This window comes from Centrocercus urophasianus, unplaced genomic scaffold (assembly GCF_019232065.1).
Source record: "Centrocercus urophasianus isolate 14NV4802_14NV808 unplaced genomic scaffold, USGS_Curo_1.0 seq_1417, whole genome shotgun sequence".
Taxonomy (NCBI): Eukaryota; Metazoa; Chordata; class Aves; order Galliformes; family Phasianidae; genus Centrocercus; species Centrocercus urophasianus.
In genome coordinates this window covers 662-57,980 of record NW_024884606.1, presented here as the reverse complement: position 1 = coordinate 57,980, position 57,319 = coordinate 662, and the positions used below count along the sequence as shown (strand labels likewise).

General features: G+C 50.7%; 5 protein-coding genes and 1 long non-coding RNA gene across 8 annotated transcripts in view; 2 read left to right on the top strand and 4 right to left on the bottom strand.

Moving 5' to 3' along the window:
* Nucleotides 1-9,392: 9,392 nt before the first annotated feature.
* LOC122158482 lies at nucleotides 9,393-13,858 on the bottom strand. 2 transcript variants are annotated; one of them, XR_006168241.1, is made up of 3 exons: nucleotides 13,803-13,858; nucleotides 10,711-10,804; nucleotides 9,393-10,455 (listed from the first exon to the last, which is right to left on the bottom strand). It is a non-coding gene; the product is annotated as an uncharacterized LOC122158482 (long non-coding RNA). The 2 variants fall into 2 exon arrangements; XR_006168240.1 differs by having other exon boundaries at nucleotides 9,393-10,804.
* A 123-nt stretch (nucleotides 13,859-13,981) lies between these two features.
* Nucleotides 13,982-29,199, top strand: DNAJC11 (DnaJ heat shock protein family (Hsp40) member C11). The gene is made up of 16 exons (XM_042815178.1): nucleotides 13,982-14,071; nucleotides 17,075-17,204; nucleotides 17,573-17,646; nucleotides 18,489-18,590; nucleotides 22,897-23,025; nucleotides 23,729-23,851; nucleotides 24,472-24,545; nucleotides 24,790-24,979; nucleotides 25,062-25,147; nucleotides 25,559-25,675; nucleotides 26,352-26,507; nucleotides 26,787-26,856; nucleotides 26,970-27,027; nucleotides 27,686-27,828; nucleotides 28,238-28,367; nucleotides 28,943-29,199. The coding sequence occupies exons 1-16, from the start codon at nucleotides 14,000-14,002 to the stop codon at nucleotides 28,966-28,968; spliced, it is 1,680 nt and encodes a 559-aa protein (XP_042671112.1). The 5' UTR covers nucleotides 13,982-13,999; the 3' UTR covers nucleotides 28,969-29,199.
* A 4,397-nt stretch (nucleotides 29,200-33,596) lies between these two features.
* Nucleotides 33,597-36,843, bottom strand: PHF13 (PHD finger protein 13). The gene is made up of 4 exons (XM_042815179.1): nucleotides 36,765-36,843; nucleotides 36,273-36,374; nucleotides 35,462-36,014; nucleotides 33,597-34,740 (listed from the first exon to the last, which is right to left on the bottom strand). Exons 1-4 carry the CDS (start codon nucleotides 36,801-36,803, stop codon nucleotides 34,514-34,516), a joined length of 921 nt encoding a protein of 306 aa, XP_042671113.1. The 5' UTR covers nucleotides 36,804-36,843; the 3' UTR covers nucleotides 33,597-34,513.
* Nucleotides 36,844-38,162: 1,319 nt separating this feature from the next.
* On the top strand, nucleotides 38,163-46,251 carry KLHL21 (kelch like family member 21; the record flags this gene model as incomplete). The annotated part of the gene is made up of 4 exons (XM_042815181.1): nucleotides 38,163-39,243; nucleotides 41,002-41,407; nucleotides 43,143-43,215; nucleotides 43,533-46,251. Coding segments are annotated over 4 exons (1,854 nt in total), but the record flags the coding sequence as incomplete, so codon positions are not given.
* Nucleotides 46,162-52,823, bottom strand: ZBTB48 (zinc finger and BTB domain containing 48). Of its 2 annotated transcripts, XR_006168239.1 has the most exons (10): nucleotides 52,117-52,823; nucleotides 50,944-51,055; nucleotides 50,423-50,515; nucleotides 49,853-49,939; nucleotides 49,246-49,400; nucleotides 48,545-48,681; nucleotides 47,938-48,102; nucleotides 47,698-47,786; nucleotides 46,966-47,380; nucleotides 46,162-46,360 (listed from the first exon to the last, which is right to left on the bottom strand). XR_006168239.1 is itself a non-coding variant. In XM_042815180.1 (9 exons), the coding sequence occupies exons 1-9, from the start codon at nucleotides 52,821-52,823 to the stop codon at nucleotides 47,084-47,086; spliced, it is 1,842 nt and encodes a 613-aa protein (XP_042671114.1). In that variant the 3' UTR covers nucleotides 46,162-47,083. The 2 variants fall into 2 exon arrangements, 1 of the variants encoding a protein (XP_042671114.1); XM_042815180.1 differs by having other exon boundaries at nucleotides 46,162-47,380.
* Nucleotides 52,824-53,341: 518 nt separating this feature from the next.
* TAS1R1 (taste 1 receptor member 1) overlaps nucleotides 53,342-57,319 on the bottom strand; it is a 4,622-nt gene continuing 644 nt past the window's right edge. Inside the window, exons 3-6 of the mRNA XM_042815176.1 lie at nucleotides 56,575-57,318; nucleotides 55,875-56,087; nucleotides 55,340-55,463; nucleotides 53,342-54,270 (exon numbers count right to left, since the gene is read on the bottom strand). Of these exons, the coding sequence (XP_042671110.1) occupies nucleotides 53,342-54,270; nucleotides 55,340-55,463; nucleotides 55,875-56,087; nucleotides 56,575-57,318 (2,010 nt within the window). The remainder of the gene's footprint in view (nucleotides 54,271-55,339; nucleotides 55,464-55,874; nucleotides 56,088-56,574; nucleotide 57,319) is intronic.

Here is a 57,319-nt window from a genome sequence, read left to right as displayed (position 1 = left end):
CCTCCCGCCAATGGGCGCCCGGCGGCGCCACAGCGACACGCGCCGCAGCCACTCGGCGGCCGCGCCGGGAGGACGTGCGGGCGGGACGCGGCGCCGCACTGATGGCCGAGGCGGCCACTCGGGAAGCGGCTCCGCGCGAGCGACGGCCGCCGGAGCCAATCGCGGCGGGCGCGGAGAGGGACTCCGCCGCTGACGCACGGCGCCGCCGGCGGCGGCAGCCAACGAGGAACGGCCGCCGACGGAGCGACGGCTCACGGGCCCAATGGGGCGGTGGGAGGGGCGGACCCCCGCCGCCGCTCCCGCCCCGCCCATTGGCTGCCGGCGGCCCGACAGGCGCACGCCCCGCGCCCCTAACCCCAAACAAAGGCGGCGATTGGCGCGCCGTGCCGCCCCGCCGCCAATCCCCGCCCGGCCGGTGGTCGCGGGCCTCCCGCACGGGCACGGCGGGCCGGGTGCCAAGACCCCGACCCGTGGGACCCCGGCCCACGCCGCGCCCCGCCGCTCGCCGTCCGCGTGAGCAGGGATGTCTCGCAGCTCCGCCTACCCGCATTGCCGGCCCGGGCGGTACCGGAGGGCGGCACGCTCCTTGCCCTTCGCGGGTGGGCCGCTGTGCGTTCAGCAGTTAGCGAACATTACAAGACCGTCCTGACATTATAGTGAAAGCTGAAAAGTTTACCAAGGAAGCAAATGAAACCCGACACGTGCGAGGCCTTCAGGAGCCAGGGGGCTCCTCACGTGTAAGAGACTTCGGGAGATGTAAGAAGAGCGGAGCGGGCAGCAATGAGCCGCGCCGGCTGCAGCAAATCCTGCGGGATGCAGCGGAGGGAAGGTGAGGCACACAGCTGCCACCCCCTGCCGTGTGCTCCTCAACTCAGGACAGCGCTGCTCCACCTCCAGATTGCTGCCATCGAATGGAAAGCTAACGGCCCGTTCTGTGGCTCCCCCCGAGCTCTGAACGGCTCCCTGAGGAGTTCTGCTGCCTCCGAGCACTCGGAACAAAGCCGCGGGCCAGCAGCGGTCCGGAGCTCGCTGCAAGTTAAGCCTCACTTCAGGAAATAATGGCCAGGAGATCAATGCTGTCTGCCTTCCTAGAATTGGATGTCAAGGAGCTTTTGCTGTAAAGAGTCTCCCAAGAAACAAAGTAAATTGTTCTGTCCTTTTAAAAATGGAAAAGGCCTTGCAAGAGTGATGTATTATTTGCCTGGCTGAGTTCTGTCTCCATCTCATCAAAGCCTGACGAGCACTGCCACTTCTGCCTGCTGGAGCAGCTCAGTGTAACTGGACCACATCTAATGCCTGCACAATGCAAATGAAGATTGAAACGGTTGTTTCCTTTGATGTGACTGAGCGCTCAAAAAGGATATTTTCCTTTCGACTCTCATGAGAATGGAACTTCTTTAAAAAGACCTGTTGACTTTCTGCTTTTGTTAAGGTCTGAAGCCATCCCCGAGCCAAGGCAAAAGATGAGTGTGGTAGGATGGGTCTCTTGTAAGAGAGAAGAAGAGAAAATTCCTTTTTCCTATTTCCAGCAACTGTTAATCTTGTGGAGCGTGAAAGGCACATTGCTACAGAGGCTTCAGGACAGCAGGGACTGCTGACAGTCACACAGCTGATCTAGAATAGTTTGTATGAGAAATGTACACAAACATTAATGCATCAGTGGGATCCACTATAATTGCTTTCCTTCAGATGTTCAAGATGCCCTGTAGGCTGGTGTTCACAAGGGGCAAGAGCTTCTTCCACTTGAATATTCAGGCAAGATTACCTAACAAGAAAGAGATGAGCTAAAAAGTAGAGCTCTCAGCTGAAAAGATCCCCCTTTGCTGCCCACAGCAGTGCTCTTCAGGCTGTGCTGAAGCCAATGCTTGTGGCTGAAACACAGGCCAGCATCTGGGGCACCACCAGAGCCTGGATGACAACTGTTGCCATGAACAGATTTCCAGTTCCTTTCTGGGAGGCCAGCACAAACACTTCCTTCAGCCACAGCCCTCACTGCACTGTTCCCCTGCAGATTCTTGAGAACAAATAACCATAAAGTACTCCACATGGGGTTGGACCCTGAGATCACCACACACATATTAAATGCAAGATCAGCTACACATGGGCTCAAGAATGTCCAGGTCTTCCTTCTCTTCAAAGCTAAAGCAGTTCCTTATGTGCTTCAGTGGCTCATTACAGTAATGAGGTCCACGTGGCCTGATTGACAAGGTTGTTTAGGACACCAGCTGCCTCCCCTCAGCATTGCAAGCTGGGGAAGAAGGAACTTCCACTTGATTCTGAAACAGCTCAACTTCTAGAAAATACCATGAACTTCCGTGGGGCTCTGTGCAGCATCCCTGGGAAGGCTGTCTGGCTTTCTAGATCCTTCCTGGTCTGCAACAACAATGGGAACTTACATGGATAAAGATGAGTATTTTCAGGTGGTTCCAGAAATAATGCACTACTGTCACATACGGGCTAAAGAACTTGTTTCTCTTTCTTAATGTAAGCTTTCACACCAGGAGGAATAAAAACTAATAAACTGAAATCTTTTGTATCTGAAACTATGTGATTTTAACAGTAGCACAGAAGGGATTCCAACAAGGTGATCTACGTGACATAAGATGCACCTTGAACGTGGCTTCTTCACCAAACACACCAGCAGTCCCAAATAATTTCATGCAATTCCTTGCACGACAAAGAAAGCAGCACCTCCATTTAAGTACTGCTGGCACCTTTAAAGATTCCCAGCTCCTTCTTATTTGAAACTATGGTTTAAACACTATTGAAGCACTGAGGTACTGACCCACAAAAGACTCTTGTATGTATGGTACAGGATAATCTGAGGGTCATCTAGGGCACAAACGTGCAGCTACCTCCAGCTGATAAGCAACAGGAACACAGATGTGCCAGCAGTTTTGCAGTTTGAATCAAGAATAATTTTTAATGGTATACTCATAAATGCTTCTACTGTTCTGTTTGTTTTTGTTTAAGAGGGAGGTAAAACACCAAGAAGGTCCTGAAAAAAATAATTGTCATTTCATAACAGGTGTGGGTCTGGCTCGGTTAATTGATAATTTGGCAAGCATAGTTACCTGCAGAAGTCAAACTGTAAGGAATACATTCAAATGCCCTGTTATGGATATTCAGCAAATTCTACATTCACAGTTGCTATGGCAAGCATCGAAAATGAAAACAATTCAGACAGTTTTAATAACTATAATGACAGCGTTGGAACCCCATTTCTTCTGAATCGTTTGCACAGTTACTCCATGATTTAGAAGCAAGGAATGCAAAGTGTTCTTGCAAAAAAAGAAAAAAAAAAAAGTCCTGTAAAAATCTGTGTAAATAGAGATGTTTTAAAACCTCCACAATGACAAAATCAATGTTTTTGCCCTTTCCTCTCTCTACCTAAAGAATCAAAAGATGTTTTTTTCTAGGAGGAAAAAACCCCACAAAACTCAACACATATGCATAAATCCAATGCTACTTCAGTGTATTTGTGAGGCCTAATTCTCAAGTTCAAGCCAGTTCATCAGATCATCAAAACGAGGTAAATATCCCCAAACAAGCATCTCTCCAGAAAGGTCTTCCACAGACACGTACTCTATGTAAGACTCTGCCTTCCAAACAATGGGCCTAAAAGCACCGATCACTCGTGCTGGATGGAACTCACAGCACAGCAGGGAGTCGGGCAATTCCCAAGTTCTGGGGTTCACACACATTCTCTTCCCATTCCTACTGCAATTCTGAGCCCATTTATTACTCTCAAACACAAACTACACTCAAATAATCCCTGGTAGAGCTCTGCAGACTAGAAGAAATTTATAGGAAACTGAACTGTAGCGCAGCTCAGGAGCCCAAAGCTTTGCAACAGACCTTGGACAAAAGACGTTTTTGCTGGGCAAAGCCAGTGAAGGTTTTGTAGATACTTCAGCCAGCAGCCTCAGCTCAAAACACGGCATTCACCCACCTAACCAAAACCAGCAGCACAAACACTTTGCTCCTGGCACTGAGTCTGGGGAAAAGCACACGGCCAATGAGGCAGTTTGCTGGCTCCCCGTTTATCCTGGTGCCACTTCAAACACCTTCAGAAGTTACAACCGCAGCATCAACCTGCCAGCTTTGCTGCAGCCACAGCAGCAGGGCGATGCCAGCCGTGCACGCAGTGCTGCAGGCGCAGGGCTCCTCCTAGGGCAGTCCTTCAGGCTTCATTTCTTCTCTGGATTGGGGCAAACTCCTTCACTTTGGTGCACTGTGGATGCTCCAAGCACCCCGTAGCACTAAGAAAATTACTATTTGGTATAACATACACTCATAAGCCAGATAGAGGAGAAAAAACCTAAAATATGAGGTAAATTAAAGCTTCCAACTAAGGGGATTTACCAGAAAGTCACCATAACCTTCAGATAATTTATTTTTTCAATTCTGCTGCAACTTTCTCCAGCTCTTCTGGACAAACCATTAGACATGACAATTCAAAAAACTGAAGAAAATGCCTATTGACCATTATATCAAATTCTAATTTTAGCCAGAAAAAAATAATTAAGCAGTGATTTACTCTGGTAGTCAACTTATATTAACGTTTTTTTCCCCCTATTTATGTAATTCTGGCAAAATCTAATAATATATACAAGGCTCATAAATGCTGGCTAGATTTAGTAAAGACAATTTCCTACGCTATATTCGGGACATTTCTCTTTGCATTCTGTTATAAGAAGACAATCAAATTATTTTGTTTAAGGAGGTAATATGACTGCCGTCCACAGTGGTTTCATTTATAATCTTAGGGTGGCCTTCAATAAGGTACATCCAGGAATACATTTTATTTATTTTAAAGCTGTCACCATGAAACAAGCTGCATATGCTGGCTGTTACTGGGAACGTTCTCACTCCTGCATCCAGCACCTGTCATCTGCAGAAATGCTTCTGCTGCCTGAGAAGCAAAACCAAGAGTAAATCCTTCAGCCAGCACAGCAGTACTGGAGGAAAAGGGCACGTTCTGCAATTGTTACTTTCTCCTCACCATCTTCAAGATGCTGTAATCTTCAGGTTAGTTTGGTATCTCCAGCAACAGTTGAAGCAAACACAACGGGAAGTATGTTCAAAGCCCAAATCCCTCAAGGTGTACGACTAAATTTCTGTTCCTACCTTTATTTAAATGCCTTTTCCAAGACTTAACTCCTCTGAAATTGGTCTGCTGTCTGTATTAACTGAATAAAAATGGATTTAGGAGCCAAACTTTAGTCACTAAGGTATGACAGTGTCAGCCTCAGGCACTGCAAACAGAAGAATGAGTAATGGAAGGAGACAAAAAGAACTGAAGGAAAACTGATGACAGTAGTGGAGAGGCAGAAGATGCTGAAAGCCACGTGGATTCAGGAACTGAAAGCCAGAGACAGTCAAATTGAACTGAGTCAGCCTGCTCCCGAGGAGCTTCCATGACAGCACTACCCGGCCTCTGCCCTGCAGTTATCAAACCAAGGCTTCAATCACACACTGCTGGTATTTACTCTGCACACACAACAATAATGCCCTATAATATGCTTTGTCTTCCTGTTGGGCCCACGGTGGTAAGCCAGATGGATTTGATGACCACTGTAGAGTTCCTCCAACTGAACTCTTCTAACACAGAAGTGCCATTAACGAACAAGAAAATCCTCAAGGTTTTCAGATAAGAAGCATTATCATTGAAACCATCATCTCATTTCTTTAAGGGACTCAGCCAAGACTGGGATTCTGCCATGCTATAAATTCACAATGAGAAGGAACTTCCCTTACAATAAATGTTTATTTATGAATAGATAAACCAAATGGAAGCACAATTCCAGTATCACAAACCAGAATCGACTGGGGCCTGCTGACAGCGGCGCTATGGCAGCACAGCTACTTGAATCGCCTGGTGCCCGTCTGGAGCCTCAGGGCACAAAACCTCCCAGTTATTGATAGAGTCCCATGTTATATAAAGTATCTCAGCTCAAGACAGCATGGGGGTAAAAGCAGGAATGCTGTCAGAACTGCTGGGCAAGGACAGGATACCCCTGGATATCCCTCCACAGACAGTGCTTTTTATTGAACTAAGAAGTGAAAAAACCTTATGAAGTTTGTGAACCTTATCAGTGCTAAGTGATATGCACTATCTTTTTTTTTTAAAAAAAAAAAAAACCTAACTTCATAAGGTTTTTTTGGACAGTGTCAGTCCGTATTTAACATTCACCTAAAGGACTATGTGTAAGGGAAATAGCACACGTGCTCCAAACACACACCTCAGCATAACCTCCACCACACGATGGCCACTGCCTTCTCTTTACCCTGCTTACCTCTGTGGAAAAGCCTGCCATGCACATTTCACAGCTTGCTCCAACTGACCACAACTTTCTTATTCCCACTGCAATGGCAACACCAACACCAAGCAATGCTACAGCACCAGCCATGGATCAGATGCTACCAACCACCTGTAGGGACCACAGAATCAGCTTTAAAGCAACTTCCACCAGCTCCTCAGAAAGGGAACACACCTAAAATTAACAAGTGCTCCTCAAGAAAAGGATTATGCATAAAATTTATTCTTTTTTAATCTGGTAATAGAACCATTAGTATTAGAATTAGCTTTTCTTCTTGGAATGACATCTTTCCACTTCCATCTCTGATTAAGCAGTACAACCCGTGCCCTAGTATTTCACCATTTGATTCTGACACCTCTCTTGCTTTAAAGAAAAAGCAGGAAAATAAGATACTAAAACTATAAATTAATCTGTGAGATAACAGACTGTGTGAAAATCAACTGAAAAATGCAAAAAGTGAGCAGATTTTATCACATTAATTAGCACAGTAATGAAAACAGGTGGACACCTGGACCATGAGCCTGAAGAGCACAGTTCAGGTCTGGACCTGCTACGTCTGCTGTGAATTTAAGCATAGCCCAAAGGCTGCATTTACTCATGGTGTACTCAGCACTAAAACCTTACAGCTCGGGTCAAAATCTGGGGGATGAAATTATACCCTTAACCTCAACAATCCACCACAATCCAAACAACTGCGTTTTACACAAACAATACGAAGGCAGGACTGCCAGCACACAGTGGCTACCTGGAAACAATCTAAGCAAAGCACGTGAGGCAGCAGGAAGCTCCTGGCACAACACTGCAATCCACTGCAGCCCTCAGGACTGAGATGGACACGTGAGCATCCTCCTTCCTTCACAGCTGCAGCTGGACAGCACTTGCTGTGCTTGAGCTCTGCCAGTCTCGTGGGCCATGCTTTGCAATGACAAACATCACATCTCTCTGGTCTCATGAAAGTACATAATTTTACCCCAAACCTTTGCCTTCAGGCAGCATATTTGACTTTTCACATGGTGTGAGCCCTAAAAGGAGTAAAAGAAAGGTTACACTGCAGTAGAGAACAAAAAGCATTTAATTAATCCCAAAGTGCTCACTTCTGTGAGAAAACAGAGCACACTGGAACTCTGTCCTTACTGAACTAGATTTGTGGAGTTATTTCTTATAGGGCTAAATCATAGTTTTTCTCCACAGACTTCTATTCAGATTCTCATTCTGTTTCATTCAGGCCATATAGGTATTCCCACTAGAGTTATGTTTTTTACAGACAATGGTGATTAAGAAATGCTGAGAACACTCTTCATCCCTCACCAGGTGCAATGGCATTTGAAGAAATATGTTCTAGATCATCATTTGTACTTTTTTTTTTGCTTGTGTATTAACTCTGCAAAAGCTCTTATTTTCTGATTACACACAAGTCATTAGCCACACCAACCCCATAAAGCAGTGCACGAGGGGCGCACACACATCATCTATTACAGGAAATCCTGTGTTATCTGTCTTAGAACAAGCAAAGAGAAAAATAATCCACTCCTTTTGTAATTCTATAATGTGATGGAAAACAGCAATGACAGAGGGGTAGCAGAGTCCCAGGCTGCAGCAAGTAAGGACAAGCCTAAGTGCAGCAGCCATGGATGCAGAAAGAAAGGGAATAAAGCTGCTTACCTTTGGAAGGCCTCAGGTACACCGGGATCTCCAGGAAGAGATGCTCTCACCTCCACTGCCAACCTTTAAATAAGGGCTGGGAAGGGGAGGATCCTGGCTCCCCCTTTCCAGTTACTCAAATATATTGCATGCACCTCAGCAACCCTGGGCTGGTCCTGCCTTCCCACCAGGTGCTCCATACTGCTTCAGGCCATGACTTAGCATTTCTGCTACACCTTTGCTTTCTGACAGTTACCTGCTTTTACTCTAAAAAAAAAAGTATCCTTAGTAAGGATGAAATCAGTTGGAAGTAGACAAGTTGTGTGGCAGATTATTAATACTCAGTAATTTACAATTTCAAAACTGACAAGCCCATGAAAATGAACACTCCAAAAATGGAAGGATTCTATCTGCTCCTCCTCCAACCTCCTGTCTTTGACAGTGAGGGTGAGGTCTTCAAATGCAATGACAAAGATTTTGTCTGACAAACCACTTACGGAAGAGTGATGACAGTGAACTTTACGATCCAAGTACGTAAGCAACTCACATTCTTGTCTTGCATGCTCACAAGTGGTGAGGGGAGGCATGCAGCTCTCAACTCCTGCACGCAGTTCTTTCTCAGATAAGCACCTTCCTTCACCACCTCTATCAAACCGTGCCACCTGCGTGATCTCCCACTGCTGTCACCAGCCCCAGCAAGCAGGAGAGTAAGCAAAATAGAAGGCATATTTCCCAGTTCTCCCCAACTGCAAACCTGAAAACTAAGAAGATGGAGGGGAGAAAACAAACTAAAATCTATAGGCTACCCGGCAGGCTGTCTGTCCTCAGGGTCATATAATGCACCACGTGCTGGGAAACAGCAGAAGTGAGGAGCTGGCAACATCCAAAGCACAACGCCTGTAGAAGTGATTATTCTGCTGCCAAATCTGGTCCTATCTGAGCTTCCAGCCACTGCTCAGTTGACAGCACATGCAGCAATGCCAGAGCTGGCAGAGACGATGCTGAACACAGCTAGTGGCTACTGGCCACCTTAAAGCAGCAGCACCGAGCATTTCCTTGACCCAATGTCTAATGGCATCAATAGTAAAGTTCCTGTATACGGTGCTCTTTGTCAGAAGCACAGCAGATACTGAGAGACAACTCCCCACCCCTGCTTCACCTTTGCCTCAGACTGCTGTGGTGCCGGCTTCACAGGGGCTGGAGCAGAGCAGCCAGAAGTCACAGCCCTGGGAAAGCAGCACGGACACAGCACACGTCAGCACTGACCACACTCCAATTAAGGGTTACAGATCAATGGTGAAGAATGTCATACCTCAAAGCACGTAACAGATTCACATCAGAGTTCATACAAACAGCTGAATAACATTCCAACAGCTTAACATTCACACATGCACAACAAGAAGGAAAAAACAATCAGATCTACCAAAATATGGAATGACAAAAGTGATTTACTTGTTCATATTTTAAGAACGCCCGAATTCTCAACTCTGGTGTTATTAGATTAAAAACTAGATGTTGTGTATATCAACCATACAATAGCTTATACCACTTATAACCACAAAAGAAGTATTCCCAATAAAATTGTTTATATATATTTCAAGCATAGGTTACATTTCCCAAACAGCACAGGGCAAACTACTACATTGGCACTAAAGGAACTGAAGCAGCTGTTGTTCCTACATAGCAAGGACTTCAGCACATCCTATAGCATCCAGAGCTACTTATTGACAAAAATGGGAAAGCATTTCCACTAAATTGAGGCAAAAATAAAACATAATATTGAGCCCAATTAATATTTTCATTGGCACAGCAGAAATTAACTTCTCATACAGCTATTCTGCTAGAGATAAGTTGGAGACTCATTTTGGAGATGGAAGAGCTGGTAGGGAATACAAACTCCTACTTCCAGCTACGACCACAGCTCAAAACACAAAGAGCTATTAGTGGAAAATGGTTTCTTTAAGTCATTCCTATACATTTCCTACTAGTGAAGATTTTCTTGTTCCCTGCCAGTTCCTTCCACCACTTTTGCTGCCATTGGTGAAATATAACCAAGGCCTTTCTACTCCATGGCTCTGTGCAGGTGTGATTAAATCCACTTCCCAAAGCCTAAGTGGACTATCATGCCTCGGTTATAATTTCTCAGAACCAAAGTGCTAATAAGGGATTCCTTGGGAGCACCTCACCAACATGAACACAAAACACAGCAAAAGCAATCAGAGCAGCAGCAAGCAATTCACTCTTTGTGGAGGCAACTTGCTTGCGAGACATTTCAATCATTTTAACCACGTGTATCTGCCCAGGCTTAGGTCAGAAGTCAGAACAGCCAATTACTGCATGGTCACCTGAGGAGAACAGCGCCGGATGCAAATTAACTGGTCAAGTTAATCTCATTTCTTTTTTGTTCTCATCACAAAATACTGCAGCAAACAACCCAGGATGAGCAATTTGACAGTGTCACCTGCAGGGTAGGATGAAACAGTTGCTGGATCTGCAAGAACGTACATGCAAGGGCACACGTGTGAGTGGTGGGAACTTGTAGGTATGGAACAGCGTAGCTTTGGGGAAAACCTGGCTCAGAAAAAGTAGGTCAAGAGTGAGGTGTCACTAAAACTTCATGCAAAATTGAGGAGGTGGGAACTCAAAACTCAGCTACGGTTGGAGGGAATGTGTCATTTGCCTCATGAGGGAAGGTAACATAAGTCCTACAGGCTCCAAAATGCACTCAATTAGCTGTTTCTTTTACCTTTTTGTTCTACCCAGCATTTCTTCAAGAGCACTGTCATCTCTGGCTTTGGCATCCTACTCATCATCTATGAATTCATGTTGCCGTTTCCTTCCTGAAAGGAAAAAGTCCCATAGTCAGTCACCTGCTACACAGAGGAAAGGACAACTTTGACAGTATCTTTGCCACTGTTAGAGTCTGAAGACCATTGCTCCTCGAGCAGACAGGACTGCAAGTTCTGTTCTCTTCTAACATCGTTTACCCTAAATTCTCTGAGCAGCCTGTGCTGACTCTAGAAACTTACCCCAATTTTACCTGTAAGCAGCTGAAAAGCAGCCAGACACGCCTGGAAAGAAGGAACAGGACAATGACTCACCCAGACTAAAGAACTCCCAGCAACAAGAGAGGTTTGTGCCAAGCAAATGGCTTTGTTTTATTTTATAGCATTCTGAAAGTGTTAGTCTATAAGAAGCAGAATTAATACAGCACAGAAAACAACACAATGTTAGGAAAGTCTCCTTTCCAAATCACATGAGCCAAATTAAAAATAAAACTAGACAATTGTACAAAGAGGAGACAAAAAAATCAATTTTCTCAAAGAGATAACATGAGGGACTCCCATAGGGGTTGGCAAATTCTGGAAGAGAGAAAGAGATTATATTTTATGGGAAGAGATTCAATAACCATTCTTTTCCCATAAAGTTAGTGATGGAGGATTGTCACTGCTCCATAGACACACTGTGCACATTTCAGGACAACGGTAACAGAAAATCAATAGCATCTTTTATATGTGAAAGGACTTTATCTCTATGGACTCCTAATACTAACAAATTGGGCCATGGAAGACCTGTACTAAAACGCAGCAGTCGCCGTTGATCTGGCTGCAGGAGAGGGGCAGCACGCTGTCCTACATCTGGGGACGTTTTGTTTTGTGTTGTCTGCTTTCAGAGCAATAACTCAGTTCAAAGCTTCACCTTTCACTAAAGCCAAAGAGCCCCCAGATGACACTACATTAAAATCTAACTAAGTTGGACCCCGGCTCTGTTGCTCAAAAGCCCCATCAGCATACATCGCTCCTCATTGGCTGTAATCATTAGGAGGGAGGAATTTAATCAGGTGGTAACTTGACAGCATTGACAAGCTCAGCTAAATTGATGGCATCTTCTGCTTTTCCCCTCCACTGATCCAAAATAGACCCCAAATTAATATCAGCAAAAACGCTGTGTGGGGGCAGATTTCCAGGGATGACTGCGTGATTCCAGCAAGCTGCCAAACAAGGCCCAGCACGCACTGACCACTCTCACCAGACTGAGGAAGATGGGCATCACTGAGCCCACCAACACCTGACCCTACTTTGGGAACTCTGCACTTCAAGCTAAGCACAGCGATGCTCAGTGCAACGCTATAATAGGAGGGAAAGCGCTGCAATAATAGCAGGGTAGCAAAGTCTCTGACTACAGCAAATGAGAACAAGCCCAAATGCAGTAATGAAGGAAAAGAGCTGCTTACCTTTGGAAGGCCTCAGCTACGCAAGCATCTCCAGAGAGATCCCTTCACCTCCACAGCCAACCCTTACATGAGGGCTGGGAAGGGGAGGATCCTGGCTCCAGCCCTTCCATCGCTCAGAACATTGCATGCACCTGAGCTCTCCTGAGCTGGCCCTGCCTTCCCTCCAGGTGCTCCATCACTGCTTCAGGCTGTGACTTAGCATTGCCACTACACTCAGTGGCATCCCTTTCTCAGTGCAGGCTCTGAACAGAGCACATGCTTTATAAGCAGAAAAGAAACAAAGACATTACAGCTTAGGGAAAAAATTATAATGAGAGTTTCTTTGATTTGAATGGTCCAGACTTAAAAGAGCAGTTCTGTGTGAGGGGGAAACGTGCCCTTAGGTTGTGACCTAAGAAGAAACCAGTGAGGCTGTTCACAGCTTCCAACAGCAGCGCACCAGGCAGAAGCTGCAGCCACCTGAGAACACAGGAGCTGCTAAACCCCACATCTGACTCTTGGCATCTGCAGCTCTCATCACAAAGGCTGCACCCCACGGAGCACCACGATGCCTTCCTGGGCACCGCCAGCGTCCTGCAGAGCAGTGTGGACAAGAGACTCCACACCCAGAGCCAGAACTCCGCAACTCGGAAAAGCTCAATAAATACCTTTTTTCCCCTTCCAAAGTAACCTTTGTAACCTTTTCCTACAGCAGTTACTTTCCCTCCATCTAGCTTAATGTTCTAAAGAGAAGTCTCCAGATGCTTAGAAAGCACAGTTCATATTTAGCTCACTAAAGTCTTATTGCTCTCTTCCTATGCTTCCCTGCCAAGATGTGACATCTGTGGACCGTTCCCAGAAATTGCCCCTGAATCATCCGTGATGCACACAAAGCAACGGCAGAGCTGGCAGCGGGCAGCAGCGTCGTTCAGGAACACGTCAGGTCGGCCCAGCAAGGGCAAGGATTCCCAGTCACGCTGCCGCCGATATCCCTACGAGCCACGCCGTTCCCACGCGGCATTCGAAACAGCGTAGCACGGACCGGACCCGAACCGTCCGGCTACAGACCGGGGCAATTCGCATCCCGGGAACCGGAGCGGTCTCTGCATCTTCAGTCTTTGAAACCGCGTGGGAAAAACGCTTCCAACAGGCGGGCAGCCGACCCGCCTCCGTGCCGAGCCTACACGGGAACGGAACGCGATTCGACCCGGGCCAGCCGCAGTTCGGGAAGGGAAAGCAGACCCAGCTTCCCGTCAGAGCACGGTGGGGCTACGAGGGGCGTCCCGGAGCTCCGTCCGAGCACAGAAGCGCTGCGGGACCACGCAGCTCCCGCACGGAGCGGCACCGCCTCCCTCCCCGCGCGGAACGCAGCGCCCGGCCGCGGGTCGCGCCGCTGCCGAACTGCTCCGCCGCTCCCCGTCGGTGCTCGAGCCCGGGCCCGGCCCCGCCATGCCGAGAACGGCCGCCGCGCCCCGCCAACCCACGGCCGCCAACGGACGGCGCCGCACCGGATCCCGGAGCGCCGCTCCCGCCTCGCGGCGCGCCCCGGAGCGGAGACCGAACCGCAACGCACAAGGGAACCGCGAGGAGAGAGGCGCCCGACAGGTACCGGGCCGAGCACTCACCGCGGGATCCGCGCCCGCCGCCGCGCGCCGCGCTTCACGGCTCCCGGGGCGGGGCCCGCCCGCGCCTGCGCACTCGGCCCGGCCGGCACGCGGCCCCGCGCGCACGCGCAGTAGTCGGGCTCCTCCGGGCCGCAGGGGGCGCTGTCGGGACGGCGCGGCGCATCGCTCCGCCCGGCGCGGGGTGAGAGGTCGGGAAGATGGCGGCGGCCTTGGGCGAAGAGGCGCCGGACAACGAGGACTACTACGCGCTGCTCAACGTGCGGCGAGAGGTGAGCGCGGAGGCCGGGCCGCGCGGCTTCGCAAGGGGGCCGCGACCCCCCGTGCCTGACCTCGCCTCTGGGGCGGGCCGCGGAGCGACCCGGGCGGCTGAGAGCGACCCCAGCGGGCGGCGGTGATCGGATGGCGGGGCGGGGCGGGGAGCGCGGCCTCGTGCGGCGCTTAGATGGGGGCGGCACCGAGGGGCGTCCGGGGTTCGATGGAGGGGGGATCCTTCGTTTTGGTACAAAAGCAGCCCTCGGAGCCGCTCGCTGTGCTGGCAGCGCCCGGGGCTGAGCGTGAGATGGAGCGGCGAGGTAACGCTGTACTAAAAGCAGCGCGTTTGAATGGATGGGAGAACCCCGGGGTTCGTGACAGCGTGATTGTAGACCCGTCTCTGTGTGCATGGACCTTCTGTGCCTTTCTGGTTCTTCATTCTGGTTCGAATCAGGGCTGTGTGAACCGTATGTGCTCGCATTAAAAAAATAAAAGGCTGTCAGTGCTCTCCGGTTTCCTTTCTGAGGCGCAGCCCCTTGTTAGCCGGCGCGCAGTGCCAGCAATAACTGGTCGAGTTGCAGGAGGTCAGAACGTGTGTGCTGTGCTGAGCTGCAGGCAGGTTCACCACGGCAGTGTGTGCACAATCAGACCGCGCTGCTCGGACCCTTCAGCCCTAACAGTTAACGTTCAGAGATGAAGAAAGCTTTTATTGAGCTACTGCTGCCTCGAATGGTAGGAGTTTGAGACATAGAAGCAATTTCGTCCTGTGGTTCTGAAAATATTAGTTTGGGAATTGACGTCAGTGCTTCTGGCCGTGGGGGTGGCCTTCTGTGTCTTCTTTATGGAAGCCTTTCGTGTTTCTGAAGGAAACAATCTCTGACTATAACTTTACACAGAGCTTTCCAATATTGTGCAGAAGAGAAAAACGTTCTTTTTTGAAGAGTGTTGTGCAGCTCAAACACGAGCACAGTTAAGAGTCTGTGGGTCATACTGTTACATCAGCCAATAGCCTTGTAAATCACACTCCCAAATGCCATCGAGGTGCAGATGCAAAGGTTAAAAGAGTGAGGTAGGAAGCATGCAGGCGCTGTGAGTGCCCGGGGATGAACAGGGAAGGCTTAAAGGTTAACTTGGCCAAACTTTCAGCACTGCAACAGATAACAAAAATTCAAGTTGAGTACAGCAGGGAACTGAAGCCGAGCTAAAAGGATCTTTGAGAGAGTAATTCCAGATGAGGGTAGTTATGTTTTTAATTATCTCCTTGCTAATTAAGTTCTGTAATGCTGTCCTGCATGGCAGTGGTATGCAATGAGGCAACACTGCTGAATGCTGAGCCAGTTTTGTGGGGGGGGGCAGCTGGGCTCAGCGTAATGGTTAACCACTGAGCTTTGCAGCCGTGGTAGGGAGAACAAGCTACTGAGCAACACATCTCCAGTGTGTCTGTATGCTTAATCTTCTATGGATTTCAATCCAGTAAAAACACGGCAAGTGTGAAACACTAAATTAAGGCATTTAAGCCCAAACAAGGAGGTGACACACATCTTAATTTTGTCTAGAATTTTGGTAATAAAAATGCAACTTACATATGGTTATTACTGGCTTATGTATCTCACTGCAATTTGAAATGATGTCAGTATTTCTTTAGTGGTTCCTAAGAGGTTATCTCTCATGAAATATTGAACCGGTGACCCAATCTATTCGGAGATGATGAAAGGCCCAATCTAACCTTGTATTGAACGTGGCATTTACAAAAAATGAAATTGCTCATTTCTATTATGTAATCAATAGCACATTAAACCATTTATCATTAATTTGATTAAGGAATGTCATTTTAGAGCTCTCTCTTCTCAATCTAGTTTAAATTCAATGTCTGAGGAAGCACACAGTAGTAATAAGAAGGCAGCTGTTCTGTAGCTGCCTCGCTGTCCTGGGGGGTAGCAAATTCATCAGGTCTACTTCTGCCGTATCACTTCAGAAATGTAACATTAAGTATAAATGCAGAGACATCATCTACTCCAGACTGTCGAGATGGAACAAACCTCTAGCTTTGAGATGCAAAAGAAACTGCACATTCTCCTCACCCTTTGAGGGATAGATAGTGCTGAAATACAAGGAATGAAGTGGGAAAGGGGAGGCTGCCGAGCCTCCCCTGGTCTGAAGGCGATTCAGCCCTGCCATTGTCTCCTGGGAGCGATAAAGGAAGGCGTCCGCTCTGTTATTCCATTGATTCCGAAAGAGCCATCCAAAATCTCTGCCTTTGGAATGAGGCCAGGTGCCACCTAAAATTCTTCATGCTGAAGGACGCATTTGTTTTGTTGATCTGTTCAGTGATTTACTGTTCTGTTCATCCATCTGTGGCAGCTGAGTCAATTTTTGAGGGAGGTGAAGTGCCTGCTATTCTCACAGCACAGTGGAGCATCCTTGTTGTACAGGAACAGAAGTGCTAGGGAGCGGTGAAGCATTGCTGTAACATGAAATGCTGGCTCATGGCCTGAAGCAGAGATGAAGCACCTGGTGGGAAGGCAGGGCCAGCCAGGGGAGCCCAGGTGCATGCAGTGTGCCTGAGCAACAGGAAGGGGTGGAGCCAGGTTCCTTCCCTTCCCAGCGCTCATTTAAGGGTTGGCTGTGGAGGTGAGAGCATCTCTTGCTGCAGTTTCCTGTGTATGTGAGGCTTTCTGAAGGTAAGCAGCTCTTTTCTTTTGTTTCTGTATTTGTGCTTGTTCTTGTTTGCTGTAGCTGAGGACTTTGCCTCCTCATTATTATCATAGTACTTTTCATCCTATTTTAGCATTGCCTACCTTATAAATAACTTAGAAAGCACAGATTGCATAGCTGAATGCTTTGTTGACTTATATGGCAGCTGTGTCCTACTGTGAAGTGTAAGTCTGTTCTTAAACTTGTGTAAGTAATGGGATGTAGTGGCTGTTAGATTTCTCTTTTAAGGCTGATCTTGAAAGCGGTCCTTTTTTCTATTCATTGTCCTTAATTGTATTTTAATTCATCTGCACTGCTTTTCATAGGCCTCTCAGGAAGAGTTAAAAGCTGCCTACCGCCGGCTGTGCATGCTGTACCACCCAGACAAGCACAGAGACCCAGAGCTGAAGCTGCAGGCTGAGCGGCTGTTTAACCTGGTTCACCAAGCTTATGAAGGTCAGAGGAAGTCTTTGAGTTTGCCAAAATTTCCTGGGGGCTTTCTAGGCAGGGTTTGTCTTTGTGCTCTTTAAAGTACAAATAAATATTGTCACATTGTGTTGTTATAATATTGCTGATACTTAGTAGTGCTTTGTTTCCTTTTTCTGTCCTGTAAATCAGAGGAGTGATGTATTGTAAGTTTGCAATGAAGAAAATATGGAGTCCTGGTTCTTACCTCCTATGTGTTATAAGCAGTCTTGTCAATATCTCCCTTACTTCTCTGTAGAACGAGTTTCCAGAATCTGCCTGAATTCTAAGTAACACAGTTTTGTTGGCCTGTGATTTAAGAAGACCAAGTTATCATTCTTCTTTGATTGTAATTGCAGTGCTTAGTGATCCACAGACCAGGGCCATCTATGACATATATGGGAGGAGAGGACTGGAGATGGAAGGATGGGAGGTGAGAGAAATTCCGTACTTTATGGCTGGTGGGATTGGTTGAATCCAAATTTGTCTGAATTTCTTGCTGTATTGAGCTGCACTGACACCTTGAAGGTGTAAAATAAAATAAAAAAAACAACTTGTCTGCTTGTAGCAGAAATGCAGGACACAGTCTGCAGCAGTGATGGAGCACGTGGTAGGAAGGTAGGGCCAATCCTACAGAGCTCAGGTACACCTGAGTGTGGGGTGGAGCCAGGATCCATTTAAGGGTTGGCTGTGGAGGTGAGGGGATCTCTTCCTGGAGATCCCTGTGTACCTGAGGCCTTCCAGAGGTAAGCAACTCTTTCCCTTCATTTCTGCATCTGTGGCTGCGTTTGGGCTTCTTCTCATTTGCTGTAGCCAAAGACTTTGCCACCCCACTATTGTTGCAGTAGTCTCCATCCCATTGTAACATTACACTGATAGGAAGTACTCTTGTTTTGTTTCTTTTATTTTCCTCTCCCTACCTCCACCTCTGGAGCAACATGGTGGGTTTTCAGAGTACTTGCTTTTTGTTGATGTTTTTTACCAGAGAACAAAAAACATGTCATTCAGAGTTCCCTGCTAGGATATTAGCATAGCAGGCAACATGTTTGGCTGGGACAAATGCACCAATATCCCCACTTCATCTCATCTTTTTCATCTGAACTAAATCTAAAACCAGTACTTTTTCTGTCCTTAATTAGAGCCATGCCTCTTTAAAGCTCTGATTCCCTGAAACGTGTAGGGAAACAGAGCAGTGTGTGCAGCGTGTTTGAGTGTCAGCAGACCTCTGTTCCATCAGCAGTGAAACAACCAGTATTTCAATTTCTTTTGGAGCAGGTTGTGGAAAGGAAGAGAACTCCAGCTGAAATCAGGGAGGAGTTTGAGCGTTTGCAGAGAGAGAGGGAAGAGAGAAGACTGCAGCAGAGAACTAATCCAAAGGTGAGCAAAGACTTCATGCCAGTCTCAACGCTGAGTTCTTAAGTGTTTAGGAATGCAAGGGTGATGAGCCTCAATGAAGGGTTATAGTAAATAACTGCTTAGGTATTCACAGTTAATGAGCTGCTCTTTGTGCAGTTTATCTGGAAAATGTAGGGAAAACAACTAAATCTTTGAGATTAATTTTTCCTTTTTTTTTTTCTGTTTAAACATCAGAGAGCAAAAGTATCTTTCAGTGCTTTTAGGAGAGCATTCCTAACTCTGAAATTGTTTTGAATTCTATCCAAATATTCCAAATAAAATGTAACTCCTTGCAGTAACCTGACAATTTTTCCCTTTAATATTGTTCTAGTGTCACAGCAATGTGGAGAGAGATTCAGATGCAGCCTTGAAAAGGAAAAATATGAGGCAGTTACTAAACCAGCTGGATAGATAACTGTTCCCTCTCACTACAGAGTGCTTGCAGTGCAGTGAGCAAAATCAGCATGAACAAGATTGGGGTCTTGCCTGCTTCACAGTTAGTCCTGCTTAAAGAAAGCTACATCATGTTCTTAAAAGGATAATCATTGGGCATTCCATCCTCATCTCTATCTGCTTGAGCAGCAATAAATCGACCCTAAATGACCCACCTCGCTGCTTAATCTTGGCTGTTTAGGAATGATCTGTGTTAAGGATGATGTTCTCATTGTAACACTGGGATGGCAGGGAGATGTGGAAATGATGACTGACATCTGTCACCTGCTGTGACTGGAATACTCCAGTAGCTTGCAATGCTAATGGCCTAGCAGGCTCTTGGCTTGATAAATGTGCAGGCAACCTGAGCCTTTGTCAGGATTGCCCCGACTGAGGTTTTGAAGCTTGTTGAGAACCAAGGTTTTTCTGATTCATGCAGTGAGCAATACCATCAAAGAGTTGCATTGGCACTCACCTCGTATACTTGCACTTCAGTGTACCTCTTGTCTGTATCCTTCTCCTTTCTTCTTAAACTGTCAGAAACCATTTTGTGCCTATTTTTTTAAACCTCTGTTGGAAGCCTTTTCCTTCCATGCAGGGTAGAAATGCTCCATGGTGGGGAGCCTTAATCTTCCTCTCTCAGCCCTGAGGTAGCTGTGCAGACATCTACATAGGTAAATAAACTTCCTGTCTTCAAACAAAACTGTAGTGAGACGTTGAATTTTGTTTGGCTTGCAAATGCTTGGTGGAAGTACAAAGATCCTGCATCCCAAGCACGGGTGCTGGTACTGTTCTGATGTCCTTGAAGAGGTCCTCTGTGTCACTGGCTTCGTGCCTGGGCCTTTACAGTATTGCAGCATAGCTCGTGTAACCCAACAGAGAGATTGCTGGTTGAGTAATTGCTGCTAGAGCTGGTTTGGAAGGTTGCTCTGGTCTTTATAGTCATTATAGTCACCGTGTTTTCATAGGGGACAGAAGTGTGAGTTTAGAACTGAATCAGAAAAATATCCATCTGAGAAGACCTGTAATGTTTTGAGGTGTTCCTTGGCACAGACTTTGAATCTGTGCTGGTCTTAGCAGAGCAAATTGAGTAATGCAGATCACCAAGCTGTTGTGAGTCGTACAGATATTAGGAACTTATTTGTTCTGAAAGGGTGGCTAAGCATAAGGTGATATGTAAATATCTGCTGTTCACGTATTCTATCCAGGAAAGGATTTCTGGATGCCACGGAATAGGGCAAGTCCAAATGTCTGTAGTGGAGATGAGTGATTGTGGTCAGGAGGACACTGGCACAGAGGGGCATGGTTATCTGTGTAGTGCTTCACTGTGACTTCAGCTCAACACTTTATCTGGGTATTTCACTGTGTCTGTGAGCAGTAAAAAAGTGTCTGTATTGCAAGCCTTGGTCTCTGTGTCCTGTGATAAAATTAGCCATCTGGGTGCTTACAGCAACTGCTGATTGGCAGCCTATAGAAATGTCTCTCCAGGCAATGTTCCTGTGGAATTAGGTAGCACAGCTGTGATCTCTTCATACATGAACACAAGTTATCTTAAAATCTCAAACATTTTGTCAGTTCTATAAAATGGTTTCAGCAAAGTAAAGCATTTTAACCAGAAATGTTGAGCAATAACCAGATGTAGGCAATTTGGCAGGTTTCAAATTGAGCCTATTATTTGCTTTTAGAGTTTTGTTTTTGTTTTCGAAGCTGTGCGGAAGGGTTGAAAAGTTCATTACTTGATTTGAGAACTGCTTCCCATTTGGAGCAGTGAGTCCCATTATCTTCCTGCTGCAGAAGGTCGATGCCTAAGAAATGCAGATTCCTCAGGGCCCAGCCAGGTTCCACGTGTCGCTTCCAGGAAAAAAGAGGAGGAAGGATATATTCTTCTCTGGCACATCTATTGATTTCATCATGAACAACTGTTTCATGTTTGCAGGGATGTTAAGTGCAGGTGACTTTAAAAGGTGCTGTTGGATCACAGTTCTGATGGTCCTGAAGCTCATCACGACCTCCTGCTGCGCGGCTCAGCGCGTTGCTTGCCGTGTGTGCAGCCCTCCTCTGAGCAGAGCTTTGCAGCCTCTCCCTGCTGCTCTCACTTGGGGAAGGCTTTTCCTTTTTTTCAACGGCCTGAGCAGGTGGCTGCCGGGAGGCTGTGCGGAGCAGTGCTGCTCTCTATGATCCGGTGCCGTAGGGGGTGCTGTCGTTCTCTGGGAATATTTTTAACATTGCCATCTGCTGCTTTTCCTGTGCTCGTGCACGAGCCAATTTCCTTGCCAGGACCTATAGGTCTCTGAAGGTGACTTCACCTGTTTGGCAGGAGGGAAAATACCTTGGAGTTTGCTGCTCCCTTCACCAAAAGGCGACTGAACAGAAATCCTGCTGCAGAGGGCAGGGCTGGGGGCAGCTGAGGTGCTGCTTTCATCTGAATTGGTTTTGTAGATTTTCATGCATGGATTCAGGTGTTTTCATTTTGACTTCTCCATTTTCACGGAGAGGAGTGTTTTGCAGTTCATAGTTGTGAAAAAGGAAGTTGCAAGATTTCATTCAAATTCAACGTGGCTACTATTTAGTTTGAGAACCTTTGTTTAAATTACTCTAAATTTGTAATTCAGAGTTGTAGTCTTGCGGAGGTTCTGTGCTGAATGCAGCACCAAGCCAAAAAAAAAAACCTTGTTGTGCAGCTGTTGTGAAAGATCCTGGGCTTGTATATTTCTGAAGTGAACAGCATGAAGAAAAGAGAGGAGTGGTTCTGTTTTGATGTGCGTTCGCCTGTGTTAAAATGTTTGATCAGTCAGTCTGCAGTGCACTGATTGGACTCTCATGGAGTCAGGCTGGCCCTTCTTGCTTTCTTTGGCTCTTCTCAGTGTGCTTTGTAGGCATCTGGAGCAGCAGTGCAGGGTTTGCAGCTTCTGAGGCACTTGGCAGCCTTGCTTTGCTCCACTGTTACATTGGCCTTGTGAAGGAACTGCACAGCAAGGAGAGGCTGCAGCTGAAGAAGTTTTACCTTTGGAGAGCAGACTCCTTGAAGGTGGTGTTGGAGGTCGTTCCTGAGAAGTAATCTTCTGTGTAAATGGTAGTAATTTGCCATTCCTGTTTCTTTAAACAGGAAGTAAGTGTAATTGATTTAAAATTCAGCAGCCTTCCAAAAATGTAAAAAATAAATAAAGAAAATTAGGATTCATCCCTTATTCCAGAGTTCTGGAAATAATCCCATCTTTCTGTGTTAAAGTATGCTGGTTTTTTGTTGTGCAAGCAATCAGGAAATAAACAGCAGGAATCCTCACAGCAGATACGTGGTTGGCAGTTTGAATCCTATCAAACTCTGCAATCTAAGGTTCAGAATTCTATTAGAATGGAGTGAGCATGGAAAAACTCTTACTTACAACAAATTCTTATTTCAGTCTGTCCGTATTCCGCTGTCAGGATGTTTTTACACCTACCCTGAGTTGCGTTTGTTCAAACTGCCTGATGTTAATCCTGTGTGCACAGAGGTTCTGTTACTGCAGGTGGTTGTTGCCCATTTTGTGGTGGTGCTGTGCAGGAGGTCTGTGGGGAATCAGAGCCCCTCGTGGCTGTGTGACCCAGACAGAAATCTGATGGTGCTCTTTTCAAACATCCCCACTCTTGCTAATGTTCCAAGTTGGTTCCTCCTGGGGAAAAAAGTGTTGTAGTGTTTGTGTTTAAAAAAAAAAAAAAAAAAGCTGTTTAGAATGGAGAATGTAATTGCAGAAGAAGAAAATTCTGAAAAGCAGCCTTTAAACCAGCAATGTATGTGTGAGGGTGCTTTAGCCGTGTAGCCTCAGTAAGCTGGGTGTGTGTTAATACCTTGTAATACCTTGTTTCACTTCATCCTTAGGGAACCATCAGTGTTGGAATAGATGCTACGGACCTCTTTGATCGTTACGATGAAGAATATGAAGATGTGCAAGGGAGCAGCTTTCCCCAGATTGAAATAAACAAAATGCACATATCCCAGTCCATTGAGGTAAGGAGGGCAGGCGCCGTGGCCGGCTTGGTCAGGGTCTGAGAACATGAGGCAGTAGAGGGCAAGCAGCAGAACCTGGAAACTGCTCAGGTCTCCTCTTTCTTTACAGGAAGATCCATTAACCAGGGTGAGTGGGAGGGGACTGGGTTCCAGCAGGGCTGTGTTGAATGTGTGGCATGCATTTGTGTGAGCACAGGGCAGAATCTGATGGCTTGTCTGTATGCTGCAATGCTCCCTGCTAGCAGGGAGGCTGAATTGTGATTCCAAGTGGGTATCTAGTGCTCTGTGAATGCAGGACACTTTGTATATGAAAACATATCATCCAATTTTGAGGACATAGGCAGGAAACAAAGGGCTAATGTTCCCTTTGTTCCAAACAGTTGGAGAAATTGAGTCTATTAGTGAGAATAGAAGGAACTACAGCTCAATATCAGGACTTAGCAGTTCATTAAAGCTGTCACAAGCAGCTGCTGCTGTAAAACTTATTTCGCATTTTGCTGTGTTCTCACTACAGAACTTAATATGGGTGTGCCTGGCTCAAACACCTGGGTTAAATGGATGACAGGAATGCAGCTGTGCTGATACTTGTCTTATGGTGCTCACAGTCTCTGCTGTCATCTGCAGTTTTGGCTGTGTCCTCTTAGAATAGAAGTTATGTATGTGAATCAGGATCATTTTAGTAGCACTGTATTCTTTTTCTCAGGCACCACTGACTTCCACAGACACAGCAATACTGTCTGGTAACCTTTCTACCCAGAATGGGAACGGAGGTGGATCAATTAATCTTGCTTTTAGACGAGTGACATCTGCCAAGGGATGGGGAGAGGTAAGAATGCTGGATGTTATGTATTGTACCCAATTTGTTTCAGGCTGCTTGGATTAGCTATCTAGACTACTTTCTCTTCAGCTTTTTTTCACCTCTGTGTGCTTCTATTTCAGAAGATAGGGGTAGCAGTGCTGACAAACTTTCTTGAATGCCCTATGAAGAGAGCTCCTGGAGATTTAGGTGGTAGCAGTATTTGTAGAGTGATACTAAAACAAACACAGTGTTGGATAGTAGAATAATACTCGGTACATCTGTTTCCCAAGTCCAAAGTTTTCCTTCATTTCTTTTGTTCCCATTTTTGGCCATGCATGATGTGCTTGGCTTGTGCTGATAGAATGTTACCTGTTGTTTCTTGGGCCCTTCCCAAGGGCTGTGTTTTCCTATATGTGCCTGTTGCCTGTGTGGCTACAGAAACTGTTTTCCTCTGCTCCTGACAGCCTTGCTCAGAGAAACACTTGTTATTCTCAGTGAGAAATTAGCAGAAAGGAGAGGATACTAAAATAAGTGGTGAATTTGATTCAGATGTTTTAAGCACTTCTGAATTAAAACAATGCTTGTAAAGTACTCTGTCTCTTGACAAAGCCTGTATTCTAACTGCTTATCACTGTGCATTTCAACAGTTGGAGTTTGGAGCAGGAGACCTTCAGGGGCCTCTCTTTGGTCTGAAGATATTCCGTAATCTTACGCCAAGATGGTAAATAGTCAAAAATTGATGTTTGGTTCCTCAGTGTGGAATATTAACCTTCTTAAATTCATTTTCCTGTTAATTCTAGACTTGTTTTCTGCTCTGCAAAAGGTTTCTCTTCTCTAGCCTTTACGTAATGCTTCAGTGCTAATTGAAATGCATCTATTCCGTTCGTTAGTGTCTTCTATTTAAATACCACTAGATTAAGGGAGTCTGCTCTACATCCTGATGAGGCTTTGCTTGTTTCTTCTAGCTTCATCACTACCAACTGTGCTCTGCAGTTCTCGTCCCGTGGGATCCGCCCAGGTCTCACCACAGTTCTGGCCCGCAACCTCGACAGGAACACGATGGGGTACCTGCAGTGGCGGTGGGGCCTCCAGTCAGCCATGAACACCAGCGTTGTCCGGGACACGAAAACCAGCCACTTCACTGTGGCTCTGCAGGTGAGAATCCTGCTGCTGTGTGCAGGGGACGTTGGTGCCGTTCTGGGAGGGAGAAGCCTCAGCTTCTGCTGTTGTATTTCAGCTGGGAATCCCCCATTCCTTCATGATGGTCAGTTATCAGCACAAGTTTCAGGATGAGGATCAGACGCGGATAAAAGGCTCTCTAAAGTAAGTGTCAGGTGGGAATTCACACTGCTCAATCTGTTACCTCCTGCTGCTGTAGGTTTCTGGGTTCCACACAAATTGAGCACTTCTGTATTCTTCAGGAACCTGCTTCTCTTTAATTGTATCTGTTAATGACTGAAGTGAGCCTCTTGGAGGCTTAGCTTTGTGTGTCTCTCCAGTTAAGTAGAATGTAAAATACATGCTTGTTGCCTCTGTGGTCTGTTAACTGGTTTACCAACTGAAAGGGCTGCTCTCATCTTGGAGATGCACCGTGAATCTTCTGACAGCCAGCATCTGCCCCACACAAATGTATTTGTTGTGTGTTTTACTGGTTGGGGAATTACATGAAGAGAATTCAGTGATGAAAAAATTGAAGTCTTCTGAGTCTTAGCAGTATCTGTTCTCTCATTCTAGGGCAGGGTTCTTTGGGACCATTGTGGAGTATGGAGCAGAGAGGAAGATTTCCAGACACAGCATCCTAGGAGCCACCGTCAGCGTTGGTGTTCCCCAAGGAGTGTCTTTGAAAATCAAGTCAGTTAAAGATTATAACTGTAGAGTGTAGAGGCCAATCATAACTTACATTATTGTATTTCAAAAATTCAGGTGAGGGGGTTCCTATCTTAGAGCAAACGTATGTTGATATTCCAGTGTAAGGGTTTGCAGCTGCCCTCATCTGTAAGGCATGTTGTGCCTATTGAAGCAAAATGTGCCTTCTGCTCGTGTTATTCTGAGCCTGAACCACCTTTACAGGGCGACTGTGTGTATGCATCAAAATACTCTGAAAGTACAGCTTTAAGTTTGGGGTATTATGAGTAAAAGGGTGGAAGAATTCAAAATATATTAAAGGAATGTATTTAATTGCATTCCATTTGTGAAACACTGTGCGTGCTTATGTGCTTCAGTTGGTGAATTGCCATCGTTGAGTCACTGAGGATGCTTTGTTAATATGGCAGTTCCCAGAGATGCCCAACTTCCGAGGCTTCGTGTTCTGTGCTGCATTTCTGAGTTGGTGCCGGCAGAGGGCGGCTGGGATGCAGGAACTGCTGAGATGTTGCTGTCGAGACTTCTCAAAAATGAATGTTCTTCCAAAGTTCACAGTTCTGCTCCTCGTGTTTTTGGGATGACTCAATCATCTTACCTTGCTTGTGTACTTAACCAAGAACTCTGCATTTCTTCTGACCTGTCCTCATGTTCTCACTCCTTCCAGGTTGAACAGGGCTAGTCAGACCTACTTCTTCCCTGTCCACCTAACAGATCAGCTGCTTCCCAGTGCTGTATTCTATGCCACTGTGGGACCCCTGGTTGTCTACTTTGCCATGCACAGGCTAATCATCAAACCCTACCTCAGGGCGCAGAAGGAGAGGTGAGCTGGCAAGGCTGTGTTTGTAGTACAGAGCTGGGAAGTCCTGATGGAGTGCTTCTGGGAGTCTGGTTCAAAGGCTGGGATATCCATGGCATGGTGTTAATGCTGCTGGAAGGCTATGGAAATCCCCTGGAGGGTGGGGAAGAACCTTGAAGCCCAGCTCATTAGAGTGATAATGTGGGACAGTGATAATTGGGGTGAATTAGTAAACGTTTGCCACTTTGGCTGAATCCCATTTGTTGTGTAGACCTGATGTGATTTTTGACTCCTTTATGCCAGAGAGCTGGAGAAGCAAAGGGAAAGTACTGCCAGTGACATCCTTCAGAAAAAGCAAGAGGCAGAAGCTGCAGTAAGTCTTTCTCATAAGTAATCCCTCTTGAAGCTGGTTTTACTTGGCTTCTCTCTTTTGGACTCAGTGTCTGACAGTGCTGAATTTTTACTCTGTCCCCTGTGTTGTTACAGGTTAGGTTGATGCAAGAATCTGTCCGGAGGATAATTGAAGCAGAGGAAGCCAGAATGGGTAAAGATGATAATGCCATTTATTTGCTCCATAAATGTGGATGGAGGAAGGAGCAATAAAAAGGCTGGGTAGCTGAGGGGGAGAAATGCAAAATGCAGTTGCTTCATTTCTACTCTTAATGAAGCATGGCATAATTGCTGTTGTGCATATATTGGGAAAATTCCATTGTGATTCATCTGGAGTCTGCACTTAGGGACACCAAATATTGTCTTAGGAAAGGCTGCAAGATGATCAGCAGGACGTAGGCAAGTCTGGCTGCTTCTCTGTACAAAAGAGAAGTGTGGGTATAGGCATGTGGAGAAAGACTGTGCTCTGCTGACCTCTGATCTGCACAGTTTGCTCTTAGATTATAATGGAAATCTGAGCATTAATGCTTGTGAGCAACAACCATGAGAATCTTCCAAAGTGAAGTGGCATTCGCTTGGCCTGTCACATCAGCGTGATGTCGAAGGCAAGTCATTCTGTCTTAGTGCTGAAATACTGCTAGCAAACACCCAGGTATAAATGTTCCTCTGTCTTGAAAAGAGTGGGTTGAGTCAAGGTGGGTTCAAGTATCACTGAAAGCAAAAGAAGGTGCTGGGGTGGTCTTTTAATCCGTGTCTGCCCAGCTGTCAGTGGGAAACAGCTCATTGCATTTGTCATTTCCTGTGAAATGCAGGTCTGATTGTAGTGAATGCCTGGTATGGGAAGTTCGTGAATGACAACAGCAGGAAGAATGAGAAGGTGAAAGTAATAGATGTGACTGTGCCCTTGCAGTGCTTAGTGAAGGACTCCAAGCTCATCCTCACAGAGGCATCCAAGGTATGTAGCTGGTGTCAGAGCACTACTGAGACACTCGAGTGTGCGATTCAGCGTTCTGAGTCGGTATGCTCTCCTCGCAGGGTGCCAGGTTAATTCACAGATACCACTTTCCATACAAGTATCACAAATCTCTAGGAACTTCTGTTTCTCTGGGCATTTCCAATGTCAAACAGTGCCTCAGTGTTTATGGCATAGGACAGTGTTACAGATTTTGGGGCTGTACATCAGAAACTTCCTGGGTTCAGTGTTTTCTGCGTTCTTGGCACTGGGGAAATAATTTCTTAGCTTCTCATCTCATTGGCAACAAAACTTTTTTTGACACCTTATTCTGGTGCTAATGATATTTTAAGAGTCATTGAAGAGTGAAAGCCTGTGCACTGTTTCCCAGCCTGTCCTTCTCTGTTTGAAGGCTGGGTTGCCGGGTTTCTATGACCCCTGTGTGGGTGAGGAGAAGAGTTTGAAAGTGCTTTATCAGTTCCGGGGAGTTCTGCACCAAGTGATGTCAGCTGACAATGAGGCCCTCAGGATACCAAAGCAATGTAAGTAACAAGGACTACTGTGCTTCCTCCTTCAGGAAGAGCTGGGGTTTCTGAAATGGACTGGGGTGGCTACGGTGTGTCTCCAGTCATTGAGGAGCTCAGTTGCAGCGTTGCAGCAATTGATGCCACCTGACCTTAAATATCCAACCTGAGTTTAAAAGAAAGCAGCTTCCAGCAGCTGCTGTTATCACTACTGGGCAATTCCCAGCACTAGGTAGATGATCTGAAGGCAGCTAGAGGCCTGTACCAGGTTTCTTTCCCATCTGCATTTTATCTGTCAAGATGCTCACCCTATCGAGGTGATTTTGTGAATTGTCTCCTGATGGGTTTTGCTGCTACCACACAGCCCTGGGCAGTTGGCCACGGGGTGAAGTCCTGTGAACTCCAGGCCACTTCCACGGCCCAATTGGAGGAGTGTATCCAGTTTACAGATCTGTCATAAGGACAGTGCAGTTGTAAATGAACCACGTTTAATTACTGGCCAGAATTGTTTGTCTGTTCCTGGTGCAGTAGTTTTAAGTTCAAGCAAGGATGATGAGAGTGGCGTGTATCCATTTACTCTTCTCATTCAACAGCTCACAGAATCGATGCAGATGGCTAAATCTGATGAGAGCTGCACGTCTGTTACAGTACCTGGGTCAGCGGAGACAGCAGAACCTTCCCCCAGATGCTACAAGCTTGAACAAGAGACATTTTTATTTTTATCTGTATAGCAGGTGGTGGCTACCAGTCACGTTAGGATCAAAAATGAGAGAACCTGCTTCCTGAGGTGGCTTCAAAGCAATACTTCTCAATTGTGGCTCAGTAATCAATAAAGCAATGTGACTCTGAACGTGCACTACTTTCTGCTGAGGTTGTGTGAGCAGGCTCTGAGCACCACCCATCATGCAGCCAAATCTTTCCTGCAGCAATTTGGCCCAGTCTGTTTGTGCATTCTCACATAGCCTTCTGTACTTAGCAAGAAAGAAGACTTGTTCTTACTACTTCATGTACTTACTGAGGTAGGTAACATGCCTTTTTCCACACCTGAGTGAAAATTCTTTGTTAAGGCCACCTCCTGGGAGTTTTCTGTGTAAATCCTTTCATTGGAAAGAGGGCAGAGATTGTTTTCCACCCTAATTCTGTATTTGAAATGCACTTGTTAAGAACAAGTATGTTTGGAACGGAGTTCTTTGCTTTTTGTAATGACACGGACCTCTTCCCTATGAATCCATTCAGCTGCTCACTTCAAACACTGCTCTACCAGACAAGGACACTGGGTATAATTGTCTTATTAATTCATTTTCCTGTCAAGGTGTTCAGGAGACCAGGAAAGCAGAGCGGGGGGGGGAAGGACAGCAATTCATCTTAGTTCTAGGAAAAAAAGAGCGTGGTTCATAGGAGTAAACCAGACCAAAGTGAGGAGTGGCACAAAATGGGGAAAAGAGCTGAAAACCCTGAATTCAGCTGCCACTTCTGCTGCAGCATCAGATGTGAGGTAAGCTTGTTGGATTTGTCCTGCATGGAAGCTGTGCTGGTAATTTACCAGCAGAAAGGGCAGTGCTGTTCTCGTGACACAGCAGGTGGAAGTGGCAGCCGTGTGCTATTCCAGTTCTGGTGGGAGTTTTGTGGTGCTTTCCTTACAGAGAAAAGGAATAATCAGAGCTGTGGCTCAGAAACAGCCTGCTCTCAGTGAATCCTAGGGCAGCTTCCATGGGAGAGACAGGAAACAAAGGGTCTTGGCTGTGTGTTGTTGCATTACCATAAATCACTTCCTGATGTGCACCTGACCCCTTTTTCTGGAGCACCATTCTCTGCTCCAGTCATGGTCTTAAGATGACATGCAGGAGGGCATTTAACAGGAAGATTAAGTTTCTAAAACCAGACTCATTTGAGCTAGGCTGCAAGGAACTTCTCCCTCCAACACAAGCTCATACAACTAAGTGTTCACTTGTAAAAGTAAAACAAGGCTCTTCAGTTGCAACCAGTTCCTGGTGTAGGACTCTATTTCACGTATGACCAATGTTCTGTTTTTTTCTGATACTAAATGTAAAATGTGCAATAAATTATGTTCAGCTGAGCACTGGCCCCTGTCCCATTCTCATCTTCTGGGCAGCATTGAAAATAAACTCCTTCCATAACGTAAGGGGTGCAACTTCTATGAATTTAACTGCACCCTTTGTTATGTTCTGCTTCCTGCTCTTTTGTGGTCCTTTATACCCACTGCTAGTTGACAGGGACAAGAAATGCCACCAGAATTGCCTCTTTCATGTCTTGTGTCGGCCTGAAGTGGGCAGCAGTGAGAGTTGTTCTGTGTCGACTGGGATGTAACAAACTGCTCCATGTGGCAGTGCTGGGAAGTTGGAGCTTTGCAGTGGCAAGTGCAACCAAGTGCCAGCACACTTACTGCTAAGTAAAAAGAAAAAGCATGCTCCTGTAACTAGCAGGGCAAATACACTGAAAAGTTTGCACAATAAAACAATATTTCTTTCTGACAAGTTCCTGAGCTCCAGTTCCTGTTGTCATTCAAGTGACTTTTTGTCTATGTTAAAAGTGTAGAGAAATAGCAGTGTGAATGTAAAACCTGTTCAGGCTGTGAAGATGAGCTGTGGCATTACAGCACCTGGAACAGAGGCCATTTCTGAGCTGTGAAGTACATCCTTACTGTAATGGAGTCATGGATGTACTGCAGTAATGTAATTATGGTGTAATTACTTACTGACATGCAGTAACAGGGTAGTGAGCACCTTTGGGTGCAAACCAGAATGCCAGATACCTGAGTGAGTGCATCCTTTGCTAACTGAGCTAGCGGAGCGAAAGATTTGAAATAGGGTTTGAAATACCTTCATGAGGATCCGTGACTGCGTGCTGGCCTCCTGATCTTGAGCCTTTGAACTGGGAATTCCTGAGCTGGAGATGCAGATCAAGGTTTTACTTTTTGTCATCTTCCCTGTCTTCCTTTCCATGCTCCTCTGTGCCAGCCCTCAGCTCCTGCTGTCGCAGTATGATTCAGCCAATGGCCGCTCCAAGGAGTCGCAGCTCTGGGTACCACTTGTGCTGTGAAAGCCTTATCAGCCTCCCCTGCTGCGAGTCACCCCAAGCATTCATACCTGAGGACAGCTCAGCTGCCCTGGCAGGGCTTAGATTCAAGCAGATGCTTTCTTTTTCATTACAGCTTAGCAAAGAAAACTCAGTTCCTTTGCCTTCCCACTCTATTCTTTCTTCCCCCACCGTATCAGAACCATCGTTGTCTAATTGTAAAGCAGTTCATGCAAAGGACAGGTGAATCTTAATTTTCATCTCTTGATTTCATAATTCTTGAAGTAAAATTACTGACACAGATCTCGCCCCATTCATTTGCTAAGTGTTTACTAAGGTTTCTTTTCCCTGCCATATCAGCCCACCGAAGATTCAGACTTCTGTTTTTCCCTTCCATGAAAGCACTACCAGTGGCTTTTCCCATCCGTGAGGCACAGCTCCTGCAGCAGGCTCTTCTCCACAGCAGTCAACGTGCAAACTCCATTTTTGCTCCCCTGCGGTTTGCAAGTCAGGCACTGCTGAGCTGCGTCCACACGGTGGAGCCCCTTGCCCGCCTCTCTCCCTTACACCCCAGCTTCAGGCTTTCTTTCCTGCTGAATACCAAATTCCAGCCTTCCTCCTCTCTTCTTCATTTTCTGCCAATCATTGCAAAGTCTTAAATAGACTGTGAGCATAGCCCTACTTGAGAAACTGCTCCTTTTAACAACTTTGTTCTGTGAGAAACTGCCATCTTACAGCTGCAGCCTCCTCTGGGACTTCTGTTCGTTGCTCTACACATCACCAACAATTAAAACAGAAGCTGTAAGCAACAGAGACTCAGTTTTTAAGGTGATCCAAGTCTTGCTGCCACCCAGCACAACTGTTTTGCACACCAGTAAATCATACTAGCAGACTCTTGAATCCAGAGTAAAGCAAAGTCATTATTCATTTGTTTCACTTTAAAAAAAAAACATGGTTCATTAAAACAGTTTTAATGAAAAAATAAAGTTCTGAATTAAACTATAATTATATGTGGCTGAAAGTGATGAACTAAATGGAGATGTTACTTTTTTTCTCTCTGCTGATACTGTAATGTGCTGGACTTGTCAGACACCATCTATTGGGATAAATCTGAAAAGGTAACAGAACAGGAGTCAGTCACATTGATTAGTATTTAACCTCTGGGAAAAAGAGGCAGTTCGCGTGGCCATTTAACACTTAAAACTTCAGAACACATTCCAGGAGGTCCAGTTGAATTGCAGACACGCTGTAAACACAAAGATGCCAGTGCTCAGAGCAGGTCCAGCCCTCGCAGCTTGCAACCAGGATCTTCCAAAGCCTTTCTGTTTGCAGAGCGAAATGGCAGCATTAGAGAACTTTGGTTGTATTTCTGGCTGCAAACAGCAGTCAGGCAGCCATAAGGGCAAGTCTTTGGCAAACTCCTCGGCGGCTGCACTTAGCCTCTGGAAGGCAGCATACCACAGTCACGGTCTAAGTTTTAGCAGAAGCTGGAGCTGGTTTTCAGAACCTACAGTCAGTTGTTACGGTGTGGCGGGGTGGGATTTGCATGAAGAACCAAGGCTGAAGCGCAGCTGCACGGCGTGCAGCTCCATCGTCCCGACGCTGCCGTGCCCGCGTCCCACACCGGGGGCGCCGCAGCGCTGAGCTGCCTGCACCGAGCTTTGGCAGCCTGGCGTTCGGCGTCAGGGCGGGCAGCCGACTGCGCGTGGGAAGACCTGCTGCTCACCAGGGCGCCGCGCTCAGGTAAGGCAGTGGTCTGACGGCCCTGTCTGCAGCGACGCCACGCGTCCGTAGCGGCACAGCTGGTCTCACATAAGCTCCGGTGCCAGCCAATGACTCTCCTCATCTCACGGGACAGAGAACACATTCACCAGGTGTAACTTCGGAGAAATGTCTCAGAATCATAAACCTAAGTTGCACAATGCATACAGCTTGCTCTGTTTGGTCTCTGAGGGACAACGCCTCCATCTTGGTGGCCTCGCAAACAAGCCTGGACTCCCTGCACTCTCTTGTCCTTCCCAGCACCAGATGAATCTTTGTTACACTTCACCTTGCTAGCTGCATAGCCTGCACTTGTGTTTTTTGTTTTTATGTGTAATTAGCAGCCAACAGGTTAAAGAATTTGGTTTTCTGATTACAAGTCTGGTCTCAAAAAATAAACCGCAGAAACAAAGTCAACTCAGCTGTAGTACTGATGGAAATGATCAAATCTCGAACCAGACCGGCCAGGTTCTACATTTACTACAGCCTCTTTTACAGTCCACGCTTGAATTCTGGGCTGAGAAAAGAGAGAATCGTCATCTTAAAACAGCACCTTAGAGTTTAACAAAGGGCCAGGACACAGAGCAAATGGTTTTCCCCCCAAAACACATTTGAGCCAATCATGCAGAACAAAGTCACAAAAAATCACCGTTAAGAGACTTCTAAGAAATCTGATGTCAACTAATTGCCAGCGCTGCCTGTCCAAAGGAAGGAGCCTTCTTTCTCTAAATGCACCGCTCCCCCAGAGCAGGGTGAAGTCCTGTCATTACACAGCGCCAAATCACTGCACTCACCTCCTGCCCGGCCCGTGGAAGAGGAGGCAGATCACGCAGAGGCTGGTATGCATTCACACTCACTCCTACAGAGCCTTAGAATATCTAAGATCGATATATACGGACAAATGGGCAGGTATAATAATACATGAAAATTAAAACACGGGGCCATTTACTTTTCAGACTCTTCACACAGATTCCCTCCTCCTCCTCCCTCCTCAGAGGATGAGTTTTCTAGCACAGAGAAGGTTTGCAGTTTCCCAAGGGGATGAGAAAAAACACGTGGCAAAGATATTATACATTCCCAAAACATCGTCCAACTCATAGTTGTAACTGGACAAAACCCCACCGAACCCAGAGAGCTTAATTTGTCTCTTGAGCTAATTGGTATCTAGCGGCAGTTTTGACCAGTCTGCTTCTTCCACCCCGGCCATCCACGACTCGGCGGTACCTCATCCCTGTACCGCAGGCAGGCTGGGCGGCCCTTGGCCTGAGAGCAGCAGTTCGGGGGACTCAGCCCGGCCCCCAGCCGGTGTCTGTGCTTCGCACGGCTCACCTGGCGCCCGAGCAGCGCAGCAGCACGCGCCTCCTCGCTTAGTCCAGAAAGCGCCTGCGCGAGCCCGTCCGGGAGCGGTTCGAGCGGCGAATGTCAAACTTGGAGTCCCGGCACTTCTGGCATATGTAGACCTCTGGGACGTTGGACTTGCGGATCTTGGCGCAGGAGAGGTGGATCCAGGTGTGGCACTCGTTGCACTCGATCATCGGCCGCCCGGCAAAAGGCTTCATGCAGAAGCAAGTGACCAGGTCCCAGGAGTCGTCATCTGGAAGGAAAAGCGGCAAGTTGCCTTTTTATCTCCTGATGGCTCCCCAGCGTCTTTTGGCTGCACTGGGAACTCTTTTCCTTCTGATCTAAATTAACTCCCTGCCTCCCAAAGACAGGTGCTTTGCTGATTTTTCCAGGTCCTGCAAGGAACCAACATGCAAGCTCTTGTCGGGAAAATACTCTTGTATGGGAACTACTGAGTCACGGCCTGAACCTCTGATTGATCACCGGAGGCGAGCCATGAGGCAGCCAGAGGAGCACAGGTGAAGGCAATGCAGCTGTGCTGCCGGAAGGGGTGGAGCCAGGCTGCACCCCTCCTAGAGCTATTTAAGAGCTGGCTGCCAGTGGGGAAGGATCTCTGCTGGAGATCGCCTCTATTGGTGTTTTGTGGTGAGCCCAGCCTAAGGGTAAGTGCCTTCCATTTATTCTCTTTTGTTATCATTGTCCGCTTTGCCTAACTCTCTTGATTATATTGTGATTGTAACATCTTGATATCCATTGATTATCCAACTCTCAACAGCACAAAAGAGGCTGTATTCTGGGAGAGAACACCAAGCTGCCTCTTAAGGTCCCGGTAGTTCAGAACCTCACCCCTCCCCCAAAGAACACCTACTGATTGGTTCTCAATTCTCCCCGCACTACAGGTACTAGAAATCAGTGGCAGCACTGTTGCTTCCACAGGGCATCTCTCAAGCCACCCCGGCAGCCAAACCACCTACCTGAATCCACCATGATGTCCTCATCATCGCCAGTGCCGTCCTCGTCCCGGAAGACGACCTGCTTGCCCTGCCGAATGACCGTTCGTTTGCCCACACTCTGGATCTCCACCGCCTGCTCGCCCGTCCCTGTGGGGTAGGTGACGCTGGAGGCCGTGTCAGAGTCCCAGACTGAGCAGTGCTCAGCCACAGACTGAGGGTCACCCTCAGACGAGGGGCTCATCGGTGTCTCTGTGTAAGAGTCCTCCGCCTCCAGCTCCAGCAGCTTCTCCTCATAGTCTTCCTCTGCAGACACCTCCGTTTCCCTTCTCTTCAGCTTTTTCTTCTTTCTGATTTTATCGATCTGCTTTCGCTCCGGCAGGAAGTTGCCGGGCTTTGCCCGCTGGAACAGGGAACTGTAAGGCTTTGCTCGCTTCAGCTGGCTGAAGTTTTTTCTATTCTTGGCAGGAAGGGAAACCGAGGAGGGGATGTCATTGAAGCGGGGGTCCCAGCTATCGCTGTCAATGGTGCCACCGGTGCTGTTGGGAGGGCTGGGGCTGTTCCTCAGCGGCGTTTCCTAGAAAAACACACAGCAATCAGACAGCGGCGTTATTTCCAAGCTGACTTACAGGAGGTGCTGCAGTGCTGGTATCGCACCCCTCCCCCTCCGGGGCTGTGCTTCACACCCGGGTTCAGCCCCGATCCCTTCCCGCATCCCGAGCCGCAGCTCCAGCCCAGCACAGCCCCGGCGAGCGGCCAGGATCGGGCCCAGAGGAGGGCACGAGGCGGTGCTGGGAGCACAGGGACCGAGGCGCCCACCCGCTGCCGCCCTCACCTCCTGCGGGTAGGGGATGTATCCGGCGTAGGCCAGGACAAAGGTGCAGAACTTGTTGAAGTCTTCCACGGTGCGGTGCCTCCGGGAGGTGGGGGAGAAGTCCTGCGGGGGAGGGAGGAAGGGATGAAGCGGGAGGGAGGGAGGGAGGGGTCAGCGCGGCCGCCTCCGCCGCGGGGCCGGGCCGGGCGCAGAGCCGGGAGGCCCCGCTCCCCGCTGCCGCGCCGCCCCCCCGCGACCCCCAGCCCCGGTCCCGCAGCCTGACCGCCACTCCCAGCCCCACGGCCGCCCTCACAGCGGGAGGCGGAGAGAAGAAGGGGGGGGAAGCACCGCCGGCCGCCGCCGCCATTCCCGTCCCCCCTACCGCCCCCACTCCGGCTCCCGGTCCGAGGACGCTCCGCGCTCGAGCGGCACAAGATGGCCCCAGGCCGGCAAAGGGAAGCGGGCAGCGGCGGGCACCGGCTGCGGGAGACGCCCCCCGGGAACGCGGCTCACCTCCGGGGCGAACGGGGAGGCGCAGGAGTCGGAGTCCATATCCCGGCGCAGCGCGGCGGGAGGGCGAGCGGCGGGCGCGGGCGCGGAGCGGCAGGGGCGGCCGGGCGGCACCGACACCCGCGAACCGCTCGGTACCGGCGGGAGGCGGCGAAGGGGCGGGCGCTCGCGCGAGGACCGCCGGGAACAGTAGTCCGTCCGCGCGGGGAGCGCCGGGAGGCGCGGGGAGAGCGTGCGCAGTGCGGGCCGCGGGGAGCGCCGGGAGCGGAGCTGCGGGAATGTGCGAGAGGGGCGGCGCCGCGGGGCGGAGCGGCGCCGAGAAGCGCGGGGGCGCGAGGTGAGCGCGGGTGCTGCGGGGCTCCGGGAGGCGCGGGGGTTTCGGCGGCGCTGGGGCTGCGCTGCCGGCGCTCGGAACGGGCTGCCCGCGCCCTTCGATTCTTTGCGGGGCGGCCGGGCCGGGGCCGCGCGGTTCGGGATCCGCCTCTCTCGGCTCGGCTCCGGGGCCGGGCTCGGCGGGCGGCGTCGCCGTGTGCGGCTCTCCGAGCCCCGAGAAGCGCCGTGCGGAGCTCCGGCCCGGCGGTGCCGATCCGCGCGGTTCCCCGGGCCGCCTGCTCATCCCGCCCGGTGCCGTTACCCTGCTGCGGGGCGGTTCGGGGCCGCGCGGCTCCCGTTTCGGTGAGGCCGTCCCGAGGGGCTCGGAGCTCCGCCGCCTCCCATCGCTCCGGGCGCCGTCGCCGTGCCCCGGCCGTGCTTTCTCGTGTAGCGCGGTTCTGTTTGGTGGCCGGCAGCACTTTGCCGAGCACCGTGCGGCTCGGGGCTTCGGCTCTGCGATGACCGCCCGCAGCAGAAGCTTTGCGGGAACTCGCTCTGCGCGCGGCCCGCGCGTGTGACGGACGGCCGTTATCCGGCGGGAGCGCAGCTCCGTTCCCGGTGCCCCGGCGGTCCCCGCGTTGCCCGGTTGTCGTGTCAGCGCTCGGCGCTGCCGGCGGGGCCCCGGAGCGCCCACGTGGGCGATTTGCTGCTGTGGACCCGGCAGCCCCGAGGAGCGGGTGAAGCTCCCCGCTGGGCGCAGACCTGCAGGCGACGGCCGGGCCGAGGTGCGGCGCTCCCGGAGCGATCCGGTGTGCGAAGTTACCAGCTCAGCCGGCGTGCAGAGCTCGTGGGATCCCTTAATCCCGTGAAACTTAAACACGGGCTTCTTAAAATATAATTAGCCTAAGCTGGGAAGGCTGCTGGCAGCGCCAACGCGTTATGCAACTGCAGCTCCTCTGTGTCAGGGCAGGAGGATGTTTCCGAGCCCTGTTTAGTTCCTCCGTTTCCTGGCCGTAGGACGTTTCTCCTTGTGCTGACCTACCTGCTCGTTTCTTTTCTCCCCCTCCCGCCAGCTGCTCGCAGTGCTGAACCCCGGTGTCCCTTCGGGCTGCGACTCGGCGTGCGCTCTCGTCCAGACACGGCATGGCAACCAGCGCGGGCGGCGGCGGGACGGCGGCGGCGGCGGCGGGAGAACCGGCACACGCGGTGTCGCTGCTGCGGGGGCTGAGCGCGCTGCGGGCGGAGCGGAGCCTGCTGGACGTGACGGTGGTGGCGGGCGGGCGGGAATTCGGGGCTCACCGCGCCGTCCTGGCCGCGGCCTCCGGCTATTTCCGCGCCATGTTCGGCGGGGCGCTGCGGGAGGCGCGGGCCGAGCGGGTGCGGCTGCACGGCGTGGAGCCCGAGTGCCTGTCGCGCCTCCTCGACTTCGCCTACACCGGCCGCGTGGGCGGGCTGGGCCCCGACATCGCCGAGCGCCTGCTGCGCGCCGCCGACCTGCTGCAGTTCCCCGCCGTCAAGGAGGCGTGCGGCGCCTGGCTGGCGCGCCAGCTGGAGCCCGCCAATGCGCTGGACATGCAGGACTTCGCCGAGGCCTTCGCCTGCCCCGCGCTGGCGGCCGCCGCGCACCGCTTCATCCTGCGGCACGTGAGCGAGTTGGGCGCCCAGCTGGAGCGCCTGCCGCTGCCGCGCCTCCTCTCCTACCTGCGTGACGACGGGCTCTGCGTCCCCAAAGAAGAGGCCGCTTTCCAGCTGGCGCTGCGCTGGGTGCACGCTGACCCCGCCGCCCGCGCCCCGCTGCTGCCCCAGCTCCTGGCGCACGTCCGCCTGCCCTTCGTGCGTCGCTTCTACCTGTTGGCCCACGTGGAGGGCGAGCCGCTGGTGGCCCGCTGCCCGCCTTGCCTGCGCCTCCTCCAGGAGGCCCGCGACTTCCAGGCTGCTCGCCTCGACCGCCACGACCGCGGGCCCTGCGCCCGCATGCGGCCCCGGCCTTCCACCGGCCTCGCCGAGATCCTCGTCCTCGTCGGTGGCTGCGACCGCGACTGCGATGAGCTCGTCACCGTGGACTGCTACAACCCGCGCACCGGGCACTGGCGCTACCTGGCTGAGTTCCCCGAGCACCTGGGTGGGGGCTACAGCGTCGCTGCCCTGGGCAATGACATCTACGTCACCGGTAAGTGCTGGGGGCGGGCGGGGAGCAGCTCTGCTCCTGCAGCAGGCTGGGTGCTGGCAGGCGTTCTGAGTCCCCCACGGGGCATCGTGCTGGCCTTTTCTAGGAAATAAGTAACTCGGCCATGGGAGCCCACTTCCCACACAGCGCCCACCTCCTGTGTTGCTTTCATTCCTCTCTTGAGAACCTTTCTGCTCCTGTAGGTGGAGAAGCAGCCGGGCTGGCTGGCTGATGCTGCACGCAGGGTAGGAGCAGCACGTGATTGAGAGCAGCCTGTGCATCTCTGTCTTAACGTTTGTTCTGGGTCATAAACAGATGTTCAGGTAGGAGGCTGGTAGGAAAGACAGCTGCATCTTTGAGTACGGCTTAACAAGGGCAGGCAAAAGTGTGAATTGGGAGAGCTTGTATGAAAGCCTCAGTGTTGAGACTCCCATTGAAAATACTGGGGTGATTGCTGTGAGAATTGGCTTTCAGTAGAGGAGCGAAGAATCTGAAACTCTGCTCCAGCACAGCACGGCTGGAGCCTGCAGAGGAGCAGAGACTCCTGGAGGTGGTGCTGGGTGAGGATTTAGCAGCTGATCTCAATCTGGGAGGTATTTGGTTGTGACTAATACTTCTGAGTATGCAGACAAGTCACAGAACTCGCGCTGGGGAAACTTTCTAACTGTTTGCTCTGGACGATATGAGTGACTTGAGAGGGGTTTTGGATTTCTGGCTGCAAAACAAGTGTTTGGGTTCAGAGCCTGCGAATTACAAGCCTGGCAGAGACAGAGGCGTGTTGGAAGGCTCTGGGGGCAGTGGGCCTCTGTGCAGATGAGGCACTGAGGAGTGGCAGCAGTGTGTGTGAGTCAGTGTCTCCCTCGGCACACACCCTGCCTCCTGACGGTCTGCTGGGGCCGTCATTACCTCTTCAAAGGTGACACAGATGTGTAACTTGGTGCCTAATCCACATATAGGTACCTTTTTGAGCTAAATCCCTGTGCTCAGAGTGGCAGTCCTGTGTGTGTTGCAGGAATGTGAGACGTGCTGTTAAAGATTTGAAGTGCAGGTGGAGTGGAGTTGAACAGAGAAGGGCTCATTCTCTGCTTTTAGCAGGAAACAAAGCTTAGATTTTCAAGGCAGCAGTGTGAAAAGGAAGATTAGTTTGTATTAATGCCTTTACATCCCTTCCGGAGCCATTGCAGGCAGATCTGGGGGTGCTCTCTGCTGAGAACCCTGCGCTTCAGCCAGGCTGCTGCCGCTGGAGGTGGTTCTGTGTAACATCAGTGTCACTGCTCGGGCGGCAGGGAGGGCTGGGAGGGCTCCATGCTGCTAACAGCAGCAGCGCCTTGGCGCCTGGGTGCTGGTGAATGTTAATCTCTGCTGTGTCACAGCAGCTTCTGGAGAGCAGCAGAGGAACTGCGAAATGGAAAAGACAGTGGTTGTTTGGAACAGAGGAGGATATTGTTTTGAATCATTGCTGAATACGCGCTGGGAATGCCATGGGAGAATTCCTCCTTGGCTTACTGGGAATCTGGGTCAGAAATAGTGCAGAAAGTTTGGTAGCATCTTCTCACTTCTGGTCTCCTAGGATCTATCTGTGTGCACAGTGCGTGGCTCTGCGGGGCAGAAATGTGTGTGGATGTTGAGGAGGCGTAGCTGGAAGACACGAAAGAGTCCAGTTCAGAGCCGTGCCCTCTGCTCTGTCACCACAGAGTGCTTTCCTTCCAGGGAATGTTTTCTGTGAATCAGCACTCTTAAATGCTTTGTGTTGTGCTGCAGGGGGATCGGATGGATCGAGGCTGTACGACTGTGTGTGGAGATACAACTCCAGCGTGAACGAGTGGACAGAGGTGTCCCCAATGCTGAGAGCCAGAGAATACCACAGCTCTACGGTGCTGGACGGCCTGCTGTACGTTATCGCCTCCGACAGCACAGAGCGCTACGACCACTCGCTGGACAGCTGGGAGGCCCTGCAGCCCATGCTGTACCCCATGGACAACTGCTCCACCACCTCGTGCCGTGGCAAGCTGTTCGCCATCGGCTCTCTGTCTGGCAAGGAGACCATGGTGATGCAGTGCTACGACCCCGACAGCGACCTCTGGTCCCTGGTGAACTGCGGCCACCTGCCTCCCTGGTCCTTCGCCCCAAAGACCGTCACTCTGAACGGGCTCATGTACTTCATAAGGTGAGCAGTGGCAGCAGCTTCTCCCCGTCTCCCTGCTTCTGCGCGAGGTGAGCCGAGGGTTTTCCCTGGGAAAGCCTTTGGGTCTTAGGAGTGGCCACGTGGGAGCACTGTGTGACGAAGGCAAGGCAGTGCTTCCTCTGCTCTGCAAACTACCACGCTTCTTCCTTTTAGCTCTGTCACAACTAAACCTCAAGGACATATGTTTGAAGTCCTGTAAAAATATCTGAATTTTAAAGCTGGGGCTGGGAAATAGCCAGGGTTACAAATCAGGCTGACGATGGCAGTTGTGCTTGGAATAGACTTCTCAGTTTTCTTGGCTTCTGGTTCAGTCCCCCTTGTTGCTATAAATAAGTGAGTAAGCTCCAAGAAAACGTTGAACTGTGGCATAGCAGAGGACACCCTCTGTCTCAGCAGAGGTAGGAGGAATGAAGACGAGCTGATTGGTCACTATTTTTAAGCACCTTCCCAATTTGGGATGTAATTACCTTTCTGAAGCCATCCCGGCAGAGGCAGCAGCTCTTTGTTCTGAACCATTTTGAGGAGGAAAGGTTTTTAGAAAAGCATCCTCAGGATTTAAAATACGCCCATGTAAAGGATGTTTGGGTCTTGTTTTCTGCTGTACGTCAGATCTTGGATACTTCCTATAAAGAATTTGCAACTGTAGGCCAGTAGGGTCAAGAAGGGAGGCGTGCAACTCCTGAAGTCAGTTCTGTTAAATAAAGAATGGGGTGCATGAAATTGAAAGAGCACAATTTCAGAGGCTGAATGCATGCAAAAGGAAATTCAGATTGATCAGCCATTGAAGAATAAAAGGAGATTTTCTTCTTTGCCATAGCCTGTGAAGTCTGTTGTAACTGAACTGTCTTGGGCTGACTGGCAGTGCTTTTCTGTCTGCCCTGACCTTGTCCTTCTTGCATTCTTGTGTCAGCAATGAGCATTTCTGCCTTACAAACATCTCTCACCTGTTGCTGTCGCGTCTCACAGTGGTGAGTGGCTGTAAGAAGCCTTGGGGGATTGTGCTGCCTGTCAGCTCTTCTGTTACAGTTCTCTGGCCTATCTAAATTTGGCATGGCAAAAAACTCCAGCAGTAGGGATCTCATTGCTTCTAAATGCACAGAGGTTTAAGTCTCTTCAGAACAGTGCTGATTTTTCTTTGAGACTCTTAAGTGTTTGGCACTGAAGCCAATAAAATGCAGGCTGACAAATGTTAGTCTGTGAACACACCTACCATATATGCAAACTGAAAATAGTCTGGGTTTGAGAAAGCCCTCAGGATTGCCTCCATGTTGTCTTTTGTACCTCCTAGGTGGTATCCTAAAGCTCAGTGTACATCAGGAAGTGCATAAGGGGTTGCTTTGCCCAGGGAGAAGCTGAGAAGGGCCATTTGGGCTCTTTAAGTGTAGGTTACTAGCACTGAGAATTAGGGCAGTGCTACTTGAGTGTTGTCTCTGCTGGCATGTTTTGTGTGTAGAGGTGCAGCACGGAGTTCTAGGGGTTTCCTGGGGTTGAACTTTACTGCTGCTATCTGAGAAGTCCATGCTGGAGACTGGGCTTTGCTTTGAGACCGGAGCCTTCATACAGCAGCCTCTGGTCTTCAATTTATGTGGCAGGGCTGGAGGAAAGGTGCTCCAGGAAAGGTGCGTTGCAGGCCATGGCTCAGGCTGTTCAGATGTGGGCTTCACAAGGAGGAAGGCTTTGACAACACAGAAAAGTAATTTTGTGTTATCTCCTGCAGGGATGACTCAGCTGAAGTGGATGTTTACAATCCAGTGAAGAACGAATGGGATAAAATCCCTGCCATGCTTCAGGTAGGATGCTCACCACCCTGCTGGATGCTTATCTGTGCTCATAACAGGGTTAAATTACCTTTGGGAAGCAGTGTTCTGGTTAGATGATAGCCCTTGAGCACAGAATGCATTCAGATGTATCACGGTTACCTGGACAGAAAAGTTTCTGATGAGAGGTGCTGGCAGTGCAGCAGGGCACGCGTGGCCGCGGGGGCAGCAGCAGCTTCAGTGCCACGCAGGGGGCAGCAGCTGCCGATGTGTCCGAGTGGGCAGGAGACCTCCCTGGTTGGGCAATACCTGCCCTTCTAACTGTGCTGCTTATTTCTTCTTACTTTTAGGTCCACGTTGGGGGCAGTGTGGCTGTGCTGGGAGGGAAGCTCTACGTCTCCGGCGGCTACGACAACACCTTTGAGCTCTCGGATGTCCTGGAAGCTTACGACCCCGAGACACGAACGTGGAGCGTAGCAGGGCGGCTCCCCGAGCCCATCTTCTGGCACGGCAGCGTCAGCATATTCCGACAGTTCATGCCAGAAACCACACAGGAGGATGACAGCATCACGCTGGACAACACCATCAACCTGAACAGGCAGCGCCCGAACCTTCACCACCAGAACCTGAATGAGCTGCGTTAGCAGGGCGGCGTGCCGTCCCTGCCTCAATGCGAGTTCGTTGCCCACAACCGGTGTTGCTCTGAGAGAAGGCAGAGGCAAACTGGAGCCTGGAAGCAAAAACGTACTGATTAGTACAGGGAGTAAAAATGGAGTGTTTGAAATGCTGTTGTAGAAACCTAGCTGGCAGAACACGAGGCCTTTGGGTGCAGCCTTCCTCAGCCCTTTTCTTTGGAGGCCGAAGGTGCAGTGCTACTCACAGAGAAGGTCTGAGAAGTGAACTCTGCAGAAAATGGCTGTGTGAAGCACCACTTAAACACCACAGCTTACAGCTTTCGGGCAGACACCCTTCACCTGGAGCTCCTTCACTTTGCAACGCTTTGTTTGTCACATAATTCCTTTCTTCAGTCTCTTCCAATGGGGAAAAAAAAAAAAAGGAGCAGAAGGAAAACAGGCCGGACCAAAGCCCTCAGGAGGAGGGTTCTGCTTGGTAGGACTGGGGTCTGGACTCCCCTCCTCTGCTGTATGCTTTAGAGGAAGGCAGGCCTCTTGGATCTCTTCCTCTGTGCAGTTAGAGGGGAAGAGATGTTTCTGTAAGAAGCTGAATGAGAGGCTGCTGTGAGGCTGCAGCCCTTCGTCCGTCGTGTCACCGCAGTCCCTGGCTTTGTTCACTGCCTTCTGGAAGAACACGTGTCTGCGCAGCAGGGATCTCCGAGGGGCTGGGTTGTGAAGCTTGACCTTTCCTTTTGTTTGAACTTCAGTTCTTCGTGTGTTTTGCTGTTTTTTAAGTTGTGGCATTTAAACTTTTGCAGGTATTTGTTTTCCTACCCTTCTTAGAATGGCACTTTTGTTTTTCCTAATAAGAAACACCTTTATTTATTTTTTAATCACATTCTCACAACTAAGTTGCCTTCATTTCTGATCACCTGCACCGTTCCTTAAAGGGAAAGAGAAAAGTGCCTGCCTTGGCTGGCTTGTGGAGCGCCGGGGCCCTCAGGGAGGAGCCTTTCTGCTTTCCCATTTTGACAGAGCTTGCTGGTATCAGGCTGCTCAGCTTGTAGAACACGCCTGGGCAGCTCGTTCTTCTGACCTGGGCTCTTTGCTGACAATCCTTTTACATCAAGCTCTTGGCACGTGTGCAGGGTCAGGCAGATAGGCCCTGTGCAGCAAGGGCGCGCTCTTGTCTGTTGCTGTAAAGGAACTGGGTGGAAGTTGTACACTTTTAGAAGGCTTATCTGGAAAGGTAAGCACAGCTTCCTTAGATTTGCTGCAGACTTGTAGAAAAAATAAGCTAGTGGTGTTTAGACACCATGATGCAGAAATGCATTAACTGGTGTGAAGGAACCTACTGAACCTCTGGAGAGTCCTTGTGCCTGTCTCGTCTTCAGTTTGCAGAGGCTCTTGGACTTGGAGTAATTGGAAAATGCTGCTGGCATCATTTGGCTGAGTTGTAGGAGGTAGTGAGAGTGCTGCAGAGTGCAAGGTAGCTATTTAGGGTTTTCTTTCGTTGTTGTTTTGGTCTGTGTAAGATATGCCTTTATAATTGCTCAAGTGACCTAGCTAGCTTGAACTGTATTTCCTCTGTATACCTTCAGCTGAAGAAAAGCTGCTTGCAGTCGACTTGTGGAATGTTTCTTAAACAAGCAAACAGTTACAATGGCTCATCTGAAAATGAGCACTGCGCCTTCAGGAAAAGTGAACTGTAACAGTGGCTGAAATGGTGGCTGGATTGGTTTTCTTTCTCATTCTGGTTTTTAACCAAGGGGTAAAAAGTGAATTTGAGCTTGATTCAGAAATGGAAAGCTCCTCTGTACCCTCTGGCTTGCCACCGCATTGAGTACATCAGAACTATCTCCATGAAATCGACGCGTTCACAGCTTTAAAATACCCGTTTTGCCTTGGATGCTGTTTTATGCTGGGCTGCTGAGCCGTGAGACTCGAGAAAGCTGTTCATCAGGCTGGGCTGTGCTGGAGGTTGGAAGCTTGGACCGTGCCTTGAAGCCGCCGTGCACAGAGGAAGCGCGGCTGGGACGCAGTGGGGCCTCGTGGCTCAGCGCCCTGCTGCCATCAGTGCACGCAGTGCAAGCTGCTGCTGCTGGGAGCAGCCCTGCAGCCCTGCGCCCCGCTGTGCTGAGCTGAGCACGCCCAGAGCTGCGTGTGCTGCTCACGGATGTAGCAGTGCTGAGCTCCAAGCGTCCCGCATACAACACACCTCACTCTGTAGTGCTCACTGCTGCATCTGCCACCCGCAAATTCCCCAACCGGTCCGACTGTTAGGGATCTGTATTTATTTTTTGTAAAATCCATTGTGTCCAAATCTTTGCGTCCTGTTTGAATACCATCCTTTGAAACAAAGGCATTTTACATTTACAGATGATGTATTTTTATTCTCATAGTTTGTTTTTAAGTTTACTTGCAACGGTCAAGTTAAATAAAAGATGTTACATTACGTCTGCATTCCTTTTGATGCGAAAATCACCACAATTAAGCTTTCACTGACGTTTCTCATTCCAGGCCTGAGCTGCATTTAACCCAGAGGGCTGCCTTCCAGGTGAGTGCTAGAAGGAAAAGGGTTGTGGGTGTGATGTGTGCACCCAGTCTGATGTGTGATGCTTCCCTGGATCCTGTTATTTCAAATATTTCAACTTCAACTCCCCACATCTGACAACAGGAGCTTAGGGGATGGCTGTGCTCCTGTCTTTCAAGCTGAGTAACAGCGAAATGAGTTCAGTGGGGGAGAAGGTAAGAGGACACACCATGCCTTTAATGTAGAAAAGAAACAGTAATGGGCAGCAGAAGCTTAAGGAAACCACAAGGCATAGATTTAATTGAGGAAAGGGTCGTTTCAGCACGTGTTTAAGGAAAGGGACAGCGTCACACTCTTCTGGAAGAGCTTGAATCATCAGCATAAAACTAATGGAGCAAGGTAGGAGCTAGCACTGGAGCTACAGGTGAGCTAGCCTTCCCTTCCAGCCACAGCTGAGAGCTTGTTAAAAACAATCCACAGTATTACACATATGGAGTCATCAATCACATCTCGTCTCATACATTGTATGTACATTTACTTAAGTAGTTGTTCTGAGTGGCTTCATATTTCTTAATTTGATTCCTGATTATCACTTCATTAGAAACGTTCTTTGCAATCCAGGGTTGGGATCATTACCTTGAAGGAGGAGGGAGGAGGGCTGGATATACAACTTAGAGCTCCTGGAGGCTGAAGAGAACAAATGCAGCAGTGACTCAGGCCCGATGCTTTGTTTGGTAGGAAGGTATGACTGCAGTCACGTGGCCTCACAGTCATCGGGAATCGTTGTGATGATCAGCGACTGCTCCATCACGTCTGCCGTAGGGAAGCTGTCGTTTGAACAGAGTCTCTGCACAGGGATCTCCTCAGGCAGGGGGCCGTGGGACAGGGACTCCACGATGACCTCAGCTGAGCCCACCTCCAGCTCCTGGGGTGGCTGCAGGGCCACCACCACCGCCTTCTCATCCTCAATGATCAGATTTCGAAGCTTCCGCTGCCGGGGGTTGTAGTTCTCCACCCGGTCGTGAATCTCCATGTGGCGCCTCAAGTGTGCCTGCGAGAGGGAGAAAGGAGCAGGAAGGGTTTGCCTGGTGCGCCGTGCTTCTCCGAAAGGGAGGGCCGGCAAAAGCACAGCAAGGCTCCCCTGACCCACAGAGCACCAGCTTGTAAGGGCAGGCTGCCCAGCGGTGAGCACAGCCCCCCCGCTGCCCGTACTGCCTACAGCCCTCAGAACACCCAGTGCAAAGAAACCCGTTCACAGCCTGGGAGTCTGCTGGTGTCACTCACTGCAGCAGAGCAACCCTGGGTTCTGTGCCCCCAGCAGGCAGGTGGTGCGAGCCACTCACAGCCCAGCACCGAGCTGCGTCCTACCTGCCGTGTGAACTTGTACCCACACTCGGTGCACTCAAACTTCCTCACTCCCTTGTGCCTGCGGACGTGGACACGCAGCTGCTCGACAGCTGAGAAGGAAAGGAAGGAGTTCAGAGCAGCCCTGCAGAACAGCTGCAGGCCCACGCTGTGTGAAGCACTACGGCAGAAGGGCCGTCGAGGCATGGAAAGGAGCGCAGCCTGGAATGGTGGCCCAAAGCCACAGCGGTAGGCAGAAGGTACCTTTGAATGTTTTCCCACAGATCTGGCAGAAGTGGGGCCTCCCCTCCTGGTGCCGACTGGCGATGTGCCTCAGGAGGGGCCCCTTCTCTGTGAATCTCTGGTCGCAGAACTCACAGCTGAAGGGGCGCTCCCCGGTGTGGGTCCGGTTGTGTTTGTCCAGACTCGCTGCCGGGAGCAAAGGGAGAGAGAGCTGCAGGTCAGCAGCCCGCTGGGTGCCCCAGTTTGGGCACAGGCACACTGTGCTACGATGGTGAGACCACGTGCTCTGTGCCAGGCAGGTTAGGAATGCTTAGAGCGGGGCAAAAGCAGGAGCTTGTTGTGCTGAGCTAACCATAGATGTGAAAAATTCACCACTGTTTTCCTCTTTTTGTGTTATGGAAGTAAAAAAAGAAAAAAAAAAAGGCAATGTTCCCTCCTGAGGTGTTATCCTACATACACCAGAGCATGCCTTGCTCTAGAAGGAAAACAGGTTTCCCAGCATGGCTGTTTCAGAGGTGGCAAATACCCATGGGGGGAGCAGGGCGCTCAGCACTACCAGCTCCCAGGTGGCCACCTGGGATAGGAGAGGGGGGCTGCAGGCACACAGAGCTGTGTGCCCTGGGGGTACCTTGTGTCCTGAAGGTCTTGCCGCAGAGGTGGCACTGGAAGGGCTTCTCACCGGTGTGGGTACGCAGGTGCATGTTGAGGTTTGCTTTCTGTGTGAAGGCGTGATGGCAGAACTCACAGACGTAGGGACGCTCATTCCTGAGAGCAGGGGAAAGGCAGCTGAGCCTCAGGCAGCCCCAGTTGGAGAATTGCCACCCGCCTCTCTGTCTGTCTGACACTAGCTGTCGCAACTCTCAAAGCACTGCAATTAAATCCTACTTCAACTTATCTCCAACTGAAGTATTTTGCAGGGACACAAATGCTCCTCTGCACCTGTATGCTTCTGAAGTGCAGAGCTGGTGCTTCCTGCCCCTCAGGCACCATACAACCAGCCCAGGAACCAGAGCTCTGAGGGAAGTGTGGAAAGCTAACACAAACTCACCACTTCACGGACAGGAATTAGCCAGGCAGGACAGCTGATGAGCTTCAGCCATCACCTGCATTATTACCTTTAGAGGAAGTGCAAACAGTACAAATTTCCTCTGGTAGAGAGGCAAGCAGAACTAAGGTTTGGCCACCCACCAACAGCTGTCAATACCAGCAACCTGCAGTTGTCACCACTCAGTCACCCACACACTTCAGGAGGCTCCCCGGCACCCACCCCCCAGGAGCCTGGGGAGGAGCTCACTTGTGACACAGAGGAGGGAAGAGCTCACGTCACACCTGTGCTTGGCCTTGATGTGCATCTGCAAGCCGTTGCGACTTGAGGCTCTGTGCCCACACTCCTCGCAGACAAACAGTTTCTCTCCCCGGTGCTTGAATGCCTCATGCAGGCGCAGCTCTGTCCGAGACAGAAAGCACTTGGAGCAAGTTGAGCACTGCAAGGCCACAGGAGAGCTCGGGGTTAGGCAGCTCACCCACACGCAGCTCGCAGTGTGCACCCAGAACAGACCTGCTCCCCTTGCAGCACAGCTGTGCCATGCAAGATGTGCCCTGCTGCACCCTGCTGCACCCTGCAGCAATAGCAAGCTTCAAAATGCTGAATGGGATGAGACAGCCAGCCGGAACTGAGAAGCTGGTCAGTAGACATGGATCTATCAGTTAAGAAGAGCCACGAGGGCTGCTCATTTATCCAAAATAAAAATCGTTTCCAGGAGCTTTTCAGCATTCCATAACTCCCTGCCTTGCTTAGCAGAACCAGAAAGGATAATGGGAACTACTTTAGGTCAGAGCAGGATCATTCTCTCTCAGGATCTCTACAGTACCGCAGGGAAAGCATTACAGAATGCCACCTCCACTCACCCCACCTTGTGCCAGCTGCTCCCCTTACCGCATGGGGCTTCGGTGCGCCGTGCAACTTTATCATGTGGCTCTGCAGGTCCTTCTTCTGCATGAACTGCTGGGCGCAGGAGGAGCACTGAAATACAGGAGAGTCAGCTCCCAGCCACCTCACAGACAGTGACTGCAACACGAGGAGAGGATCGGTGACATGCCTGCACGACTGGCACAGGAGTCGCTCCGACACAAAGACCTCCAGCAAGGCAGTAGGTGCCCATGCTGCAGAGCCACAAAGAACTGTCTGGCTCAGGTGTGTCTCAAGAGCCCGTTCCAGCTCAGAGGTGGGGAACGCCTCTGCTGCCACTCGAGACACTTGACAGCTCCCAGGGAAGGGACCCAGTGAAGGCAATATTAAGGACAAGGAGAAAGGCAGGTACTGGGGAGAAAAGCCACACTTGCAGTCAGACATGATGCACTGCAAGCACCAGAGCGTCCCTGCCACCAGCTGGTGACACAGCCCCCCGTAAGCACCTGCCAGGCAAGGCCAGGCTCCCCAGAAGAGAAAGGCTCGCCCGCCCTGCTGGGCCCAGCACCAGGCTGCACAGCTACGTGCACTGCTGACCTTATAGGGCATCTCCCCCGTGTGCGACACCACGTGGAGCCGCAGTTCCATCCGCCTCTTGAACACCTCCTGGCAGACAGAGCACGTGAAAACCTGCAAGAGAAGGAAGGCATCAGCTTCTGTGTGAGACAGGAAAGGAAGATGCCAGGATTTGGAATGAAGCCAGCAGCCATCCCAGCAACTGAGAGCAGCACTTGCCATTTGGGCACCATGCCTAGATCATGTGTTTCACCTGCACTGCAAAAACTCCTATCTCTTCCAGGACAGAGAGTGCTCTCATGTGCTTGGGGGAAAAAGACAAAGACACCTGTGATAAACCATGTGCTAGCATGTCATGAACAGAAGAGCTGCTAACCTCTTGGACTTCCGTCACGCTCTGGGGGAGCCAGAAAGCGTGCTCCAATAAGGAGGGTTTTGCCAGCAGCTGGAAAGAGGCTGAATTCTGCTTCTGCAAAACAGCACCTGCATCTGCAGCGTTCTCCCACCCCCTGAGGAGACTGGTGGTGACTTCACACGTGTACCTGCTCAGTTCGGCTCATGCAATTTCTGGCTTCGTGCTCCAGGAGATTCTCCTTTCTAAAATAACATTTACCACACTTAGAGCATTCAAATGGCTTCTCTCCAGTGTGTTTCCTGGGGAGACACAAATTCAGAGCATCCATTACTGACAGAGTAACAGCAGCACTGAGCTCCTGAGCCCACACGAAAGAACAGCCGCTGGTCTGCGTCCTCCAGCACTCGTGCTTTGAAGAGAGGATGCAAGAACCCCACTCGCTGTCTCTGCTGCCCACAGCCTGAGGCCTCACCAGCTGCCTCTGCTCTGGTGTGTGGAACAGCTGCTGATGAAACTGGAAAGCACCATTTACAGCCTCCTTTTGACACACTTCCGCTGATCCCAGGGTGTCCACAAGCACCTCCATGTTCCCAGAGCACGCTCCATCACCTTGCTCGTTGCAAGTATGGGAACTGTGAGCCACAGCCTGAATCTCTGATTGAGCACCTGAGGAAAGGACCAGCCAGCCCTGGGAGCACAGGTGAAGGCAATTTAGCTGTGTGATCAGAAGGGGCAGAGCCTGGCTGCACTTCTCCTAGACCTCATTAAGGGTTGACTGCTTCTGGGGAAGAACCTCTGGGTGGAGATCCCTTGCCTGAGGAGTCCTTTCTGCAAGCTAAGATCCTCAGAGATGGGTGACTACCTTTACTTTTCCTGTGAAATATCATCCTCTCTGTGTTGGTCCCTTTGTTGTTACATTCTTGTATCGCCCTTCTACCACGTTAATCTTTCTGACTGTAACAGCTATGCAGCCCCTGCCTGTTCTGGAAGCCTAGAAGCTGGCAGCTCCATGCATTGCTCTCACCAAAGCCAAAGGAGTTGGCAGCTCCTTCTGCCTTCCCTGCCATCCACCTGCAGACTTATATCCCCCAAAAAGGGCTCCTGAGCACCTTCACCCTTCTTTGTGATCTGCGCCGGCTGATGCTCGCAGAGCTACAGCTCCCAGCAGCACCTCGGGCAACGCCTCCCACACTGCTTGGGGAGCTGAGGACCCGAGGTGCCGTGGGGACGCCCAGCCACCCCTCAGCAGCGCCCACCAGCACCAAGCAGAGCCCCCTGCACTTGGGGGTGAGCCTCTACTCAGCCCCACCCCGCCGGGATCCCCTGCTCACAAGGAACAGGATGAAGCTCGGAGCGTTACCTGTTGTGCACTTTGAGGTAATATTTGCTGAGGAAGCTTTTATGGCACGTAGGGCACTCCACCGGCACCGCTGCGCCTTTCCTGCTCCCTGCCGCCCCCGCGCCGGGCTTCCCTTTACTGCGCAGCGCCTTCTTCTCGGGGAGGAGCTCCGCGTCGCTGTCCCCGGTCCCGCCGCCGCCCGCCGCCGCCACAGGGGGAGAGCTGACGGGCGGAGGAACGGGCAGGGTCACCGCGCTTTCCGGGCCGGGCAGCCCTGCTGGGCGCTCCCCCTCCGGCACCGCCGGGCTGAGGACGTCGGGCGGTTCTGTGGGGCGCAACGCGGGGCCGGGGGCGCGGCGCGGCCTCTGCCGGGCGGCGGCGGGGCGGAAGGCGCGGCAAAGCGCTACGGCGTCCGGCACGCCCAGCAGCTCGGCGGCGGCGAGCAGGCGAGCGCGGTTGTGCGCCGTCAGCGCCAGGCGCCCGGTGTAAAAGAAGTCGAGCAGCAGCTGGAAGGTGTCGGCCAGGCCCTCGGGCAGCGCCACCGGCCCGGCGCCGCCGCCGCCGCGAGCGCGGAAGAAGCGGGAGCAGCTGGCGAGCACCGGCCAATGCGCGCGGAACTCGCGCCCGCCCACGCCCAGCGTCGCGTCGCAGAACTGCCCGGCCGCGCGCTGCCGATTCAGCTCCCGCAGCACGCGCACACTGTGCGCTGCCGCCGCCGCGCCCGCCATGGCCGCAACGCTACCGGGACCAGCGTCGCCACAGCGCCATTGCGGCCGCGCGCCGGATGTGACGCAGGCGGAACTGGGACGCCGGATGTAAAGAACAGGGAAGTACTACGCCGGATGTGACGAAAAAGGAAGTGACGTTCAGGATATGACGAACCAGGAACTAAAATGCCGGATGTGACAGCAGCGGAAGTGACGAACAGGATGTGACGAACACGGAAGTAGAATAGCGATGTAAATAAGGAAGTGAAACGCCGGATGTGACGAAAGCGGAAGTGACGAACAGGATGTGACGAACACGGAAGTAGAATAGCGATGTAAACAACAGGGCAGTATAACGCCGGATGTGACGAAAGCGGAAGTGGCGCACAGAATGTGACGAATAAGGAAGTAGAAGCTGAATGTAATGAATACGGAGCGGCGCGCCGGATATGACGCTACAAAAAAAAAATGCCGCTACCGCTCCCGGAAGAGACGTGCGGTGCTATGGCGCCTTGCCCTCGGCGGCCGTGCTCCGGCTGTCAGTCATCGCGGCGCCGCGTGTAGATGCGGATCGCCCGCTGGAAGTGCTCGGCCGTATTGAGGTGCGGCCGCAGCAGCACCACGAAGCCCTTCGGCAGGAAGTAACCGCCCAGCAGCGCTGCCAGCGTGCTCAGCGCGCCGAGCGCCGCCGTCACCGCCGCGCTCCGCCCGCGGAAGGCGCTCCGCGCGCAAAGGACGGCAGCGGAGCAGACGAGGTGCAGCAGCAGGCTGCAGGTCAGGCACTTGGCCTCGTTGTAGTCTGCGGGGAGGTCCTTCCCCGCGTAGCTGAGCGCGAAGCAGCCCAGGCTGAGCAGCACGTTGTACAGCATGGCGGCCGTCTCGCCGGGCGCGCTGCTCGCGCCGCACTCCAGCACCACGCGCTCGGCCGCCACGCTGTAACGCCTCCGCAGCACCGCAGGGCCCGAAGCCGCCGCCGCCGCGCACAGCGCCGCCTGCGCCGTTGTGCTGGCCGCGATGAACAGCGCCGGGCCCCCGCGCCGCTGCCAGACTTCGTGCAGTGCCCGCCACCGCGCGCTCAGTTTGAAGATACAGACGATCTGGAAGCAGCGCGTTGCCACACACGAGAGGAAGACGGTGAAGCTGATGGTGAAGAGCGGGAAGCGCACCAGGCACGAGAGCCAGGTGGGCTCCCCGAAGTTGAAGAAGATGCTGCTGCAGGCGCAGGCCAGAGCGCCCAGCATGAGGAAGCACATCTTGCCGCCCGCTGACCTGACCACCGGTGTGGAGACATTCCAGGCAAAGAGGGCACCCAGCCCCGCCGTGAGCACCAGCAGGAGCACAGTGGGGATCAGCAGCACCCAGCAGAGGGGATCAGCCCAGGACAGGAACTCCACGGTCCTGTTGAAGCAGCTCTCGCTCCCTACGGGTGCCCACTCATCTCTCCCGCAGGCCTGGCAGGCGTACGGGGCTGGAGAAAACAGCACCCAGGTGGGAGCCACAGCCCAGGTAAGTGATTTGTCCTGGTGGGGCAGCCTGACCTCACCCTTCTGCATCCTCAAGCACCTCGCTAGAGCTGCCTCTGGTTTTTTGCCTTTCCCTCAGTGCTTCTAAGCCTTCAGCAGCAAGGAGTGTTCTTTTTCCAAAACTCCATTGCTTGGGAGAGGCACAGTGACTTGGGAATTATAGGGCGTAGCATCCTGTGGCTGGAGCAGCACATAAAGGAGAGCCGTGGGCTGCATCGTGCCTGCTGGCCCAGAGGGACTCAGGTGAGTGGGACAGGGCTGCAGGGAGTATGGGCTGGGAGACTGAAAGGGGTTTGTGTACACAGCAGTAGTTTGCACTGGCAGTTCTGTTGCAGGTCAGAGGAATGGTGTCTTTTGGGGCTCCCCACTCCCACCATTACCCAGAGCTGGCATTTCTGCCACCCTCAGTGCAGACACACCAAGGCTGTCAGGGAACACGAGCACATGTTGGCAAGGCATTTGTCATGGTGGCTAGTGAGTGTGTGCCAGGGAAACCCTGCCATCAGCCCCAGGAAAGGGACATTTCCATATGCCCCAGGGACTGTGGAGCTGCCGGTGACCACATAGTGCGGAAGCACTGAGTACCATCTACAACACAAAGGCAACACTAGGCTGAATTTCCCTCCCTGAGGATGTGGCTCAGGAAGCAGCTGTCAAACCAGACATCCCGTGTCCCCTGGCCACAAGAGAAGGGGGCTCTGCTGGCACCATCTCTGCTGGTAATTTGACTGCACGGAAACATCTGCTGACAGTATCCCTCAGGGCTGAGTGCAGGGCATGAGCTTTGCATACCCACAAGTAAGCAAACAGGGAAGCCAGACTGACCGCATTTAGGTGAGCTCTGAGATTTTTTACTGCTCACAGGAAGTTAAAAGAAAAAGAAGTGGTAACTGTAAAGGCCAGGTGCAGGGAGAGGGTAAGGCAAAAGCAAGGAACTGGTGTGATGGAAAGGAAGGGTGCAGATAGAGAAACTGAGCAATAAGGGGAGGGAGAGGCTGCCAAGGGTTTACTGACCTGTTCTGTTCAGGAAGGTCCCTGCTGGACAGGCCACACAGCTGAAGCAGCACCTGTGGCGATTCTGCTGCAGCCTCATCTCCCCAGCTGCACAGGGCCAGGAGCAGAGTGAGACAGGAGCCTGCTGGGAGCACGGCAGCCATCAGGCAGAGGCAGGGCCTGTGGGGCAGCACAGACTGAGAGCGCAGACTGCAGCCCGAGGTTAGTGAGCACTGGACAGCTGGCAGCTGGCCATCAGGATGGATCCTGGGCAGCTGGGAGCTCATCATGTTGTCCATTTTCTAGATATATTGGGAAAATCAGGTTGTTTGAAGGTAAAAATAGTTGGTGGGAGCCCTTAGGTTCATGTTCCCTGCTTGTTTTGTTGGGTTTTTTTTTTGACAAATGAATATTATTATTCAGAATGTAGATAACCATCTGTACCCCCCCCCCCCATCTGCCTTCACATTTCTTCTGCTCTGGGGAAATACCCAAGAAGCAATGCTGGGGAGGTAGTTGGCTTGACAATAAAGAAGATTTGAATGCAGAACTGTACCTGGTGATCTTTTGTGTGCCACAAGATTTTGCTCTGGTCAATGTGCAGCTGGTCAGGGTTCACAGTGAAAGCTCCAACCACATCGAAAGCCCAACTCTGGCCTCGCCAATTCCAGGCAATGATGTTATAACCTTTACGGATGTTCCCGTTGGCATCAAATGAGATCTGGCTCTTGTGCAGGCTGAAGTTCACCTGCTTGATTTTTTGTAGGAGCTGTAAGAAAGAAAAGTAAGAGTAGAGCCCTTCCTGATGACAGGGGAAGTCTTGTTTTCAGAGGAAGGTGCTAGCAGCCCCCTCTCTGCCTTCCTCTGGGATTCTGTTGTACATAGTACATGTCCAGCAGCAGCAGATCTCTTCCAGGTTTCTGCAAGGGACAACAGGCAGAAGAATGAGAGTGAGCTGAGAGTGTGGGTTTGGATCCAGGCTGCTCTACCTGTGACAGCTGGAGCCTACAGGGAAGCTGCTGTGCAGTGACCAGAGGGAAGGCTGAAGGCAGTCTCACAAGGCTGTTGGCACCAGTTAAGGGAGAGCCTTTTTTGTGCCGATCCCACAGCCAGAGGCTGAGAGACTTCGAACTCTGAGCAGTGCAGCCCTGTTCTCTTTGGTACAGAAAGGACTTTCAGAGATGGAAAACCCCTGATCACAAGGGGAAAATCTCCCTCTGGAGAGGGAAGAGAGGCCTTCCTCACCTTGCTCTTACCTGCCAGGGATAGACTCTGCCTTTGCTGCACACCCCTGAGGTACAACCCAGCAGGTCATGGAGGCCGTGGGCCACCGCATACACAGCAGAGTACACGTTGTAAGAGGCCTGAATGTCGTATACGTCTGGGGTATCAGCAAGCAAGTGGCCTCCTGGGCAGCGCTGGGTGCAGTTCAGCTGGACTCCTTCACTGCTGCTCAGTCCATTTTCCCCCACCAGCCCTGTGCTGCCAGCACTTCCAGACACCCCACGTTCCTTTGCATTTTCCCAAGATTCAAGGCGTTTCAGCATTGTGGGCTCTGCCTGCTCAACCGAAATGCCAATCACAGAGCCGATATTTCGGATGCTGGGCACCTGCCAGATGGTTTGGGCTAAAGACCAGTCTTCAGAGCCCACCCACACCATTCCCGTGATGTTCTTCTGCACCACCGCCTCAAAGAAGGGCTGGGCATTCCTCCTGTTGGAGAAGACAACAGTGACGTTGACCCTGATGTCCACAAGGATTTGGATCAGCTTGTGGAACTCTGGGCTGCTGGCATCCTTGGTCGCAGGGATGATACCTCGGTAGGCAACACACACATCACTTGCGGCCAGCAGCTCGTAGAGGGCATTTAGCCCATCCCTACCATAGCTGTTGTCGCTGCCCACCAGAGCAACCCAAGTCCAGCCGAAGTGCTGCAGCAGCAGTGCAATGGCCTTCACTTGCTGGCCATCGCTGGGGATGGTGCGCAGGAAGGACGGGTAG

Bases quoted from the DNA above. Each gene is read 5' to 3' on its own strand.
- DNAJC11 (XM_042815178.1), top strand. From the start codon at position 14,000: ATGGCGGCGGCCTTGGGCGAAGAGGCGCCGGACAACGAGGACTACTAC. The intron at 25,148-25,558 runs GTAAGTGTCAGG...CTCTCATTCTAG, and splicing joins CGGATAAAAGGCTCTCTAAA to GGCAGGGTTCTTTGGGACCA. The intron at 27,829-28,237 runs GTATGTAGCTGG...CTCTGTTTGAAG, and splicing joins TCCTCACAGAGGCATCCAAG to GCTGGGTTGCCGGGTTTCTA.
- PHF13 (XM_042815179.1), bottom strand. From the start codon at position 36,803: ATGGACTCCGACTCCTGCGCCTCCCCGTTCGCCCCGGAG. The intron at 36,015-36,272 runs GTGAGGGCGGCA...GTGTTTTTCTAG, and splicing joins ACATCCCCTACCCGCAGGAG to GAAACGCCGCTGAGGAACAG. The intron at 34,741-35,461 runs GTAGGTGGTTTG...TTTTCCTTCCAG, and splicing joins GGACATCATGGTGGATTCAG to ATGACGACTCCTGGGACCTG.
- ZBTB48 (XM_042815180.1), bottom strand. From the start codon at position 52,823: ATGGCGGGCGCGGCGGCGGCAGCGCACAGTGTGCGCGTGCTGCGGGAG. The intron at 48,682-49,245 runs GTGTGACGTGAG...CCCTGCTCTCAG, and splicing joins CACATCAAGGCCAAGCACAG to GAATGAGCGTCCCTACGTCT. The intron at 47,381-47,697 runs GTAGGACGCAGC...TCCCTCTCGCAG, and splicing joins GGTACAAGTTCACACGGCAG to GCACACTTGAGGCGCCACAT.